Source organism: Perognathus longimembris, chromosome 7 (assembly GCF_023159225.1).
Source record: "Perognathus longimembris pacificus isolate PPM17 chromosome 7, ASM2315922v1, whole genome shotgun sequence".
In the NCBI taxonomy this organism is placed as follows: Eukaryota; Metazoa; Chordata; class Mammalia; order Rodentia; family Heteromyidae; genus Perognathus; species Perognathus longimembris.
In genome coordinates this window covers 12,053,442-12,123,775 of record NC_063167.1, presented here as the reverse complement: position 1 = coordinate 12,123,775, position 70,334 = coordinate 12,053,442, and the positions used below count along the sequence as shown (strand labels likewise).

Genomic DNA, 70,334 nt, shown 5'->3' with positions numbered 1-70,334 from the left:
GGTGTCACAGGCAGCCACATGAGGGGGAAGGGAAACTCCTAGGGTTGGAGATGGTCTCTGAATTTGGGGGTCCCTGGCCAGTGGCTTGGCTCAAGACCACAAGGTGAGCTGACTGCAGAATCAAAGTGTTATTTGAGTTGCACCATGGGGTTTCCTGGACATGGGCAGCGAGTCCAGCCATGGGCTTCTGTGTAGAATAAAGAAGACACGATTCAAGGTGTCACAGGACAGTGTCTAGATGTGAGGGACCAAGAAATCAGCATCTGACACATACAATGGGAGCTCTCCTTCCCTCCCTCCCTTTCTTCCCCCTCCCCCCTGCCCCGTGTGTGTGTGAGTACTGGGGCTTAAACTCAGCACCTGCATACTCTTCCTTAGCTTTTCCGCTCAAGGCTAGCACTCTACTACTTGAGTCACTACTCTACTTCCAGCTTTTTGGGGGTTAACTGGAGATAAGAGTCTCATGGACTTTGCTCCCCCAGGGCTGCTTTTGAACTATGATCCTCAGATCTCAGCCTCCTAAGTAGCTGGGATGACAGGCGTGAGCCACCGGTGCCTGGCCAGTGGGAGTTTTGACTCTGTTTTCCATCACTTTCATGAGCTTGGCTTATAGAGCCTTGATTTCTCCATCACCTGGTTGGGTAACACATGAGGAAATCCAAAGTGATATCATGGTTATTGAGGTGGTCGGGGCAATTCCCGGGATGTGTTGATTTCTTCTCTCATGGTGACCTTTTGGTATGATGATTCTTCCTATGCAAAACTGCTGAGCATGTAGGGAAGTCAGCTTCTTGCCACTGAAGGCAAGCAAACTCCTGGTGGGGTGTCACTGGAGGATACAGGCTTCTGCTTGAAGAACGAGCCCGTCTACCCACTGTACCCCAATGTCCACAATGCCCATTCCCCCCCTTGGCTCCCTGCCTCCAGCTCACTGGGGGCCTCTGTTTTCTAAAGCAGCAAGCAGCCTGCATGGTAATTACTTTTGGACTTATTAAGCATAATTATCCCCTAATTGCACACAACCAGTAATTACTGTGGCTGTTCCCAGGGCCTTACCCAGGCGGTGTTGCCTGCAGCACTGGGGTCCAACTCCCGGCCGCGGTTTGAAGTGGAGCTGGACTTCCCTGCCCCAGAGGTGGGAGCATGCTTCTGGAGGGGGCTGATGCATCTCAGATCTGCAGTCTGGCCTCTTTCAGCCTGGGCCCAGACTGACAAAGAAGTGACTTTTCCACGCCAGCCCCAGGGCCACCCCAAGCTCCAACCAACTAGCATTCTTCCAGGCCCCCCTCATCTTCTATGCTTGCCTGAGGCACTGGGACTTTGTGCCCACTCCCCTGGGGCTCTTCCTTTTCCCCTTTGCCCTCTTCCTTAATTTAAGTGTGTGTGTGTGTGTGTGTGTGAGAGAGAGAGAGAGAGAGAGACAGAGAGAGAGAGCATCTGCACGTGTGTGCATGTACATGTCTACTGATCTTTAGGCTTGGGTTCTAGCCCATAGCTTTTTCACTGAAGGCTAGCACTCTAACACATGAGCCATTTTACCTCCCCTTTTGGCTTTTTGGTGGTTAGTTGGAGATAAGAATTTATAGACTTTCCTGCTGGAGCTGGCTTGAAACCTTGCTTCTCAGCTCTCATCCCCCTGAGTATCTAGGATTACAGGTGTGAGCTACCAGGGCCCTGCCTTTGCCTTCTTTCCCTCCAACCCCCTGATCATTGCCCTGTCTATTTCCTTTGAGTCTTTGTTGAGTGTTTTTATGTTTCCAGGACGGTTCTAGGTACTGGGGATACAATGCAAAAGCAGGGAGCGTCTTGCTTTCTTAAGCTTCCCTTTTTGCTGGGAGAGAAAATGAACAAATAGAAAGCAAGTGGTGTGGGGTGCTGGAAGGGGGCTAGGGATGGGGGAACAGAAGAGGGGTGATGAAGATAGGATTGTTCCCTTTTTCTTTTTTAGATGAAGAAAGAAGAACGTGCATAGGACAGCCATGACAAGCCTCTTGCAGAAGGGGACTTTTGAACAATAATGGAGATGCCAGGCTACACTCCGATGCCATCTGGGGAATGTTCCAGAAAGAGGGAACAGATGGCATGATTGAGAACAGGGAGGAGCCTGGGGTGTCTTGGAGAGGGAATGAGGTTGTGCTGGAAGGAAGTGGAGAGTGGATTGCGAGGGCCCGGTGGCCGTTTTAGGGACTGTGGCTTTTCCTCTGAATAGAGTTGTACCCCCGTCCCAGTTACATCTTTTTAACCCCATTCTGTCTACACAGACCTGGAGGTCAAGGTGGGAGCCAGGAACCCAAGGAGGAGGGGAGGTTACAACAAGAGAGGGGAGGTCAGGGGATTGGTTAATGAGGTACCATCGAGCAGGGAGGATTCTAGAAACACCTTCACGGTAGAGGTGGTAGGCCTCTCTGATGAACTAGACAGAGGCATGAGGGAGGACTAGCGCGAGAGAGAGCTGTCGTTGACTGCACTGGTTCCGTCTGGGGCTGAGGCAGGTGGGGGGCGGCGCTGTGCCTGTGAAGCTCTTAGGGAGCCAAGGGAGGGGGGTTGGCTCATCTGTCAGTCGGAGGACACAGGTGTGGCTGGAGGGGTTCAAGTGACCGCTCCCCATAGGATGGCATTTGAAGATCATTATCCCCATGTGCTCACCTGCCAGGAGGAGAGGATAGAAGCCAAGAGGCTGAAGGTCTGAGCTCTGGGCCCCTCCAGTGTGTAGACTAGGTTGTTGGGGTGGCCCCAGAGGGGGAGGCTGAGAAGTCAGGGAGGAAGGAGGGGATGCAGGGAGCCTGAAGAGGTGACACGGAGGCCGCTGCTCCCACCATCCTGCTTCCTTAGTCCTACTAATTCCTCCCATGGCTTTCATTTCCTCTGCCCTTCTCTCTCAGTCGCTCTCTCGCTCCCTCTCCCTCCCCTCTCACCCAGCAGCAGGTCTCAGACCTCCAGGGGTACGGTAATCTCTGCCAGCCTGGCAGGTGCCAATCTGGCAGCAGAGGCGTTGCCACCAGCCCACGGGCCCGTGCCGTGCCTCCTGCCCGCATAATGCGTTCTAATATTTATTTACATGCCGTTCAGACGATTATTTATTAAGGTATCATTGCCAACTGCGCATTGGCTAATTGCTTTTAATGTGCCCCCTCCAGGTTCCCCAGGCGACGTCTTTGTGGTGGAGGAAGCAGCGCTGCTCGGAGGAGGAGAGCGGAGACTGCGCTTGTGCCCGGTGTTGAGAGAATGGGGGGAGGGGGGAGCTGTTGTGAGGTGTGCAGTGTTGGCGGGTATCAAGTATGAAGCCCAGGGTGGGGTCTTGCCCTAGGTAGGGCATTTAGGGCTCAAGCAATGACCCAGGAGTGGGCCCTGATGGCGGACTTACACTGAATAGGGGACTAAAGGATGGTGCAGGAGCCCAGGTTGGGTCTTGCTTGCAGTGGGTCAGGGACTTGGGGATCAGGGGTGGTGCAGGAGCCCACATGGAGTCCAGAATGGATTCAGGTCTGAGCTCAAGGCCAGCAGGAGTGAGGCTTGGACAGTTGGGGCTCCTGTGATCCTGGGCAGACAGAGCAAGGGCCAGCCTCCCTACATCCCCCTGCCCAGCTGGAGGTGGCCTCTCCCTGCCCCACTGGCTACAGTTGATTTCACTTGGCCTCTGTGGGTGAACAACGGGATTTGGGGTTGGGGAGAGCCATGGCTTTACTGAGTCTGTTACTGCAGAGTTAGGGAGAGCTCTGAGACAAGGGGAAGGGATGCAGAGAAGACAGACCGAGAGACCCTTAGCAGATCACCTCAGAGAGAAGAAACAGAAGAGACAGAGGCAATGGTGGGCCACCCACCCCAGGGCAGCCTGCCTGGACTGACTTCTGCCCCCTCCTGGTGGGGAGGCCTCCTTCCCCCTTGCCTGGGCCCCCATCCCTTCATTGCTACAACCCCTTGGAGATGGTAGTCTTGATTGGAAGAGGGGGGAGAACCCTTCCAACTTTGGGGTACTTATTTGATTTCATGCACTTACGATGTCTCCCAACTTCCAGGCTTTACCACTCACTCTGAAAGTACCCTCTCTGGGCTGGAAATGAAAGCTTATACATTAAAAAAACAACAACCCAGGGCATTGTGCCCCACCCCACTGGACTTGGCAAAGACTGACTCAGTCATGTCTGTGCATGGTCTCCTGGGACCTCTGAGGAACTGCCCAGGCCAAGCACTGATGAGAAAGGTGTGGCCATTTGTTTTTTGGTTGGGTAAACTAAGTCACTGTGCCTTGAAGTGACTTACCCAGCCAGAGAGAGGCAGATGCCGGCTGGTGGGCTGGACCAGAAGCTCCTGCATTTTCCACCTCCCAGGGCCAAACCTCTGATGGATGCTGAGCCTGTTGGGACCTTGGCCTCCTGGTGGCTGTAAAGCTTTCTGGAATGAAATCCAGATGGTTTGCTGGGGATCAGGGGTGGCTATTGGGTCGGCATAGCCCAGGCCCTGTGTTCCCAGAGCTCATCTCTCCATGCTTGGACCAGCTGTGTGTCTATCCAGGCTGCACTAGGACTCCTGAAAGCTGGAGGCTTTGGTCCAAGGAAGAATCCTGTCTGTAGGAGAGGCAACTTGGCTCAGAAGGGTGAGGTCGGATGGGGCCACGCTCTACCCTTCCACCTTTGGATGTTCTGGGCTCTGGATGTTGAACTCACTAGCTCCGGTTGGAAGGAACCTTGGCAGGTTTTCAACCCACCTCCCTCTTTTGATGAATGGGGACATCTAGGTCTGGAGAAGGGGTGGGACTTGCTGAGTGTGGGAACAGCACTTAAACCTGAGGTGCCTGCTTGGTACTACAAAGTAGGAGGCTGGCCAGGTTGGTCTCGGTGGGCTCAGCCTTTCCGTCACCCTGTTTCTAGTTCAGTGGGGACCTGAGCTCCCCAGGCTGGGGTTCACCTGCTGCTTTCTCTGTGTGGAGGCTGCAGTGGGAGTGAGGTGAGCCTTGTGGAGCAGTGTGGGACCAGCAGGGCCAAGACACCACTTCACCTCCAGTGCCCTGAGCCCCCCAGCTGCCTTTCTGAGGGAGAGGCAGAGCTGGGGGGGGGGTGCTGGTTCTGGGCTTGAACTCAGGGCCTGCAGTGTCCCTTAGCTTTTTCACTCAAGCCTGGCACTGTACCACTTGAGCCACAACACTATTCCTGGCTTTCGGTGGCTAGTTAGAGATAAGAGTCCCAGCCTTGCAGACTTTCCTGCCCGTGCTGGCTTCGAACCATGATCCTCAGATGTCAGCCTCCTAAGTAGTTAGGATTATAGGCGTGAGCCACCAGTGCCTGGCTCTAAAGTCTAGAGCTCTACGGGGGGCTCGGGAGGGTATTTTAGAGTGGTTTCCTCAATGCACTGTGGAGGTTAGAGGTGAAGGGGTAACTTGAGGGCAGAATATGAGGGCGGAGGTTATAGAAAATAATTCAAATGGGCAGCGATGAAGGCAGAGGTGTAAGAGTGAGAATAAAGGGGGACTTGCAGAAGTAGGGTGCAGAGAAGGGAGTTGGGGTCTTCACTCCCTTACAGTCTCATCTGACCCCTTTCTTCTCCTTTTCTCTTCTTTCCTCCTTCCCTCCTCCTCCTCCTCCTCCTCCTCCTCCTCCTCCTCCATCTCGAGGCTTGAACTCAGGGCCCTGGGTGCTGTCCCTGAGCCTTTTCACCCTAGGCTAGAGCTCTACCACTTTGATCTACAACATCACTTCCAGTTTTCTGGTAGTTCATTGGAGATGAGTTTCACGAACTTTTCTGCCTGGGCTGGCTTGGAATAGTCAGTAATCCTCAGATCTCGGCCTCCTGAGTGGCTAGGATTACAAGCATGAGCTATCGGCACGTGGCTGGCCCCCTTTCTATTCTCCCGAAAGGTGCCTGACCAAACCCCCATACTCAGCCAATACACAAAGCTCAGACCCACCCTTGGGGAAGTAGTAGAACGATGGTCCCCCAAGCTGACCACCATGGACAGTGCCTTGAAGAGTGCGAGGCCAGATGGAGGAGACAGAGCCCTATTTGGAAATCCCCCAGTCTGACGGAGGAGTTTAATTCTCTGCCTATTGAGATCCAAGCCTAGTGTAAGGGGGCAGCTGTGCAGCATCTGTCCTAATAGAATTGGGAAAGACAGAAGCCCCATGCACACATGAATAATATATACCATATACTGAACAGTCTGGGAAGGCTGCCTGGAAGGAGCAGGCTTTGTGTGTGAGGTTCGTGGGGTGGGGAAAGGGGACAGAGGAGGGAGGTGTTGTGAATGTGACAGAGAGAAGGAGGAGAGAGCCAAACAGGAAAGGACCAGGTGACTCATCACCTTCTCCTTCCCTTGTCACAGGTATCTGGCCAGCACTGCCTTTCGGTGCGTTTCTGCGCCAGCACGAAGCACCTGTTTTTAGTAGAGAAGGAAGGCTATTGGCAGGGGGTAGGACTAGCTTGGGAAGGCTGTCTTCATCTGGCCTCCTTGGTTCCCCATGGGCCTGGCGTGTGTTGTCCTGGGCCTGGGAGACAGTGCACACCCACAGCGCCCTCTGCTGGAGCACTGGAGCGCACGGAGGGCTCTGAGTGCAATGCCCGTAACCCGTCCCTGCTTTCCTCCAAGGCAGACAGACAGGGGCTGGGTCAGGGCGCCACCCTTAGGATGACAGAGAAAGCCATCATAAATGACTTGCTACAGCCAGCGGAGGGTGTGTGTGTGGGGGTGCCTCAGGAGCTGAGAATAGGTGCCATTCCATCCTGGGGGTGGGGCGGGGGGGGGCTGGAGCCCTTTCCCAAGACCAGGAAAGGAACCCGCCCTGCAGGTGCCACCCAGGTGACTCACGTCTCAGTGTCACAAAGGGCATGCAAGGGTCTGTCTTCCTCCAAGGTGCCAGCTCTGGAACTTTGGCCGTGGACAGCTTGGATGATCCCGGGAGGGGTTCATGAGCACAAGATTCTGGATGATGCTCAGAGGTAATGAGGAAAGCTGGGGCAGAACGATAGAGCTTGGCACAGCTTGGCACAGCTTGGCAGAGCTGGCTGGGCTCTTCTCGGCATTTCCTCCCCATTACAGGCCAGGGTGAAGGTGAACTGAGTCCAGGGGAGTTCAGGCTTACAGAGGGGGTGGTGTGGGCAGAAGTAGCAGGGACGTGTAGGGACTGGGTACATAGTAGTAGGCACCCAAGGTGGCCTAGAAACCTCAGCCTCACTTCCTTCCCCCCTCCCCCTGCACCCCCTACTACAGACTTTGTGGAGAGAGAGAGAGCGAGCGAGAGAGAGAGAGAGCCACTGATGTCCAGTGTATCCTTCCCAATGTGTGCTAGAAATGCATATGTACACACACACACACACACACACACACACACACACACACACACACACACACACACACACCTCCCTATGCCTTTTTAGGAGGCATGATAGGACACCAGAACAAAACCTGATGGCTTCTCTCACAGGTAGAGGCAGAGTTGGGCTCGTATGCATCAGTGGATCCCCAGGGGACTTCGGGTTCCCCTGCCTGGAGAGGAGAGGTGGGCAGTGGAAGAGTTTGTCTATCATCCTGAAGTCATTGCCCTGCAGGAAACCACCAGAGGCCCGGCTGGTGGCAGGGTTTCCATTAACATGCAGTCTCAGCCTATGGCACCGCCAATGGCCTGGTTAGTGGCCGTAAGCCCATCACAGAAATGTTTTGGCCTATTGGAAATTTCTGTTTTAGTGAGCCATTCTCTCTGAAATCTGAAAAGGTGATTGGTTTGGGAGAAGTTGGGACAAGACTTCCAAATGAGCCTTCTATTTGATTTTGGAGCCAATCTGTGCTGTGTGGGTTCTAATAAAACATGGGAATAGATAGATTCTTTAGGTGTGTGTGTGTGTGCGTGTGTGTGTGTGTGTGTGTGTGTGTGTGTACAACTGTTGATACTGTGGTTTGAACTCAGGGTATGTGCCCTGCTTGGCTTTTTTGCTCAAGGCTGGCCACTTGAGCCACAGCTCCACTTCTGGCATTCTGCTGGCTAATTGGAAGTAAGTGTGACAGATTTGTTGCCTGGCCAGGCTTTGAGTCTTGATTCTCAGATCTCAGCCTCCTGAATAGCTAGGATTACAGGCATGAGCCACCAGTGCCCCAGAGTGAGCAAATATATTCTGTGATCACAAGTTGCATCTGAGAAAAACATGAAACGAGGGTGGGAGTTCAGGAGAGAGAGGGCAGCCCGCATGGCTGGTGTCTTGCCCTGCTTAGCTGATTTCAGTGCAGTGTGGGTGTCCTGACGCCCTCCAGCATTTTATTTCTTTTCAACTTAGAAATGTCAGATCCACAGTATGGCTTCCTAACTTCAAGCTAAATTAAAAAAAATATATATATACAACCTTTGCTATAGACTGTCTCTAGTTCAGTAATGATAAGTCCTGGTCCCTTGGTCAGAGAACAGCTGTGAACTTTAGATTTGCAAAGAGGCTATGCACATCTCAGTGATGTGTGTGAGGAGGTGTAGGGAAAATGAGAACTACATGTGGCATCATGTCCCCCTTTACCTGGGCCCGCACCTGCATTTGTTTGTCCAGTGGCTCTCTCCTGCTGTAGACAATGCACCTGAGCCAGGCCAGAAGTGCCAATCAATGGGTGTGCATGAGTGGCCCCTGGGTAGGGACTAAGCAGAGCTCAGTGTGATAAAGGTCCTTGCTCATAAAGGTGATTTTTAAAATTGTAACTTGATTTATTTTTGTGTGCTGGTCCTGGGGCTTGAGCTCAGGGCCTGAGCTGCTTTCGCTCAAGGCTAGTGTAATACCACTTGATCCACAATGCCACACCTGGCTTATTTTTTTTTTTTTTGGTAGTTTAGTGGAGGTAAGAGTCTCACAGACTTTCCTGCCTGGGCTGGCTTTGAACCACGATCCTCAGATCTCAGCCTCCTGAGTAGCTAGGATGGCAGGTGTGAGCTTGGCAGTGACCTTTTTAGTAACATTCCTCTGAGCTCTGTTTCCACTTCCGTGCTTTCCGCTGCTGTGTTTCCTGAGCTCCTCCAGATAAGCCATCTGTACTGAGCTCTTCTCTCAGGCTGTGCTTCAGAGGAACAGACTGTGACCCGCTTGTCTGGGTTTCACTAGGACGGTTGCCGTCCTAGTGAAAGAAAGCCCTATACCTTGGCAACCTCCTTTAGTCCTGGACAAACCCAGCCAGTTAGTTACTTGAGGGGGAACTCAAGTCAAACATGGCTTACTCCTTTAGCTAGCCACATGGGTCCTGGAAGCACTAGTTTGAAAGCCAAGTGCAACGGGCTCTGGGAACCCAAGAACAGACAGAGGGTAAGTTTGCTGCGCGGACAGTTTTTAGGAGCTAACGCCTGTGGGTGCATAATGGCTGCCATGTATGTACAGAGAGCCATTCCTTGATGACAGACAGACACACACAGACCCAGCGCCAGATCACTAAGTACTGGTGGCCATCAACTGCCTGCCATCCAGCACTGCAATATTGACATAATTGGTTAGCAGGCAAGAAGGTGGTAGAGAATCTGGGAGCAAGGCAGTGTCCCAGGCATCATGGGGCAGGGGCAAGCAGGTGAAAGGATGGGGTAACGTGTTACAGGCACTTGAGGCTCTCACCGGCTGTGCCACTTGAGCCAAAGTCACCAGGGCCAATAGGAATTCCCACCACATGTCTCTATGGTCAGTGTGTTGAGACTTTACTTTGGAAGCGAATGCAAGCTCAAGACAGCTGGTACTGAGCCCAGATCTGCAGCCCAAGCAGGTAAAATCTGTCCCTGCCTGGTCAGGCCGCCTGGGAGGCAGTGCTATTGAGAGGCTGATCAATGGGCTTAGAGGCAGGGGTGGGTTGTGGGGGTAGGGTACCCCGTAATGGGGGCTGGAGGCTTGGTCCTTGCTGCTGCTAAGCTCCTGACCCTGGAACTTGCATCTCTGTGGATTACCCAGCTGCAAAATGCCACACACGCCCCTGCCCTGGTTATTTTTACACTGGCATTGTGGAATGTGCTATATTACAGCCGGGGGAGGCGCCCATGATTTTGGTTGTTGACTTCTTGAGTCCCTGCTAAGAATAATAATAAAAAAGACGACTTCTTCCAAGCACTAAAGCAATGAACAGACCCCACTCCTGCATGGCGAGACCTTCTTTTCCCTCCCCAGGACACGAAGGATGTAGAAGGCATTTGTGGGTTGTTTTTTTTGGGGGGGGGTTATGTCACTCAGATTTGCAATTATGTGAGAGGCATCTTGTTGAGCCCCAACTGTCAAGTGCTGGGGAGGTCATTTATGGCCAGGCAGGTGAATAGGGTAGCCAATCATAGAGGAGGAGACACACTGCACCCCAATAAAGGAGGCTCCCTCTTTTCTCCCTTCCCTTGGGAATCTCTTCTGAAAAAGACAGGACAACAGAGGAGGAAGCTTGGCCCTTAAATAAAGGGGTCAGCGGAGCATAAACAGGCTTTAGGGGGGAACTTCTAGAAATCTTTATGGACAGGCAAACCAGCTAGAATGGAGGAGATGGAACCCTTTTAAAAAATACATTGGAAGAGCAGGTGGAAACCACCATGAGCCGATCTACCCCCTTCATTGCCACAGCCAGGGCCAGCTGAGATCAGGGAGACCAGTGGACATCACCAATTTGCCCGCAGGTAGGGGACAAGGCTGAGAAATGCAAGGGAAGGCTGGAACCTCGGGGTGCTTGTTTACAAGTTCACCTGTGTGCATGGCCCAGCTTCCTTAGGGTCTGGAGTGGATCTTGGCAGCCAAGGGGCCTCAGAGACAGGGATGTGTGTCTCCTGGAGAAGGGCAGACCACCCTTGGGGCACCCTGCGGCAGGAGTCCCTTAGCCCACCTGGACTCAGCCAGAGCTCTCCAATAGCTGCCCAATGTAATATGCCACTGCGGTCAGCTGCATACAAACCATCATGAGGACTGAAAGCACAGGGCCCAGATTTTTCAATGGTGCTAGTCTGAGGTTCTGCCCACACCTGGCAGATCACTAGCAGATCATCCTAGCTGCTAGGATGGGAGGGTGGTTGGCCAAGGCAAATCACTTGAATATCACGGATTGACAAAATGGCTCTCTGAAGAGACTTCAAGTTCTTGCCGAGCTCCAAAATGGCAGGGACAGCACTCCCTGTCCCCAATGGTGCCTCCTACACTTGGCATAGGATAATTGCTCCATAAAGCTTTCGGGATGTCAAGGCCCAGCAAACCCGTAGGGAAATGTGAAACCAGCATTTTCCAGCTTATTAGCCTGGATAGAGTGGCACGTTGGTGAAAGTGGTCAACTTTCACTCATACTAAGATTGGGAGCCCACAGAAGTCTGTTTTGGGGTTACCCCCTACATCTTCATCCACAGAGCACTTTCTCATGGGTGGTCTATTTGCCTCACTTGAGCCACAAGGTTGGAAATGCTGATTCCCTGTCAGCTCAACATTGCTTCTTAGAGGAAGCTAATGTTTTGCCCAAGAGTCGTTCAGCACTCTAGTGGTGGGGACAGCCAGTGTAGAGGCTCCCTAATGCCTAGTTTGGTGTTTCTGCCCCTGAAGGCAGCATGGGGGTTTGGCCAGGCAGTGCCAATGGGCATTTCTGTAGGCAGTACAGGGTGCCAGGAAGGCCAGGGCTGGCTTGACAAAGGAAAGCAGCTCAATCCAAATTCACCTAGACTAAGGGCAAACACTTTGATGGAGGTCATTACCCCAGGCTCCTGTTTCTTAAAATTGGTCAGTCCCTCCTCCTGTGCTTGGCCACCTTTGCCGAAAGTTCTGGAGGCCTGGAAATCATCTCAATACCATGGGAGTTCTTTCACAAGTATCTCCAGTCTGGATGTCTCCTCTGCAGCCCTGGAGTTGTGTAAGACCAAGGGGGTTTTGTCCTGTGACTATGTTGGCCTGGGGGGGGGGGGGAGGACGCAGGTGGCTAGAGCCAGTACGGGCTGGGTTTGAGCAGTTTGCTGGAAGACAATTTGGGGGGCATTCCCCATAGCACAGGGGCCCTCCAGTTCTGGTCAGTGTCCACTCCAAGACACCTGGAGTCCCAGGTTCCCACCTGACAAAGAGCCCAGTGTGCACCTGAGCCAGCCAAGGTCTCATGGCCGACAGGGAAAATCCAAGTTCACCAAGTGGGAAGCATCTTGGAGGCAGAGAATGTAGGACTATCAGAGCATGCGGAGGACACCCAAGCCCTGAACATCCAGAGAGGGGGAACCCACTTCCCAAACAAGTATCACAGCTGAAGCCTCAGTCCAAGTGTTTGGGCCTTGAGCTTGACAATTTCCCATTAGTGACTGGCCATGAGGAGATGCCAGCTGTCATCCTTGCTAGGGCTGCTAACTTAAGATGGTTTTTGTTTTGTTTTTTGAGGGCGCGTACAGGGAAATGACAAGCATCTCCTCATACCTCATTGGGGGCCAGATAGTTCACCCAAAACACTTGTCCCTGTCAGTGGCACTGACATGGAGCCAACTACCCGTGGTCATGATGGCGCAGGGTCCCTAGCTGCTAGGATGGGCTCCTCCTCACAGAGTCAGAAGCATAGCCAGCTATGGAGCAGCAAAGGGACCTTATCCAAATACATGAAAGGGCTGCTTGGGTGGGCAAATCCCCCTTGGGGATGGTAGGTGGGCAAAGGTAGGGGCAGGACCAGGCATGAGGGCTGGGTTGGGATCAGGGCACCCACATCCTGTGGGGATCCTTTTTTTCCTTCCCATCACAGGCTGACCTTGGGAGCGCCTCTTCCTCCCCACCTTCTGGCCCCTGCTGCCTACTGGAGATTCCTTGATTCTTCTTATGATTCCTCAAGACTCCACTGGTTGGGTCAATCAAATCTCCAGGAGAGAGATGTTTGTGGGGCTTTAGGGAGAAATTCTTGGGATAGAAATTTGATGACAAGGCTAAGTCTTTGTAAAGAGGTACATTATGGGGTGTACAGCCTTGGGGTTCCAAGCTTGTGAGGTCCAGGCTGATTGCAGAGGGAGGCTGAGGGGCGGTGGTGATTGAGCAGTTTTACATAAACCATGAGGGAATCAGAGACTGGGGTCCATCAATTCCTGGGTATCATGAGATGGAATTGGAGTTGGGGAACCCTCAGAATCCCAGCTTTAATGTTTCAGGATTCCTTCCTTCCTTCCTTCCTTCCTTCCTTCCTTCCTTCCTTCCTTCCTTCCTTCCTTCCTTCCTTCCCTCCCTCCCTCCCTCCCTCCCTCTCTCCTTTCCTTCTTCCCTCCTTTCTTACTTCCCTCTCTCTTTCCCTCCCTCCCTCTCTACTTTTTTTTCTCCTTTTCTTTCTGTGTTGGTACTGGGGATTGACCTCAGGGCCTAGAGTATTATCCCTTAGCATTTTCTGTTCAAGGCTGGTGCTCCACCAATTGAACTACAACTCCACATCTGGCTTTATGGTGGCTACTCAGAGGTAAGAATCTCAAGAGACTTCCCTGCCTGGCTGTGATCCTAAGATCTCAATCTCCTGATTGCTTCCTAGCAAACCCTGCCATTCCTCAATCCACCGCAGTCAAGCATGGTTTTCTGTTGCAAAGAAGTGCTGTCTTCCCTACAGCTTAGTGTGGTTAGACAGATTCCACTATCCCAGAATGCAGTGCGTGTGGTGGCACCTCTCTAGCCCCTCAGCCCACATGGGTGGAGTTGGCTTTGTGTCAATTATTTCAGGCCCGCATGGTTGCCCCTGCGAGCTCACTGTTTTTGGGATGATTGCTGCACAGGGTACAGCTTCGTGCTAACACTTCAAGCTCCCAGGGCATCTGTCTCCTTTGGCTCTGCCCACCTCTTCTTAAATGGCAAGTCCCGGATACTCTGCAAACCAGTACTAAAAATGGACTTAAGGAAGTTTCCTTGCCCAAAGAAAAGATCCTCAAGTGACTCTTTGGTAATGAGTTGGGAAAGACGGGCCTCCAGCTGACTTGGTGGAGGGATTTTGGGGGTGAGGTCCTGGACTGTCACCCTGGAGATAAGAGCCCACCCCACCATGCAAAGAGGAACTTCCTAGGTACCCAGGGCTGGTGTGTAACTCTGCTTATGTGCCCCGGGATTTCTCATGTACCCCTCATCTATTCGAGGAGCACCTTACTATCTCTATTCTAGGGCCGCAGTCTTCATCAGAGAGAACTCAGGCTTGAGCATTTTTCTCTGGTCACCCCAGTCACAGGAAGCCTCAGGATCTCCTGAAAGTCTGGACAGAAAGGATCATAGGAACCACTGCGAGATTGAGTCCAACTCTCTCATCTCACCCTCTTACTTTATAGATGAGGAAACTGAGGTCCAGACAGGGGCCGGAACTGACCTCAAGTTGTAGAGCTACATGATAGCAAAATTGGGGTTCAACTCAGGCCTCCCAAGGGTCAGTCCAGGGCTCTTTCTAGCAACCATTATATTGGCTACAGCTTCAAAAAGTTCCCTGCCCCCTCCAGGACCAAATGGCCCCGTTCCTGTGCCCCTCCCTCCCCTCCCCTCCTACACATAATTGGGGTTATAGCAGAGCATGTTGAACTCCAAGGTCTCGTCCCAGTGTCTCAGGAGCACAAACAGCTGGCGGGCGGCGGCCTTGAGCGTGCCCCGCGTGCGGCCCTCGGGCACCTCCTGCTGCTCCAGCCACGAGTTGGCTTTGGCTGCCACCAGCTCCCATTCAATGAAGTAGGAGGCCGAGCTGTGCTCCAGCCAGGCCAGCGCCACCACGGTGGCCCACATCTTGCCGGTGTGCTCCACCAGTGACCTGGGCTCCAAGCCTGGCTTGCTGTCAGCCGAAGGCTCCTGGGAGCCGCTGTCACTGTGGCGGGGCGAGGGGAGGATGCACAGCTGCGGGCTGGGGTTCTTAGCGTCGGAGTGGCGTGTCGTGAGGGACATGCGGTGGTAGGTGAAGGGGGAGGTCCACTTGAGCTTCTCCATGGGGATATGAATGGCCTCACAGAAGGCTTGGTTGAGCGGGAAAGCGCCAGAGGCCAGCTGCAGTGACACCTGTGAGGAGGAACGGGAGCCTGCTCAGTGTATCTCAAATGTGTCGGCGTCTGGATCTCCAGGCCCATGCCGAAGTTCAGACTCACAGTCGAACCCTCAGTAAATCCAACCACATATCTTTGCTCCCAACCTGCTTCTCATCCTGGGTAGGACCAGCTGGGCCTATGGGACTGTCCAGCAGCCTGGCCTTGCTCATCTTCTCCCTCCCTGCACGTCTACTTTCCAAATGGCTCCACAGTCCGCTGCCAGCCTCCTCATGCAGACCCTGCCCCTTCTTCCTCTCCATCCCTCCATTCAACCTATCCTCTTGCACCCAGAGGTGGTACCCTAAGGCACCGGTCACACGTTTTCTGAAGGCTTGGTTCTGGGGCTTCAATCTTCCATTAGAGTAAGTTGAGAAGGTGATAATAGGATTTATAAAAACCTGCACTACCTAGCCTTGTTTATCCCGGACTCTCAACTTCTCAGTCTCTTGTCTGTCTGTCTGTCCCTTCAACCATCACCCCGCGTGCATTCAGGCTTTGGCTCGGTCATTTCCTTTGTTGGAAAGTGATGCTTAATTCCACCGCCACCTCTATCTCAGGCCTGGGTTTTATGTCACCCCCCTCTCATTATCCCTTCCCTCGCCCATTCCTGGCTCCTCACAACATCTAAGGGTTTGAATTGCCTGGTTCCTTGTCTGGGTTCCATCAGATGCTGTAACTACAGGGGGCTAGTTCAAGGTTGTCTCCTCCAGGTCCAAGTCCCAGAACTCAATACCTGCGAAGGGAATCTATACACAGAGCCCTGCTGCTCCGGGAACTTGGTGATCCAGTATGACACCATAGGCTTAGGTATTCAGGATGAATGTGCAATAAAGTACCAAGTCTATTCTTCCCTTGACCCCCGTGGGATCTCCGAATCCCAGAGGAGGTAAGACATGCCTGGCTGCTTCCTCACCCAGAAGCCCTGAGCTTCCCACCCCACCCCAGCCACTTGCTAAAGACAGTACTTGTCCCTGGGGTGTGAATTTCACCCGTTGGTGAGTCATTTCAAGGCTTATTTTTATGTACTGCAAAACAAGACACACAGAGATGGCCCCGTAGGTATAAAATTCTCGTGAAAAAAAAATTTTTTTTAAGGTAAAGAGAGAAGATGGCAAAGAAGTTTCTCTGAGGCCGGCCCTGTTTTCCGGCCATACCCTTGGGCTCCTGAGTGTGTATTGGGGTGGATGGGGGGGCCAGAAGACAAGCACTCTCAGACCAGATCAGAGGGGTGGGGTGAGCTGGGTGGGTGGGTGGGGTTCGAGGTCCGGGGCGCTCACCAGGGGCACGTAGTCGAAGCTCTGTTTCCCTGAAGTTGACTCTGGAGCCTTGACCAGTGACTTGCCCAGGAAGCCCTTGGCTGCTCGGGTCAACAGCCGGGACTTGTTGAGAGTCAGCCTGTGGGGGTGGGGGCAGAAACCTCGCATCATGTCATCCAGCACCCCCAGTGCCGACCTGGAAGCCCCTGCGGGTCAGGGCCAGGAGGACCCAACAGGCTTTCCCTCCCTCCCTTGAAGCTGGGGAGGGGAACAGGGGAGTGCTCTGAGCAGGTCTTCGTGAGGACCCCCACTTACTTGGATCCAAAAAGACTCTCTGAGACCTTCATGGAGGACAGTGTGTTGGTGGGCAGGCTGTGCAGGGGACCTGGAGAGCCACAGAAGGACAGATGGAGGCCTGATGGGTGACCCGTCCCAAGGCTGACCATCCAACTGGGGAAGCAGAGTCTCAGATAGAGACAGGGGAGATCTGAGCCAACCCCAAAGAGGCAGGGCAGCTAGTATGGGCAAGAATAGGTAGAGTGGCCCAAGCTGCCCCCTCCCCCCAAAGTAGCCCCTGGCACCTTCTGGGAGGTTAGCTGTGGGCCCTGTGACCGTGTCATATCAACTGTCCTCAATTCCCAAGAGGGAACATGGAGCTGGCTCCCTGGCATGGGGCTGGAGTACCTGAGGCTGAGTGAGGTGTCGTGATGGCCTCTCTATTGGAATCAGGAGGCCCACATCTAGAGCAGATGCTGTCACCCACTTGCTGTGTAACCTTGCACCCATCACTTACACTCTTAAGGCCTCAGTTTCCCCATTTTTCTTTCATTGTTTGCCAATCCTGGAGCTTGAACTCAGGGCACTGTCCTTGAGCTTCTTTTTGCTCAAGGCTAGCACTTTACCACTTGAGCCACAGCACCATTTCTGGGTTTTTCTGTTTATGTGGTGCTGAGGAATCGAACCCAGGGCTTCATGCATGCTAGGCAAGCACTCTACCGCTAAGGCACCTTCCCAGTCCAGTTTCCCCATTTTTTTTTTTTTTTTTGCCAGTCCTGGGCCTTGGACTCAGGGCCTGAGCACTGTCCCTGGCTTCCTTTTGCTCAAGGCTAGCACTCTGCCTCTTGAGCCACAGCGCCACTTCTGGCCGTTTTCTGTATATGTGGTGCTGGGGAATCGAACCCAGGGCCTCATGTATACGAGGCAAGCTCTCTTGCCACTAGGTCATTTCCCCAGCCCGCCCAGTTTCCCCATTTTTAAGTCAGGGAGAATCCCTTTCTTTTCCCACAGGCTGGTCTGAGGAATCCATGGAGTTGGGAATGCTCTGTTGGTACTAAGACATCCCCGGGCCCCAGGGCCACCCGCTCATCTCCATTGTAATCAGAGGACTGTGCAGCTGCCCACTCACTTTCCGAGGCTGTGTGCTTCTCCCGGCCAGGGGACAGGACCTCGCTGAAGGTCACTGCTGGGCTTTCCTCCATGCCTACGACACAGGAAGTCAGTGAGGGCTGGCCTCTCCTGCTCCCTCCCCTTCTCCTTCCCTCTCACAAGCCCTCCCTGTGACTGGCTGTGGGGTCCTTGGTAATGTGGCATTCTGTACCAATTTCCTTTGGGCTGATCGGACCCATTGCCTAGGCTGCTGCAAGGTTCGATGATATGATACCCAAATAGTGCTTAGTGCTGGGCAAAGTACTCCATAAAGACTCTAGTGCAGACCCCATAGAGGAGCAGGAACAACACGGGGGTCTGGGGGTGGGAGTCAGGGGTGGGAGGAAGCCATCTCCTCCACCCCAGATCTGTGCCCACCTAAGAGGTGCTCTAGTCAGTGCTCTGGGAGGCAATGAAACACGCGCTGCCTGACCACAGGGCTCTGAGCCTCAGTGTCCCCATCTGCAAATGGTGAATAACCACACATATGATGTTCAAAATGCTTCATCGAGGTGATTATTTATTATTATTATGATGTTGTTGGTCCTGAGGCTTTTATTCAGGGCTTGGGTGATGTTCCTGAACTATTTAATTCAAGGCTAGTATTCTACCACTTGAGCTACTGCTTCACTTCTGGCTATTGAGTGGTGAACTGGATAGAAGAGTCTCAGAGACCTTCTTGCCTGGGCTGGCTTTGGTCCGGGATCCTCAGATCTCAGCCTCCTGAGTAGCTAGGAGGACAGGCATGAGCCACTGGTGCCTTTTCAAGAGTTTGCTGAGTGGGACAATCTACGGTCAGGGAGCATCCAGATTGTAGAAAAAGTCTCACACAGCCTCTGTCTCCCAGCAAGAGGCCATTACCTCACGCAGGGCCACAACGGGACTCGGCTTATTACCCCAGCTCTCCTCGAACTAGAAACGGAGTGACTGAGGCAAGTAGGAGGAAGACAGTGGGCAAGCTTAACCTCATGACCACTGGGCTGGATAGTGGGTTCAATTGTTCGCTCCAGCACACATTAGCTGTGTGACCTTGAGTGAGTTACTTAACCTCTCCGAGCCCCACTTTCCTCATCTCTTCATCTGGAAAACAGCACAATCTCTCTCTCTCTTTTACAGTCTGGTAGCCCGGTGGGTTCTCGAAAGCCTTCCCTGTGCCCAGCAGCAGGCCGGACGACCCCTCGGTGTGCACAGGGCAGCAAGAAAGGGGTGAAGACTATGGCAGCTCTTAGGCTGCGTGCACGTTCGGGCCACAGGGCGGCCCTTCTGCACACCATGGGGAGGCCACACCATGGCCTTTGGAGGCGGCCAAGCTGCAAGCACCCAGAAAGGGCACTGCTGGGGAATCTGGAGAGAGGCAGATAGAACTGTCCCTCTGCCCTTTGCTTTGTGACATTCCCTGGCATTTGATGTCCCAGAGGCTGGGACAGTCACTAGGGGCAAGTGAAGGTCATAGGGCAGGGACAGGGCAGGCAGGCAGAGAGGCCCTGTGGCTCCTGCTTCCCTCTGCAGCCAGCCACATGACCAGAGCTGACCTTGGGTCAGGCAGAGCCCTTATGAGTTGGGGAGGCCTGGCCTTACCCTCGCCCTGCCTGAGGGTGCAGAGAGAGGACGCCGCCACGCCAAGGACACAGGCTTCCGAACACACGGGTGTGGCTCTGAGGCTCTGAAACTTACCATCTCCTGAGGCGGGGTCTTCTCTGAGCATGGCTTGGGACCGTCCGAAGCCAGAAGAGGTGCTCCTCCACTGTCGGGTGAGGGCCCGGGAGCTGACCATGCGAAACGAGGTGCCTGCGCACAGGGCAAGGGCATGAGCTCAGCGCGGGCCCACGCGCCCATCCTCGCCCCGCCCCCTGGCTGCCTGGAACAGGTCTGGCTTCTCTCCTCCAGTGAGCCTCAGGCAGGGAGCTTTGGAATCAGAATGACCCCATGCCATCTCTTACTGGCTGGCATGTAAATCACTCTGAGCCTCAGTTTGCTCATCTGGAGAACAGAGGCAATAAGCTCTATCTGGCTGGGCAGATCGATTGCTGAGATCCTATGTACTTGGAATAAAGCTGCTTTCCTTGGGAACCCCGTTTGCTGACCTGGAGAGCCAGGTCCCAGCACCCCTGCCGCAAGCAGCCCCGAAGGCCTGGGAGTTGTCAACCCCTGAATTCCTGGGCATCACATGGATGCAAGTGGGAGTGAAGTCAAAGCCCTCAGGGATGTTTAGGGATTATCACTTTCAGACAACACTCATCTTCAAGTTGTTTCTTAAAATAAATGAGAGTTGAGCTGTGTGTGGTGCCTCAGGCCTGTGATCCTAGCTACTTGGGAGGCAGAGATCAGGGGATTGGAGTTCCAGGCCTATTTGGGCTGAAACGTTCGTAAGAGTCCGTCTCAAACCAATGTCTGGGTACTCGCCGGTGCTCTCAGCTATGGGGAAAGCACCATGGCCAGATAGTGGTGAGCATCTGGCACCCCCAGTGACACAGGAAACCAACGTAGGGGGAATCACAGTCCAGACGAGCAAGAGCATACATTTCAAGACTCTATCTCAAAAACATTCAATGTAAAGAGGGGCTGGAAACCAGAGGCCCTGAGGTAGATTGGGAAATACAAGCTGCAGGCCATAGTCCATTCTGTCAGCTCCTCCTGAGGGCTCCCTCAGAAGAGAGGGCCTGCTATTTCTTCACCTGATCCTTTTGGTTTTGCACTGGGCAGTTAGCTATTGGAAAAACAAGAAACAAGGTTTGCAGTTTCTTAGCCCCAAGCAGGGAGGGAAGGGGCCTGTATTGGTCTGGATGACACTTTGGAACTTGGAGTGAGACACTGGCCAGGCCTTTGACAATTGAGTACCTAGGACTTATTCCACGATGACTGTCAGTCATCATTTTGTATTTGGGGTTTTCTACAAGGAGCACATAGTGCTTGTCCATGTGTGTGTGGGGGATAATATGTTCAAGTCAGAAGCCCCCTAACCACTGTTCCTCAAACCTTCTGCCAGGCCTTTTGGTTTCCAGGCCCTACCTTGCACCCTCCCTGCAGGGAAGAGCTCCCTTGTATCTCAGCCCCTCCCCGAGTGCCTGGGTTGATTGGCACTTGGGTATGACCACCTGTGTGCCTTACCAGAGTTGGGGTACTCCACCACCATAGGTAGGTAGCGGCTTTTGCTCGTGTCCACAGGCACGAAGGCTGTGTACTTGCTGATGATGTTGCAGGCCTTGCTGGTGTGCACAGCATTCACCTGGTAGCGGCGATTGGATCCTGAGGTGGGATGGGACGGAGGGAAGCCCGGGTCATGCTATTTGTTCCCGGAAAGTCCTGCTTGTGCCAGGCACTGGTGGCTCATGCCTGTATTCCTAACGACTCAGGACGCTGAGATCTGAAGATGCAGGTTCAAAGCCAGCTCAGGCAGGAAAGTCTATGAGACTCTGATCTCCAAGTAACCACCAAAAACCCAGAAGTGGAGCTCAAGTGGTAGATACCGGCCTTGAATGAAAAAGCTCAGGGAGCACACCCAGGCCCTGAATTCAAGCCCTTGTTCTGGCACAAAATGAAATAAAACAAAACAACAACAACAACAAGTGCTGTCTTCATTTTATATTTTGTTTTTATCTAATGGGAGCCTTGCTGCAGGACTTCATAGGCCCCCTGACTGATCTGACCTAGTGAACTGCCTTCTCAGGAGACTGAAAATCAAAGGAGAGGGAGAGTGCAGGGTTGCACAGCCAAGTTAGTTATAGATATGAGATTTGAACTTGGATGGTGTGCCTTCAAAGTCCAAGCCCTTTTATTCCATAGGAGCAATTTCTGTGGTTTGCTGCAGAGGCTTCTAGAAGGGATGTGGGGTGGGGGTGGGGGTGGGCTAAGTGCTTTGCAAACTGAAAGGGGTAGAAAAAAATAACATGCATTACCCCAAACCACAAATAAAATATACAAACGGTTATGTAAATAAACCAGAAGCCCAAAATAAAGTGATCATGTAACTCTTCTTGTATTTCTACCTACTTTTCAAGATTCCACTAGCCAGTTTCTGGGGAAGTCTGTCCCAATTCTTGGATGCAATTAGCTGCCTACTATCCTTGTTACACAATTCTTGGAACCCTGTGTTTCTTCCGGATAGCTCTTAGGACAAATGCACTCAATTAACTGTTTGCATAATTGTTTGATCAATGCTAGCTTCTCTGTTGGTCTGTGTCAAGCACTCATAAAGGAAGGGGGTGGGGCTGCTTTACTGGGCAGACCAGGCCAGCCTCTAGCCAGTAACCCAGGGGATCCACAGTAGGATGAGTGTGTGTGTGTGTGTGTGTGTGTGTGTGTGAGAGAGAGAGAGAGAGAGAGAGAGAGAGAGAGAGAGAGAGAGAGAGAGAAAGAGAGAGAGGTCTAGGGATGCTGTGGAAAAGGTGCTATTGTTCCTAAGAAGCTACCACCCCTGCTCTGTTTCTGATCCTTACAGTGGGGAAGCACTGGGGCATGGGGAGTGGGGTAGGGCAGGGTGAAGAAGAGGTTGGAGAGAGGGGGAGGGGGAGGCCCAGGGGACACCTGGAGACCAGGAAGGCCAGTTGTAGAGTGACAGGAGGCCAGAGGATTTTGTCCATTAGGGTGGGGACCCAGTCCGGGGCTATAAAAGTGTGGTGTGTGAGGGGCAGTGGGAGGTGGGAGGGGGGAGGAGGAAGAGGAGGAAGAGGAGGAGGAGGAGGAGGAGGAGCAGGAGGAGAAGGAGGAGGAGGAGGAGTAGCAGGAGGAGAGGAGGAGGAGGAGGAGGAGGAGGAGGAGGAGGAGGAGGAGGAGGAGGAGGAGGAGGAGGAGGAGGAGGAGGAGGAGGAGGAGGAGGAGGAGGAGGAGTGTTAGCTCTTAGAAGGGCTGGAGGCAGGGGAGGAGCAGAATCAAAAGGGTGTGAGCAGGGCTTCCTGAAGTGTGGGCTTGAAAGGAGGCAGGGTGAGGAGAAGGTGGATTATGGAAAGAAGAGGGTATGGTACTGTTGGGGAGGCTGGAAGAGGTTGGGGTTGGGCTGGGGTGAGTGGGGGCACTGGGCGTGGCTGTGAGAGGAGATGGGCGGGCCCTGGGAGTGGGAGGGGCCGGATGAGGGATGGGCGGGGCCTTGGAGTGGGCAGAACTGAGACGAGGGATGGGCGGGGCCTTGGAGTGGGATGGGTGGGGCCTTGGAGTGGGCGGGGCAGTGGGTGGGGCTGGGAGGAAGGATGGGCGGGCCCTGGGGGGTGGGCCGGCACCCTGCCGCCTGGTCCCGGGAGCAGGTCTAATGTCTCCCTGCACTCACCTTGCTCGATCTCGTCCTCGCGCTCTGCCAGCTGCTCGAAGTCGCGGATGATGGCGCGGGCTGCCAGGTGGTGGAAGGTCTCGCTCCACAGGTCGGTGTCACGCGCGCTGCCTCGCTCGGGACTCGGGGGTCCCAGCTCGAAGCTTACCTCCCACTCCATGAGTTGGCTTTCACGTAGGCCTTTGACCAGGGCTTTACCCAGCACGGGGCCCGGAGTGATGGGCCGCTCAGCGCTGGCCTTCTCCTCGGACTCGGCCATGGGCTCCCAGTCTGGGGATGTCTCTATCCCTCCAGCGGAGGAGGAATGAGGTGGTTCTGTGGATGGTGGGACGAGAGAGTCACAACCCGCAACACATCATCCCTCCCCAGGGAGCAGACAGCTCCTTTCCCAGGACAGCTGGGCTGCATGGACCCCAGAGGGACAGATCTGCATCCCAGAAAGCCTGAGGGGGTCCAGATAGGATGGGGTGGAGGCACGTGGACAGGGAGCATGGAGCTGCAGCCTCAAGGGGGCCAAGGCCTCGATTAGTAGCAGGACAAGCCAGTCCCTCAGAGCAAGGGTGAGGCACAGCAGACCCTCAAGAACCACAGACACAGTCATTGGCCCCCTGGACTGTCATCTGAAGCGGGCCACAGTCAAGGATTCCTCTCTGTCCCTGGTGAATTCAGGGCCTTCAAGCACTTACCGGCATCCCCAGTGCTGTTACTGTCCATGGCAGGCTTCAGGCTGGACTCAGGTTCCTGCTCCCTCATGGAGCTCCAGGCCTGGGGCTCCTGGCCAGAGACCATGATGGGCTGGCAGCCTTGAGGCAGCAGAGAGGGCCTTCGGGCTCCTGGGCCACGGAGTTTGGGGCCCTGGCTTAAGTCTTGGCCACTGTTAACCAAGGGCTGAGGGTACAAGAAGAGGAAGAGGCAGAGCCCATGGTGGCTGGACCCCTCTCCTGCCCCCAGCTGCAGATCGTTTCCTGGGCACTACAGCTCCTCTAGGAGCAGTGCCCTCCAGCACCCTACAGACTCCATAGACAAATGACGTGTGTGTGCACATGCACGAACACGCGTGCTTGAATTCAGGGCTTTGTACTCTTGCTTGGCTCTTTTAACTCAAGGCTGGCACTTACCCAGTTGAACCATGCATCTACTTGTGGCTTTTTGCTGTTAACCAGAGATTGAAAAAAACAAAAACACCTTGATGATTTGACTGCCTGGGCTGGCTACAAACTATGATCCTCAGACCTCAGCATCCAAGTAGCTAGGATGACAGGTGTGAGCCACTAGGGTCCAGTAGACTGAAGACCTTTTCTCTATTACCCATGAGAAACATCAACAAGAATAATCCCAAACCACGGGTAAACTCTAAGCAACAACAACAACAACCCACCAAAATAACTCAAAACCATGATAATTCTAAGCCTACTTTTTCTTTGGCATAAAGTTTAAAACTTTTTTGTGTGTGTATAGTTAAAATTATCAACCTTTTTTCCCTTATGTCTTCCCATATGTTGTGCTTAAAAAGGTCTTTCTCACTCAAAAAATATTCTAGAGTTTTTGTGGTTTTATTTTTGTTTGTATGTTTAAAGTTTTGAGGCACAGGAAATTTAGTTTATTGAGGAGATAGAGACTGGCTTCTCTTTGATTTTTTTTTTCCCAAATCAGCAGTATTTATTGAGGACAGTTTATCCTTTGGGTACTTATGGTTTCTCAGCACTGCCCAGGGAGCCCTGCAGTTTTCATGTGCAATTGGCTTTGTTATGGATTTTCTGTTCTGTTGATCGACTCTATCTGTTCTGAGGCTGCTACAACAGACATCTAAAGGTAAGGGGGCACCCTGGGAAGGGGATTTAGAGAAAGTCACTTTAAAGAAAATACTTTTCTAGAAGAAATGACAGGAAAGGAAAGGAAAACAGGCCCCGTTGGGGGATGGGGAAGTGTGAGTGGGAAGGGCTAGCAAAGAGAGTGAATGAGGACGAATATGGTCCAGTTGAGGAGCTTATTTGTATGTAGGAAACTAGAACAACAAAACCTGTTACAACATTTTTTTCTTTTTTTTGGTGCCAGTCCTGTGGCTTGAACTCATGCCCTGAGCTTTTTTGCTCAAAGCAAGCGCCCTACCGCTTGAGCCACAGCTCCACTGCTGGCATTTTTGGGTGATTAATTAGAGATAAGAGTCTTAAAGACCTTCCTGCCTGAGCTGGCTTTGAACTGCAATCTTCAGATCTCAGACTCTTGAGTAGCTAGGAGTATAAACAAAAGCCACGAGTGCCTGGCAAAAGTAAGTGATTTATCTCTTGAGATATTGCTTGTGAGAGTAAACATTTGGCTACTACCTTTATCTTGAGGGGAGGTTGTATAAGTTATGGGTACTCAGGTAGTGGAAGATCACACCCAACATAAAGATTTCTTCACACCCATGTGGAGAGATGTCCAAGATAAAACTATTTCTAAAAATTAAATTGTGACTTCTAGATCATAATTGTGGCAAAGATCACAAGACTCTGCAGGCATTTGCGAAATCTCATCAGCGCTACTGACCACAACACTTGGACAACAGGTGGTGAAAACCTGCTATTCCAGTATTCAGGAGGCAGAGGCAAGAGGATTGGGAGTTTGAGAACAACTGGAGCTATATAACAAGACTCTGAAACAAAACTGAACCCAAAGAGAAAAGAAAAGAAACCCAAACAATTCACCAGAAAGAGCAGCTTGTACATTCAATTATTTAAAAATAGGTGTGTGTTGTGTATACATATGTGTTTGTGTTTAGTAATTCTAGAAAGAAACACTCAAGTGGGTGTTAGCAATACAAGGGAGGGAGCTTTTTATTTGTGTTTTATATCCAGCTGAATTGTTTGAGGAGTTTTATTGCAAAAGATAGGTATTACTTTTGTCATTGAAAAAGATTAAGTGTGTGTGTGTGTGTGTGTGTGTGTGTGTGTGTGTGTATCCTAGAGCTTCAACTCAGGGCCTAGGCACTGTCCCTGACCTTTTTTGCTCAAGGATAGATCTCTACCACTTGAACCACAGCTCCATTTCCAATGTTTTAGTGGTTAATTGGAGATAAAGGTTTCACAGACTTTCTGACCCAGGCTGGCTTTAAACCAGGATCCTCAGACTTCAGCTTCCTGAGTAGCTAGGATTACAAGCGTGAACCATTGGTACCTGGCAAGGTAAAGCTATTAAAAATGAATTTCAAGCTCCTAGGGAACAAAAGAACTTTTAGGCCAACAGTCAACTTTGCATTTTCATTGTTACTGAGTATTATTGGGAAGGAGAGTGGGCCTCCCCATTAAGTGGGGGATACATTCCTCTCTCTGGGCTGGAAGTCTTCCAGATGGCACAAGAGAGTATGAGAAGGAGACTGGTCACTCTCAGGGTGACCTTCATGGGAGCTGGTACTCAGCCATGACTGTTGAGCCCAGGAGATCCTTAATCCCCTTCCCCACACTGGAGACTGGGGTCTCCCTACATCTGACCTTACATCACCCACACTGGGTCAGAGAGAGAAACGGAAGTTGCTGCAGTTTCCATGGCAACAGATAAGTCTAAGATCTAGCTCTTCTCCTGTCAGAGGAGAGGGAGAAAGAGAGAGAGAGAGAGAGAGGGAACACGTGTATGTGTGTGTGTGTGTATATGTTGGGGGAGAATCATATTAGGAAGGGAGGGAGAGAGGGAGGAGGAGGAGGAAAGGAGCACTGATGGGGATGGGTGGGAAGAGCTAAGGAGCGCAGATGCAGAGGGAAACAATCCTGCCTGAGCTTTCTACAGCCACAGGAGAGCTGAAGGACGCCTGCTGTGTGTCTGGCACCAGGCCAGCTCTTTATCACCCATCAGCAGTACGGGAAGAGCCTGCCGCTTAGAGGTGTTGTGGGACTGTGGCTCAGCCATCTGCATATGCCATGTTCCTCTGTTAGCAGATGGGGGCAGTGGGGGCACAGAGGGGTTAATCATGGTTTGCGGAGGAGTCAGTCTGGCTCAAGGCTCATGGCCTCCAATGGCATCAGGTGGCAGGTTTCTGGCTAAGCACGGAGGAGGCCCAGGGGCAAGGTGGCTGCAGGTGGTGTGTGTGCAGGTGGAGGCAGGGAGGGGTGAGTGCTGGCGATGCTGAGTGGAAAGGTGGCCTTCATGGGGTGACAGACTCACGACAAATCCATAGGAAGCCTATTCTTAACAAAATAGGTTAAAGCACAAGCCGGCTTAGCACGGCGGCTCTCTACAGGATGCCTTTGCCTCTTGTGGGCCATTTGGATGTCGTGACGTGGGGTCTTGTTATTCTTGGCCTTCCATGGCAGAGGCCAGGGGTTCTACCAAACATTCTAGGGTACCCAGTACAGCCTGATACCCCCCACTCCCAGGGATACTGAGGCTGAGAACCCCTCATCTGGCAGAACACTAGTAGCCCCTCTGCTGTGGTTCTCAGGTGGCTGCTGGGACTGGCAGGAGGGGGCTTGGGATGGAGAGAAAGCAAGGGCTTTGAAGGCCAAACCAAGGTCCTGGGATGCAGCCCCTTGGACTGGCTGGGTGACTCTGAGTAGCCTGCTTCACCTTTCTGGTCCTGAGCTGAGTTAGGGGTGGCTGACCCTGAGCTCCTTCCTCCCTCAGGGTGCTGTGAAATCTAACGACAGTAGGTGCAGATACCCTTGGCCAATTGATCACACCGTGTGGCCTCATGAGCTGGTGATTACAGAGGTGTCATTGGTAGAGTAGTTGAAGGCCCAGGAAAGGTGGGTTTGTGGGGGGGGGGGTGGGGCTCACTCCCTGAGCTAGGGGATCCCTGACTTAGGTGTTAGAAACTAGCTCCTATGTCCGACTAGATAGGTCTGAGGTCTGTGCTCTACTAGCCAGTACTCGGCTGACCTTATGTAAGTGATGGACAGGCCTTGTCCTCACGGTTAAGACTTCACACGCAGGCTTCCCCTCACCCCTGCCCCACCCTGCCTGGGTACCTGCAAATCAATGTGCCACCGTGGTCCATCCAGGCTGGGCTGACTGGTGAGTTCCTGCAGCTTGGCTTTTCGCAATGGATGTTTCTTGGAAGTCACAGTGGAGTCACTGGATGTGGTGGCTCTTGAGCGGGGCTTGTGGTTGGTGATCTGATTAGTGCTGTATGCCCGCCGTCGCTGGAGTTCTGGTCCTGGGCACGGGTGGGTGGGAGGGTGGGAGGGTGAAGGATCATTGGAGTGGAAATGTCTTATGCTTCCATCTCCTCACTCCCCTTCTTTCCCTTTGCCTATGGAAATATGTGAGGAGGCCTCCCCTGGCATCTGAAGCCTACTCTGTTTTTCCCAGCATCCCTTTCTTCTGCCCTCTCTTAAAAGTCCCGTGGGCTCCCGTTGAGCGTCCTTCCTATGTGCCACACCCCTATGCCTTTGCCCAGGCAATTTCTTTCTTTCTTTTTTTTCCCCAGTCATGGGGCTTGAATTCAGGGTGTAGGTTCTGTCCCTGAGTTCTGTCCTTGAGATGCTCAAGGAGAGTGCTCTACTACTTTGAGTCACAGCTCCACTTCCAGTTTTTGAGTGGTTAATTGGAGATAAGACTCTCACAGGGACTTTTGCCTGGCCTGGCCTTGAACTGTGATCCTCGGATCTCAGTCTTCTGAGTGGCTAGGATTACAGATGTGAGCCATCCGTGCCAGGCAGTTTCTGCTGCTGGTACTTCCTCTCCTTTTCTAGGCACTTTCTCTCCCTTTCTAGCTTGACATACCAATTCCTGTGTGAAGTCGGCTGATATCCTTGAGCAATATCCCCCCTCCCCCACATCCGTCAGAGTCAAGGCCAGTTGTGTCTTTCATACCATATGAGGAGCTCCCAAAGGGATAATCTTTGCTTCTCATCCTATGCTCAGGACCTGACCCCTAAGGAGTCCTGTGAAGAAGCTGACAGCTCTAGACTGGCTAACCTGAACTCCACCTCTTACAAGCTCCCAGAACTAGCCAGTGGCTTCAAGCCCCCAAGTCTCAGTTTGCTCATTTGTGAAAAGGGTGTTAGCCATTCCCCCCACCCCCTATCTCCACAGTGCCAGCCTTCCCCTGTAATTTTTATCCTGTGCTTAGCAGGTAGTAAATGCTCAATAGAAAGCAGCAATTGTCATAGCCTCCCTGCAAAAGGCAGCAGGGTCAAGAGCTCAGAGGACCAACCGTGATTGACGTGATTGACGGTGGAGTCTCCGTTGACTAGCCGGCCATCTTTGGCTTGCTCCAGGTTGAAGGATGTCCCCAAACTCTTGGCACTGTCCCCACTGTCTTGGCCAAGTCCTTCATCCTGAGACTGGTAGAAGACGGAACTGCTGGATTCCTGAGATTGTTGCATGCTGTATTTTCGCCTCTTGTCCTGGAGGGAGAAGCAGGAAGAGGGCGGGGAGTGAGACAGACATCATTAAGGACTTAATGGGTGGCAAGGTATGGGTACCAGGTCTGGGTGGACTCCACCTCAAAGGCACAAGCAGGAGAAGCAAGTGGTCTTGTTTGCTTAGTGAATTTAGACAAACTTCTGCTCAAGAGATGGTGAATAGAATAATCTTTCTCATATCATTTATGTTATTTCAATGTTAAATCATTGACATCATTGGTTAAGAGAAAAAACATTAATTCTAAATGTCATTCCTATCTCCAAATACTTGAATGAATAAGACAAGCTAGTGATTCCTCCATTTTATTCTTTTTCTTTAGGAAGCAACCTTCTTTCTGGCTTTGAGCGTACCCCAGTATTTCTTCCGCATCCTCCACACAGCACCCCTATACCCTGGGGGTGGGAAGACAAAATGGTTCTCTGAGTCACCCCTTCCAGCCCTGGACATGACCGCACCGCTTTTAATTAATTAATTGGTTAATTAATTAATTAATTAATTTGCCAGTCCTGGGCCTTGGACTTAGAGCCTGAGCACTCTCCTGGCTTCTTTTTGCTCAAGGCTAGCACTCTACCTCTTGAGCCACAGAGCCACTTCTGGCTGTTTTCTATATATGTGGTGCTGAGGAATTGAACCCAGGGCTTCATGTATACGAGGCAAGCACTCTTGCCACTAGGCCATATCCCCAGCCCCTCCATTTCATTCTTTATCACACACACACACACACACACACACACACACACACACCCTATGTGGGCTTTTGGAGGTCATTTTTGTTTTGAAATAACTGAACTTTAAGAGCATCTGTCCAGCACACGAGGGACTCTGAGTTCAAACCCCAGTTCTGCTAAAACAAAATAAAACAAAGATATTTACACTTAATATTAGTATCTTGTGTGTGTGTGTGTATGTACATATATGTGTGTACTCCCAAGTGTGCATAAGCACTCATTGGTACTAGGGCTTGAACTCAGGGCCTGGGTGCTGTCTAACTAGAGGTAAGACTGATTCTTTCCTGCCCGGTCTGGTTTCAAGCCTCGATCTTTACCTCTTAGTCTCTGGAGTAGCTAGAATTACAGGCATGAATCATGACGCCTGGCTCAGTATGTTACACTTTGTACTTAATGCATTTTGGAAGTTCCGAGTCAAGCATTGTCTTTAGCATCCAGTTGTACAATATCTCATCACCTCTTATTGTTAAACATTCAGTTTGTGCTTTTTTTTGCCACCATAAACTATTTTAAATCCATCACATCACTTTTATTTCTCTAGGTTAGAAAGATTCATGTCTTCCTAATTTTATTAGTTCTCTCTGGATTGCTTGTACCAACCAAATGTGAAGGCATTATTTATCTAACTAGTAGCAGGAGAGACTAGCCAGGCTCCTTAGTAAGAGAAGGAGTGGATTTGATTAACTGTCAAGTCTTTTCTAGAGGGAAGTTGTGTTGATGATTCGGTGTCTTCCAGACCTTCCAGAGGGACTTATACTATGCAAATACATAGCCACCATTTTGTTCAGTCACCCCCTCCCCCACAATTGAACAATCCACTCTTTACAACCCCTTAACTCTGACAATGGTTCTTAAGAAATCCTGTAACTTGGAAATTTGGAAGAGTTCACATCAAATTCCAATTTCTCTTCAAAACACATTTAACATAGGGCTCACACTTCTGCATAGCAATAGTTCATTAATATGAAGCATGGCTTGCTCAATTTAGATAAAGCATATGTCAAGCCATACTCCCCTTATTGCCTCTCCAGCTAAGCTCAGTGATGAGTACCAAGTTCATTTTATACCTGCCCAGTCACCTAGGCAATGAGTGTGTGACTCCATGAAAACAAAGCAAGATAGAACTTGGAGGCATGACTCTCATGGCAAAGTGTTAGCACAAGGCCTTAAGATCATCAGTACTACCAAACCAGACCAAACCAAAAGATGAGAAACCCTTAAAGAAGTACTAGAGAGCCAGGTGCTGGTGGCTCATGCCTGTAATCTTAGCTACTCAGGAGGCTGAGATCTGAGGATTGTGGTTCGAAGCCAGCCCAGACAAGGAAGTCTGTAAGACTCTTATCTCCAGTTACATACCACTAAAGCCTGAAGTGGAGCTGTGGCACAAGTGATAGAGCACTAGCTTTGTGAAGCAAAGTTCAGGGACAGTGCCCAGACACTGAGTTCAAGCCCCAGGACTGGCACTAAAAAAGAAAAAAAGTACCAGAGAGATTCACTAAGGAGGAAAGAAATAAATTCTTAGGTCATCTCCCCCAATTTTAACATGAATTTCACCTCTCTGTAAAAAGTTCTTGCTTATTTAGCCCACTCCTGCCACCAACTATAAGAGAGTCATCCACATAGTGAAATAAAACAGAAACTCATCTAAGGAGACAGACGCTGACAAGAGCGTTTGGAGAAAGAAGCCTGAAGGATGTGATAGGTCATCCAGGGAGGGTATATAAAATGCAGATTCCTGGGCCCAGTCTTCAGGGATTCTCGATGGGATCTTCTTCAGGGACTCAGACCTCGGTGGTAACTATGGCTCTGGATTTTAAGCAAGTTCCTAGGTGGTTCTGCCACAAGGGCTCGCTGGAGAACTGTCTTTTATTTATTATTATTATTTCTTTTTTTGCCAGTCCTCGGCCTTGAACTCAGGGCCTGAGCACTGTCCCTGGCTTCTTTTTGCTCAAGGCTAGCTCTCTACCACTTGAGCCACAGTGCCACTTCCAGCCTTTTCTGTCTATGTGGTGCTGAGGAATCAAACCCCGGGCTTCATGCATGCGGGTCAAGCACTCTACCACTAGGCCACATTCCCAGCCCCTGGAGAACTGTGTTTTGAGATGGCAGCATCTCCACATGCAACCTCACCACGACCATAAACCAGTTCCCATGAGCTCCTCACTGCCAGCTAAGGATGACTTGGAGGGCACGAGTTCTGGACGCCCACTGGCTCCTGGAATTCCTAGGGTACTTACAGATCTGAGGTTGGAGACGTACAAGGAGGCGTCGCACACAATGCCGTACCCCACCAGGCGCTCTCCAGGGAAGAGGGAGCTGGTGCTGACGGGTGAGATGAGGACCTCCGCCGTCTCAGGGAAGACCCACTCCACACTTACGTCACTCAGCACTGGCGCCATGGCCTTCTTCAAGGATTTCACCATCTGCAGGGAAGAGCCGGAACACGGGCTGGATGGATGTGTGAGCCGGGGAAAGGACAGGCCAGGAGCATGGAGACAGCCGAGGGGTGGGGGGGATGAGCAGGGAGCAGGCTTATCTATGTGGACAGCCTCTGCGTCTCAGACTGCGGAGATGGCAGAGTTAGAATGCATCTTTGCCCTCATCTTCTTTAAACCCAGCATTTGGAAAAGAGACAGTCTGAGCCATGGAAATACATCTACAAATCTTCTAAGAAAGACATTATTATTATTATTCCTATTATTTTTACTGCAAAGGATGCAGTTAGGTACCAGCTCCCTGATGCAGTGCCCTCTTTGTCAAGCCAGGGCTACACCTCTTCCTGGATGTCCTGGGCCAGTGACGAGTCCACAACGTCAGCCCAGTACCTACTGTCATGGACTGTCCTTGCCCAGAGCAATCTGTCGGGTTGGCTGAGACCCTGCTGGGCATTGTAGTGAGAGGCTCCCTGCCCAGTCTGATTCTCCTTTCCTTTCTCTGAGTTAGACATGCATCATGGCCTGAAGAGTTTCCCTCCTGATTCTCCCTCCATTGTTTTTCTCAGATCCTCCCCATTTCCTGTCCCAATAAACCTCTTCGCTCTAACCCCAGTCCTGCTTCTCTTCTCTTCCTGGAGCCTTGCTGTTCTTTTCCTCTGGGCTTGAACTCAGGGCCTGATAATCTTGCCTGGCCTTTTCACTTAAGGCTGGCTCTCTACCACTTGAGCCACAGCTCCACTTCCAAGCTTCAATTATTTGTATTATTTATATCTATTGTGCAGGAAGGGAGAGAGGACTGACTATAATTTCCTTAATTTCTGGGTCCTTTAGGTTCTTCTGAGTCACCATTTTTCTATCAGGAACATGGCCATCCATGGCCCAAAAGATAGCTCCCTAACTAGGAAGGTAGTGCCTCCTTCAGGAGTCTCACTTCTGCCTGGCCGGTGGGTAGAACACGTGACCTAGCAGCTAGCAAGCTGGCATGGCTTCCAAAGTCATCTGGCCTGGGTCCTCCACATCTCTGGTTCTTGCTGGGATGCCGTGTGACCTGCTGTGAAATCTCAGCTCTGCCACAGAGACGCCATCCGAGCTGTCTGGGCTTCCGAGGCTCCCACCCTGGAAGACGTGAGGCCTTTCTGCCTACCTTGGGTTGCAGGCGCTCTCCCTCTGCCAGGAACTCAGCACTGCCCTTGGACACAGATGCCAGCCCTTTCACCAGTCGATGGCACACATTGGGTCCAATTCCAAAGCTATAGCACCTGGGGTGGGGACAGAGAGGCTGTTACCCGTTACTCCCTATGCAGGCTTTCCTCCCCAAGGGGAAAGAGACAGAGCCTGATCCAATACAGGCAGCTAGGAGCTGGCCCTGTCTCTAGGCAGAGGGTGTGGGAAGAGGAGGAAGGGCCATTCATGAGGGTGCATACACGTGCACCCCTACACAACTATAGACTTACAGCCAGCATAGAGTCAGAGTAGCCTCTTCCTGGGCTATTCTTGGGAGTTTCGGGCAGAGGTGTAAACAACTCACCCCTCTTGAGTTTTTGAGAGGAAAACAAAAATTAAAAACCAGTCCATGAAGCCGGGCCCTAGTGGCTCACATCTGTAATCCTAGCTACTCAGGAGGCAGAGAACTGAGTGTTCACGCCCCAGTACCAGCACAACAAAACAAAACACCCAAACAAAAAAGCAGCCCACAGCATCCTGGGAGCTTAGCCCACTGGGAATGATGGGTAATGTCCTCCCTAAGGGGGGTGGGGATTATGCACAATTGGGCTGACCTGGTAGAGAAGGCATGGTTCCGCACCAGCTCCAGCACCCTCCCTGTGTTGCCCACAGCACCGTCGGTGATGAGGAAGAGGAGGCGCGGGTGGCCTTGGTGCACTGGCTGCCGGAGGATCCACTTGAGAGGGGAGAGGATGTTGGTGCCCCCCATGTCAGCCCGCATTCTTTGAATGTTATCACAGGCCAAGGCCAGGCTTTCCTGCAGGGAAGGAACACAGCATGACACACAGTCTCGGGGGTCACCTTGAGCCATGGAGATCCATGGGGGTGCTCCGCTTCTCTCCCTGGCTCTTAGCTCAGCCCTGTCCCTGCCTGCCTACCATGGATTTGCTGTAATCCATACACTAGGGAAGCCTGCATTGGCATCGTCTATTGCAGAATGACTTACCACTGTCCTTCCCGTGTTCTTCTGGAAAGGTGGCGCGTTAAGCCATGATGTTTTGTGATGTGGAGCCGGGGGTTGGGGGGAGGTGGAGGGAGCCGTTTGGCTTGCCAAGGGCCATTTGGGTTTCATAACCTTTCTTAGGCCATATAAGATTACCAATCCAGGCAGATGGTCACAGGCAGCCAGTGAGAAGCCTACACCTCTATCCTCCGGCATCTGTGTCCAAGGGCAGGTGTACCAAATGATTCTGTGGGCTTTGTGCAGCCTACAGACAATTCCTTATTCCAGAATGTGGAAAATTGGGCTGGGAGTCCTTTGAAAGGTGAGTTCAGACCTTGATTCTGGCACCCACTCCCTCCAATTGTTGGAATGGAGATGATTTCCCCAGTCTAGGCCTCTTGGTCCTTCTTCTAGACCAACCCTGTGGGACCTCACCGGCCAAGGTCCACTGCCACTAGGTGGATGTTGTGGTGTCAGGACCCCATTCCCTGTCGACACAGTCCTGCCCCTGGCTCAGGAAGACCCTCTGTGGCCTCTGTGTGCAGGAATGATGGCCTATATCAAAAGTGTGTTGATGTCTATGGGGTTTTTGCACCATTAAGACTAGGAATTCACTCCAGTGCACCAAGGAAGGATGAACATACTACAAAGATGACAAAGCAGGATAAAAAAGGCAGACACTTACATGCTCGACTCTGAAGGGTTTCGTGAAATAAAACGCAATCTACCTGCATGTGGAATATTAGTCCACCATTAAAATTGTGTTACAGATGAATACTTTGGGGCATGAAAGTCTGCTCATGATACTCAAAAAGTAGATGAAGCAGTATGGGAGGCCCAATCCTGTCTTGATGGAGTGTGTGCATGCATAGAACAAGATCTGCAGGCATTTAGATCAAGCTCTTAACAGTATGTTTACTTCTTTTCCTCTTTTGCCTGATGAATACAACCATGGAAGATCTAAAAACATATTTTCTTAATTTTTTTTATCTTTATTTAAAGCTATGGGATAGTCACTGCCTTCCTTCCTTCCTTCCTTCCTTCCTTCCTTCCTTCCTTCCTTCCTTCCTTCCTTCCTTCCTTCCTTCCTTCCTTCCTCCTTCCTTCCCCTCCCTTGAAAAACTCTTAAATTTACTTTTAGTAGAAAAGCAGTTAATATGTCCTTCCTTTTCCCCCTCTCCCCTCCCCTTCTTCTCTCCCTCCCTTCTTCCCTTCCTTCCTTCATCTTCTTAGATATAGGTAGTTTTGGCCCTCCTATTCACTCCATCCCTTATTCTTCTCCTCTAGCTCAACCTTGCATGAGCTCTTCCTCCTTAAACAGAAGCTCTTGTGAGTGGCGGGCCATGGACACACCCTCTCTCCTCTCCCTCTTCCCCATCTCTGTGTCACCTCACCCAATGGAGTATTTTGCCTAAGCAAGCATGGTATTCTTTTTACTTTTCTTCCCTTGCCTCTGATCTGCACTCTTTATGGATGGGCAACGTCTAGGGCAGAGCCCAAGTTACCTTCTCTTTCCTTTTCCCGCTCTTTTCCTCTGCTTTCCAATACCCAGCCCCCTCCTAGTTCCAGACTTGCCCTTTTGGTACCTCACTGTAGGTCTGGCTGGAAGGGAAGAGAGTCTTAAATGTGGATCCAAACCCGATGACGTTGAAGAGGCAGGCTGGCATGAGGCTCTTGAGGGCCACAAGCATGGCATCCTGGCAGGTGAGAAAGGCACTGTTAGGATTCTGCCATTAGGTATTGTCATTCCTAGGACGGTGCCCCCTCTGCAGGCACCTGTCACCCTCTGTCTGCACGCAGCATCTTCTCTGTCAGGTCAGGAAATCTGCCAATTCTGGCCAATGCTGGAGCAAAGCCGCCATCCTAGCCTCTCTCATCCATACAACAGGTCTGACTCATCAAGCCACTTTATGATGGCTGGCCAGTTTTAGTTCACCGCACACTGACCTCCAAGAGGCCGAAAAGAGGAGAGAGGAACCTACAGTTTTATATCAAAGCATGGAGCTGGGGGTCACACTGCTGATAGAACACCTTCCGGCCCATATTCCAGGTCTCTACCTCACATCCAACCACCTTCAACCAGAGACAAGTATGTAGGGACAGTCTCTGTAACTCATCTTCACTGGATGTTCAATGCATCATCGGACTCACTGGAAGTGCATTATGTAAGTCACCTCCCAAGTCTGTTTTCATAGCCTTCTGAGGTAGGAAAGAAAGGGTGCCTTCTTCTCCCCATTTTATAGAAGAGTAGATGGAGCCTTGCTGGTGAGTCTCCAGATAGTAAATAGCAGAGCTAGAATTCAAACACATGTCACTTTACCTGTAAAGCCTGCAGACATTAGAGTCTTAATCTATGTCATCCTGTACTGCTAAGAGACCTGGAGGAAGGTATGTTGAAAAAAGTAATGACAAAGACTGCAGGAGTAAAATGAAACTGATCCAGGACAAGGATGAATTTCAAAGCATGTCCTAAGTATTGTGCACTTTAAATCAACAATCATCTCCAGTCCAGGGTGCATTACAGCACAGTGGAGAACATGGTATGCTAAACCTTTAGGTGTTAAACCTTTAGGTATAGGCTAGGTGCAGGTGGTAGCTCATATCTGGATCCTAGGCTACTCAGGAGGCTGAGATAAGAGGATCACAGTTCAAAGCTAGCCTGGGCAGGAAAGTCTATGTGATTTTTACCTCCAATTAACCAGCAAAAAGCTGGGAGTGGATGCGTGGCTCAAGTGGTAGAGCATTAGTCCTGAGAAAAAAAGCTAAGGACAAGTGTTTAGGCCTTGAGTTCCAACATCCAGGCCTTGAGTTAAATCCCAGTACTGGCACAAACAAACACACAAACTATTTGGGTATAAATACCACCTTTAACATCATTACCTTGACCTGGGGCTAGTTATGACACCCCTCATAGCCTCAGCCTGGCTTGAAATAAACACTCAGTAAATGTTCCTTCTTCTTATCACCTTGAACTCAGAGCTTGGGCACTGTCCCTAAGCTCCTTTTGCTTAAGGCTAGCACTCTACCACTTGAGCAATAGCAGCTCGTCTGGCTTTTTCTTTGATTAATTGGAGATAAGAGTATCAAGGACTTTCCTTCCCAGGCTGGCTTTGATCCTCAATCCTTGTATCTCAGCCTCTTGAGTAGCTAAGATTACAGGTGTGAGCCCTCAACACCTGGCCACTCGACCATATTATTAATCTGTATCCAATGAAGTACATATTAGTATTTGAACCCCTGTTTTACATGAAAAGCAACTAAAGCTCAAGAGGGTTAAGGAATTGCCCTGGCTGACAAAAACCTAAGACTATGACCTTGGCTTTCAAGATGCAGCTTTGATGTCTTGATTTATGTGGCCTCTGCCTTGGCACAGAGCTCAGGAATGCAAGCCTCCCCCTCACCCCCATGGAGTTTACTAACAGCACCCAAGGGACCTCAGCACAGCATCAGGGAAACACTGTCATTCTCTGGATCTTGCTGGAGACAGTTACCAGTGGACTGCAGCAATTCTACCACCACAGCAGCGGCTGCACAGAGCCTCATCCTCGGCCCCATCCCCTCTGCATACATTAGCATTCAACATTCGCCTTAACATTCTATCTCCATCCCTTGTGTCAATACATTTTGTGTCTCTGCAAAAGAAGTCAATATCGGCTTTTTTTTTCATTAGCCACTAATGCGTATTCCTGCTGTCAGGAGACTCTGCGGATCCATACAGATCATCTTGGCTCACACCTATTAGAATTTCTAAAGCCATGTGTTTGGCAGCAGTGGCAGCTGAAGAAAGAGACCAGCTGCAGGAAATTAAATTGGCTGAACTTTCCCCCTTGGTGTGGGCTATTTGGATTTCAAGTCTCTCCCTCCTCCCCCAGCCTAGTTTTTCCTAAACTTCGGCCCAATGGATCATAATGAATGACCCAAGCAACCCCACCCCCACCCTGGGAGCCTATTGCCAGCAGGGAAAAGAGATTCCTGTGTTGTTCTCTGAAAAGGTCGTGTAGAGCAGAACAGATTGCATCAGGGCAAAGCAAATTGTGAAGGGTTGACCTTGAGCCCAGTGAGTGGAACTGGATTAGAGCAAGGGAGACTCCAGGAGGAAAGGGGACTGGAAAAAAGAGCTGGAGAGACTCCTTGTCAGAGCATTCCGGAGCACAAGGATTGGAGAGTGGTGTAGTCCAGGAAGTGTATTTCCACTTGTAAATCAGTTCCATTTGGTTGATAGTAACTGCTTGGAACAATGGCATAAGAAGAATACAGACTAAATCTAGGCTTAGCGAGGGGTTGGGGTGGGGGGAGGGCGAGTTGTGATCAATTATTGATATTTGCCTGGCCTTGGGAGAGGGGAGCAGAGGGACAGAAAACATTACATGTGCCCCCCCCCCGAATGAATCTTTCCTTCTCATTTTACAGAAAGGACAAATGAAGCTGAGAGTTGAAAATCAATTTGTCCAAAGTCATGTTAGCAATTCAGTGACAGCATCGATCCCAGGCCCCAGGATTGTTCTTTGCATGAGGCCATGCAGCAGGAATGACATAGTCAGAGAAGAAAGCTTTTTTAAGCCAAAGTGCTAGCACAAGTCCTCATTAGCAATGTGAAGGAAATGAGCACTCTGGCCAGATATGGAAGACCCAGGCTTCCTCACTTGCCCTGTGTTGCTGGAAAAACACTTAGCCTCTTTCCTTAGCTGGGAAATGGAGGGAAAAATGGGCGAGATGCTCCCTAAGGGATATTTAGGCTTATGATCTGAGGATGCTGTAGGGCAGAAAGAACCTTTCTTCTGTCAAGGGCTATCTGCATATTTATCGCATTATAATGATCAACACAGGCAGACAAGCCATGGGCAACCAATGAGAAGCATGAGAGTCTGTCCCATCATGTAGCAAATTATTTCACAGGCCTTATATGGCCTGACAGGGAAGTAGGGGACCTTTCCACCCTTTCTCTGGGGTAACAGGATGTCTTGTGGATCCACAGGACTGTAGGATGGACTATGGAAGGCCTGTAAGGCAGGAGGGAACTTCAGCACTCCATACCATGGACAGCTCCCTATGTGTCATTCTCTCCCTTGGTTAGGCAGAGGTGGGAGGAGTCAAGATGCCTCATGTAGGGTCATGGGTCATATTTGTGCTCTGTATGTCATGCTTCAAGGTAGAATCCAGTCCTAGCAAGCTGGCAGAGTGAGCAGGCCTCTCGAATCCCACCTAACCCCTCCTCTTGCTGAGTCTGTTGCCGGGGCAACAAGAGCTTGCTCCAAGGACAAACTAAGGGGGAGGGGTAAAATTCCAGGTGACAGCAGAGCCCCACTCTCTTCTTGTTCTCTCAGCTCTCAGTCTCCTGAACTCTAATAGGCTGTCCAGCTCAATCAACAGACCAAGGGCTTTAAAAATATTTTTTTTCTGCATAAAAACAGGAAGAGGCCCCATGGAGAGATGTTGATGGGAAAGATCTGGCTCTTTCCTTTCTCCTGTTTTCTCATTTCCCTCCCCCTCCACATTTTTTGGTAGGTTGTGGGGCTTGAACTCAGGACTTGGGAGCAATCCCTGAGCTTTTTTGCTCAAGGCTAGAACTCTAGCCTTTTGAGCCACAGTGTCACTTCTGGTTTTCTGGTGATTAATTGGAGATAAGAGTCCCGTGGACTTTCCTGCCCAGGCTGGCATCAAACCTTGATCCTCTGGCATCAAACCTTGATCCTCAGATCTCAGTCTTCTGAGTAGCTAGGATTACAGGTGGGAGCCATCGGTGTCCAGCTATCTCTCTCTCTCTCTCTCTCTCTCTCTCTCTCTCTCTCTCTGCCCTGGGCCTTGGACTCAGGGCCTGAGCACTGTCCCTGGCTTCTTTTTGCTCAGGGCTAGCACTCTGCTACTTAAGCCATAGCACTACTTCTGGCCATTTTCTATATATGTGGTGCTGAGGAATTGAACCTAGGGCTTCATGTATACGAGGCAAGTACTCTTGCCACTAGGCCATATTCCCAGCCCACCCAACTACTTCTCTCCCCTTCTTTTCTTCCCCTACCCTCCCTCCTTTTTTTCTCTCTCTCTTTCTCCCCCAGGGTTTGAACTCAGGGCTTCACACTTGTTTGGCTTGATTGGCTGGTGCTTTACCAACTTGACCCATGCCTCCAGTCCAGCTTTTTGCTGGAAATTAATTCTTGAGGATTTTCCTGTCTGTGTTGACTTCACATTTCAACCCTCCAGTTATCAGTCTTGTGAATAGCTAGGATTTTAGGCACAAGTCAATGGCACCCAGCTATAACACTGAGGTTTGAACTCAATGCCTTATGCTTGCTAGGTAAAAGCTCTACCATGTGAGTCATGCTTCCAGCACTTAGTCCTTTTTCAGTAGACATGTGTCCCACTCTTGACTATGGGCTCTTTGAGGACAGCCACTGTGTGTGCCTTCTGCTCTTTGTTCAAATGGCCACATGTAGGACTTTGCACATGTTAAGCATTTGAAAAAAAGGAAGGATCTAATTATGTCTAGTTGATAGTGGGGGCCATGCCATCAAATTGCTTATGCAGCTGAAATACTCAGAGAGCAGGATGAGGTGAGAGGCCAGTAGGCATGAGGTACACACTGGCCCAGTTGTAGACCAGAATAGCCATGTGACCTTGGGTAAATCACTGCAACTCAAAGGACCATTCTTCCAACTATGGAAAATGGTGAAAATAGGAGTGAAGCTCCAGGATACTTGTCTGGATTAAACACCAAACAGTATGTTGTATGGTTCACACAGAATTTGGCATATTCCAGGGCCTCCACACAGGTTAGTTTCTCCCCTCTTTTCTCCTTGACTCATCTCCTTTAGGACTTACTGAGGTGCTTTAACCAGGACAGGCATGCAAACAAGTTTATACCAGACCAAGTTCAGCTCTTGATGAACTCATCTCTTGCAAATGGACAAGCTCAGCTCTTGAGGAACTCATTTCTTGCAAATGGACTAGTTCTGCCTCTGCTCTCATCATCCCATGATTTTATTTTGGGAGCCAATTGAGTTGGGTTGTTTCTGCCTAAACTGATGAAAAAAATAGAAACAATTTTTTTAAAAAAAGTGTTGTTTTGCTAGGCACTTGTGGCCCATGCATGTAACCCTAGCCACTCAGGAGGTTGAGATCTGAGGATTGCAGGTCAAAGCCATCCCGGCAGGAAGTCCATGAGACTCTTATCTCCAATTAACTACCAGAAGACTAGAAGTGGATCTGTGGGTCAAAGTGGTAGAGCACTAGCCTCAAGCAAAAAAAGCTCAGGGACAGCACCCAAGCACTCAGGCCCTAGGTTCAAGTCCCATGTCGGACGGACACACACACACACACACACACACACACACACACACACATTTCTTTAACAGCTTTACCCTTGAGCCCTGATGCGGGGGGGGGGGGCAGGGGGCCATGGGGTGAGTACCTTGACTCGGTGGATATTGGTCCCACTCATGCTGCCGCTTCTGTCAACGAGGAAGATGAACTCGCCGTGAGTCTTTCTCAGGTTGGGCTGCACAGACTGGAGATCGGGACAGAAGTTGAGCATGATGACTGAATGGTGAGGGATGTCCTTATGGAGGCGTTTCCGGATAATTTCTGACTGGAGGAGGAAGGAAATGGAAGGGTCTTGAGATGCCCTTGGGGACTCATGCGGGCGCCCCACACACTCACCAAGCATGACCTAGATCCTGCTTATACTCTGCACCAGAGACTTCCACAGGCCTGTCCTTGATGTGTTTGCTGTATGCTCCCAGATTGCATGGAGTTGCAGGCAGCAACATTGGCATTGGAATCCTGGCTCTGTCACCATCTGACTGTGTGATCTTCGGCAGGGCCGGGCTCCCAAGGTGGATGTCAGGATGGACTCCATTAGCATAGAAGTGGGGCTCCCTGGGCCCCCAGTGAGTAAGAGTCTCTTCTACTTTTATGGTGTGTAAGTGACTCTCTGGCTCACCTTGGCCACCAACCTGGTTTCCCTGCTTTACAGAGCCTCTCTGGCTGATCAACTCCACTTCATCCCTCAGATTCCACCTGTTGGGCCTTGGGGAAACAAGGTGAAGGCCTTCCCACCTGGGGAATGCCTGCCCCCCACCCCCTTCCAGGGCGACTTAGCTGCCCAGTTTCCTCAGTCATGAAATGAGGACAAGAATGCCCACTGCACTGAGTTGTTACATAGATTAAGTGCCACATTTGTGGGGCGTTTGCCTGGCAGGAGTCACTGCCCACCAGGTCATTGAAGGTCCCCGGAGTCTTAGCTTATCTTATATCGGGTGCAGTCTGGACTCCTATCTCTGCCTCTCCTCTCACTTCTATGCTACGGGATGGTACACAATGTTGGTACCATTTGCATCTTACTCAGTAAATATTGAAGGATAGGACCTCTCTTCTTTTCTTTTCTGTGATACTGGGGTTTGACCGTAGCCTGCGCTTGCCAGGAAGGTGCTCTGCTACTTGAGCCATGCCTCCCCACTTTTTGTTCTGGGTTGGTTTTTTTTTTTTTTAAAGATAGGGTCTTGCCTTTTTCTGAAACTGGCCTGGACTGCAAACCTCCTATTTACATTTCTCCTTGTAGCTGGATGGCAGGCCCACACTACCATGTTGAGCCTTTTCTATTGAGGTGGAGCCTTGCAAGCTTTTTGCCTGGGCTGGCTTCCAACTGCGAGCCTCCCAGTCTTCACCTCCCAAGCAGCTAAGGGTCACAGGACTAAGCCATCATGCCTGGCACTTCCACCTTTACCTCATGTGGCTTCAAAGTTGACCCCGAGGCCACCAGCTGCTTCACATTCTTTTTCCTGCTTCTCTACTCATCCCATTCCACACCAAGCATCATGTTCTCCATCCTGACTCCTCTCTCTCTCTGATGGTCTCTGTGTGCACGTGTGTCTCCCCGTCTGCATCTCAGTTTCTGTTGATCTGGACCCTTTCCTTGTCTCAACAGATGACATTGTCACCCACTGGGTTGCTCAAACCAGAGACCTACCGTTTTCCTTGGTGACTCTCGTCCCCACCCACATCTCCTAGCCTTCAGAAAGCTACAAGACCCTGGTCTTGTAGCTAGGAGACATCTTGAACTTGACTTTAACTCACTGATGGGTTCATTTCTTGCAGGACCTCCACAACTGTCTCGTATTCCTGGCTTCTTTCTCCTACATTGACCTCCCTGCAGCCCGTTCAACACATAGCAGCCATTCTCTCCCTGAAGCAACAGCTAGCCCTCATCCTTGGCAGCACGTGTGTGTGTGTGTGTGTGCGTGTGTGTGTGTGTGTGTGTGTGTGTGTGTGTGTGTGTCTTGGGGTTTGAACTCAGAGCCTGGGTGCTGTCTCTGAGCTTCTTTGGCTCAAGGCTAGCCCTCTACCACTTGAGTTGCAAGGCCACTTCCGGCTTTTTCTGAGTAGTTCATTGGAGATAAGAGTCTCATGGACTACCTGCCGCGATGCTGCTGGCTCTTCTTTGCGTGTGGTGTGCATTCTCTGTCTCCCCCTCTCCCAGGAGATGCTTTGCCATCCACCAGGCCTCAGCTGCACACAGATATTTATTTACTAAACATCTGACTCATGAGCCCAGCGCTATCACTCATTATCATCCCATCCTGTCCTTCTCCAAATGAGTCTTGCTCACTTGTGCTAAACTCACAGCTCCTTGAGGACAAGGAATGCATTCTTTAAGTGTTCTCTCACCAGTGCCTAACCACAGAGCTGACACCCCATCGACCCTTTGTGTTTGTTGATTGAATAACAGAGATTGGATCTGAGTGCACCATCTCTTTGTCGGCCGCCGACTGCCGTTGGCATCTTTCTGTTTTTCGTCTTTGGTCTCTGTCTCCTTCTGTGTTGTGTGCCCTCTCTCTGATAGCTTACTCCACCCACACTTCCTGAGTGATATTTGTCCTCTCGACATCCCCTACCTGACTTGCTTCCTGCTTAAGGACCTCGCTTGCCCTCCCCCATGGAGCCCCTGTGCCACAGGCCACTTCCTAGCCTGGCTTTTTGCTAACACAGCCCAAGGCAGCAAGAGCCACATCTGCCAGCTTGAGGACGCCTGCTTTCTGCCTTTCAGAGGGACGAGCAGGTGCCCTGGCTCAGGACTCTGCTAATGTCCCCTCAAGCTGCCATTATCCAATTACAATAAACTCATCACTTCTTAGCAGCTGCCCATTGATCGCTGTCATCCCTGGAGCTCATGAGAATAGGATGTATTTGCATAAGCCAACCCAAGGTGGCAAACTCATTCTCATTTGCTGCAGCAGTCCCAGAGCTAATGGAGTTCAGGTAGGGCAGGCAGGACAGCCAGCCCTGGGTCTCGGAGAGCCTGTGCCCTCTAGTCCTCCTCCCCCACCCACAGGCTGCATTCCTCAGGACTCAGCGGTACCCTTGGCATTGCCACCCTCCACTCTGAGAGTCTGGCTCAGCTTCTTCTCTCAGCGGATTCATGCAAGAGGGCAGGTGTTTGCAAGGGGGTGTGTGTCTCTGAAAACAGGAGATGATGGGCACTGGGTGGCCTGCACCCAGCGGGTACTTCCGGTGGGGTCTCTAACGCAAGGGATGGAAGCGAGCAGTAAGCCATCCTCCCTCTCCTGTCCACTTCCCTCCTTGGGCCCTGGTGTCAGCTGTGCCAACCAGGAGTAGGAGAGGCTGTTAAGGTCCAGCAAAATGGTCCCCATACCTCTAACTCCTTAGCCTCACCGTCACCGATTCAAACTTCTGAAACAATGATCTGTCCATTTTCCCACTCTCTTTGGGTCAAAGACCTCAGTCTTCTCCTCCACAGAGGGAGACAACAGAAAGAAAGTCAGCATGATTCCTACATGTGGCATTCCGGATGCCACTCCATGTGTGGAAGAGGGATGGATGGGTGTGACTTGTGGCTGGCAGCTCAGCCTCAACCATTCTCTTCCCCATCTCCCTACCATGGCCTCTGATTCTCCAGCTTCATGTGGGGGAAGGAAGAGGGAAAGGATCTTTCTTAGGCTTTCTTCACTCTGTCTTTATCCTATCTTTAGATGTGAGCAAGGATCCCAGAGGGAAGGAGGGCGAGGGGTCTGCCCATTCCACACAAAGGAAAAGGGAGGCCCAGTAGGTGGAGAGAGAGTTTTGAGGGCTCCCAGCCTGAGGGATGGACTAGGGTGGGAGCAGGTCAAAGCTGTTCCTGCCACTAGCTGTGAGTTTTTCCTGGCTTAGCCACCTCGGTGGTCCTCGGAGGAGGTGACCTGGGAGGACAGCCCAGCGTGACTGTACCCATTGCAAGCCTGCCTGCCCTGCAGTGTCCTAGCCCTGAGAAACGAAGCTTTCTTTCCCAGGCTTGGTCATCAACTGTCCACATGACCTCATGACGTGGGGGAGGGCCGCCTCTCTATCTCAGGATTCTTACAGGCTTGGGGGAGATCAAGTTCCTCGTGCCATCCAGGTGTTCCCTCCCGGTCCCCCACCCCGCCCCCGCCAGCTCACCTTCCGCTCCGCACTGCAGTCCTTCCGCATTCCTCTAATGAAATCCATTCTTCCCTTCAAATGCTGGTCGAATTCTCCCAGGGTCATGTCCCCCTTCTCCATCAGGACGTGTGGCATGTGGGGCTCTGCAGAGGTGACAGAAACCCTCGGCATGTGCTCAAGGTGCAAGGGAGGTGCCAGGGGCCTTGCTGTAGGGCAGGCTCCTCATCAGAAAGGGGAACAGGAAGCAGTGTGGGACTGGGGGAAGGCTCCTACACTGGAAGGCATGAGAGCCTAGTGGCCATGCATACTCATGCCCCTCTCTAAGCCTCGGTTTACCCATCTGTAACAGAGGACTGGGACTGGGCCAATGACTTGGGAATCTTTTCAGGCCTAGACACTCTGGGAGTTTGTGAGTGAGGGTGCAGAGCCACCAAGGCCCCAGCAAGCTTAGGATATCCTAGAGCTCCTACTAAGCTGCTTTGGGGACCAACCACCTCACGGGCAGATTTTCCCAGGCCTCTGGAGCTGGCAGGTGTGCAGGAGCCATGTAACTCTGCCAGCCAGAGCCAAGTTCCCAGAAGGAAATGGCTGTTCTCTCCCCACCCCCCACCGCACAGGCAGCAGGGGGTCCCCACGGGGCCACGTACCGCTGGGGTGGACGAGGATCTCCACCGGCCGGTCAAAGGTGTGCTTGTTGGCCAAGGTGATGATGATACTTTTGGCGGAGCGAGCAGATGGGGCTGCGTCGGCGCGGATCTCATGCGTGGGACTCTCTACCCCTGAGCATCACAGACAGGCAAGGACAGGGAGGAAAAGACTCAGTGGCCACAGACAGAAAGGACCTCAGTGAGGAACATGAGGACCTGGTCCAAAGATGACAGACTTGCCAGTCTCATGAGGGCCCTGGACCTTGCAACAGGGGCTTAGATAGGCCCATGGCTCTTCTTGCCCTGGCTGTAGGGTCCAGCAGGGAGATGGGGGGAGCTGCTTCCTGCTGGGGGCACACACACCACCCTGCATGGTTCAGAACAGACAGGAAACACTTGATATTTCAAGGTGGCTGCTGTTTTGGTCAGTGCTCTAGATACGTGTCTTGCACTGGGATGAACTCTGGCAGGTAAGACACCAGATCTCAGCTTAGGGTTCTCTAAAGCTCACCCCCTGGGGCGGTGGGAGGAGACCACCAAAAACATGGTTAGAATCGCCTTGTACATGCTCCATACCTAATACCCCACACGTTTTTGGGTGGTGGCTAGGCTTTGCTAGGTCTGCAAGTTCCCCCAGGCGAGAGCCATCTTTATGACTGTGGCCTTCAAGAGCTGATCCAGAACCACACAGTTCCCTAGTGGCCATTTCTAGAGGAAGCCATAGGGGTGGAGGTGGGTAGTATTGAGAGCTGATCCGGGAGGGGCTCATTTTGGGGCTGTTTATTGGGGCAGTGATATAGGGGAGTCCATACGGCTCCATGTCTCAGCTCGTCCCCTGTCCACCCATTCCCTCTTTCCTGGGTGGGGGATGCCCTTTCCATACTAAGTTATCTTTGCCTACGCCCTCCATCTGGGCCCCTCTGTCTGTCTGTCTGTCTCTCCCTCCTCTCTCACCTGCAAGAAGACAGGGCCCGCGGATCTCCAGTTGGAAGTTGAAGTCATACTCCATAGGGTTGGACACCTCTGTGTCCAGGAGAGTCGCCAAGCACAGCCTGTTCCAAGAGTCGACAGCCCGGCCGCCAAAGCAGTGTCGGTCTTTGCTGGGAAGGCACAGAGCGGGGAGAGGAGTGGGCAATCCAGGAAGATGCAGGCAGGCATGAGAACACAAGGAGCCCTGTCCAGAGGAACCTGGGCTCCCTCCCACCCAGGGACCATTGTTCTCCCCCAGCCTGGCCTTGGCGTTGGGGGCAGATGCAGCGAGGAGCCAGAGTCACTTGAGGAGGCTGCAAAGCATCACGCTCCAGACACAGGCTCAGCTTCCAACAGGGTCACCGTAGCCCCAGCCTCCTGGAAAGCCCTTTTCCTAGGGTGATGTGGGAGGGCTGGGGCCATGGTCTCCCTCTGCCTGGCTCCATAGTGAAATGCTTTGTACCAAGACACAGCACTTCTTGAGTCTTCTCTGCGGGCTAAGAGCCTTAGACCCAGCATCTCTCCTCTAATGGTGTGTTTTCCTATCCTTCGCTGGGGATGAAACTTTACATTTATCTGGAAGATTCTGCCAGTGACCACTCGGTTAGCAAAGCATCTGTCACCTGCTGAAATGTTCATGCTTCTAAGCTAGCGCTGGTTGCTCAATTGATGCCACTTGGGCCATCCCATTACCTTGCCCCCCACTTCCTGGCATTCACAAATCACACCACAAGGAGAAATCTGGGTTTCACCTTTGCCCTTGTCAAGGGCACAATGCAGAGAATTGCCAGGCTGCTTTCAGGCTGGGGGTCCCAGTGGAACAGGGCTGTGGAACCCACAGCCTTCCTGACACTCGGCAGCCTAAGGCTTGCTGGTTCTTTACCTATGTCTTCCATCAGAGCAACTTGGAGGCCCATGAGAAGAAGTTGACCTGTGTTTTCCTGCTGACCTGATGGAAATAAACACATGGGGCCCACTCAGGGGCGCCAAAGCCCTCAAACCTCTGGTTCCCTGATTCGCTGAGGTCTTCATGTCCCAGTGAGGCCCTGCCTCTTCTGCTGGGCTGTGTGAACAGGAACTCCTTACCTCTGGGCCTGGTGGTGGGGTGGGCTGGAACTCTGGGTACAGAACTGGGGCACGGTGGGGGCGCAGACAGCTGGCAGAAGAACCCTCACAGCGCCACTGGGCAGTGTGGGGAGCTCTGAGGAGGTGCTGATGAAAATGGTGACATTCTCCAGGGGGGCGATGGTCCCCAGGTTGACCACGAACAGAATCCGCTCTAAATCCTCATCCAAGGCCACCTTTCCGGGGGTGCAGGGATGAGAGGCGATAGAGACTCCTTCTTGCAGTGTGTTTCCTAAAGGCCAAGCTGGTATCAAGGGCGGTGCCTTTATTGTCTCTGATACCCCCACCCCCCATGTTTGCTGTGTGATCTTTGCTGGTTCATTGGCTATAAGAGTCTCACGGACTTTCGTGCCGGGGCTGGCTTTGAACCACGATCTTCAGATCTCAGTTTCCTGAGTAGCTAGGATTATGGGTGTGAGCCACCTACACCTCATGGAGACCTTTCTTAGCACATCTTTCTTAGACCTTGAGCCAATCTACCTCGCTCTGATTCTCAGATTCCTTGGTAGCAGAAACCAGCAGCCATACTTTGAGTATTTCTGGAGGTAGAAGCACTGGGCATGTACGTTCCCAAGGGGGAGGGGCTATAATTACCTATTACACTCCCCACCAGAGGTGGATCTCTAAGCTCACACTGTTTGGGAGCAGCAGGCTAGGGAATGGAGATCCTGGTATGACTTATCCCATAGCCTAGAGCTGGGCGATTTGCTTTGTTCTTCTCCATAGATGTCTTCCAACCCCCTTTGCTCCCCAGAGTCCTCTGATTCTACCATGCGTTGGCAGTGACATCAGGAACAAAGAGCTGTTTTCAGACCAGGAAGTTCAGGCTCAGAGATGGTAGTGATTGGCTCCAGGTCAAGGATTCCATTCCAGGATTCCTGGCTCTCCTTCCTCGCTTTCTCCACCCTGATTTAGTAAGCCTGTAAGGCTCTAGTGCCCAGGCACCTTCCAGCCAGGCCTGGGCCCTTCCTGGTCTCCTTACTTGAGATAGATGGAGGTCGGACACGAGAGACTTCCAAGCGGCTGGTCTCCAGCTTGGATTTGTCCTTGATCTGCACAGTCACTATGCGGTCAGCGATGACTGCCTCAAAGCCGATCACTGTGGTCTGCTCATCCAGGGGATACACGAAGAGGCCTGGTGGAAGGGGGTCCAGCATTGTAGGGTGCTCCGTCCCCACCTTGCACAGCCCACTCCCAGAAAGGAACCTAAGATGGGTAGACCTTGCTACTGCTAAGAGGATCCCGAAGACAGCCAGGAGCTGGGGCCAGTACTAGACATGGCAGCTGGGCCTGGCTCCTGCCAGCTCTTCCTCAGCAAAGCCAGAACTTTTGGCTTTCAAACACAGAGTGGAAACCTGGATTGTCCTGAGGTCTGGTGCACAGGCCAAACAGAGCACATGGGAGACGTGGGTCTGCTCTGTAGCCACTGGCCTTGCCACCAGCCCGCTGAGGGTGAGAGCCAGGGAAGAGCTGGACCAGGGCTCAATCCAGGACCTGCTCTGTCTTCTAAGCCAGGTGACCTTCACTAGCCACCTAGGCAAACCCACAGCGCCATTGTGAGAAGCGTAACTAGCCACTGTTCATTGAGCTTCATGTTCCATGATGTATACCACACATTAAAAAAAAAAAAAAAAAGATCTGCAGGCCACAAGGCAAATAGCTGAGGGTCAGATTTAAGCAAAGGCTTAGGCTTGAACCGAGAGAGAGAGAGAGAGAGAGAGAGAGAGAGTGTATTACTACAGTGGTTTTTGTTTTTTTGTTTTGTTTTGTTTAGACCCAGGCTGCAGTACCAAATGGCCTTCAAGAGGTGCTAAGCATAGTGTATGAAGAGCTCATTTAGTCCCCTGTCTAGCACAGTGAGCCTTCCACAAACCCTGACTTCCTGTCCCCCAGAGCCTCATTTTTCTCATCTGTAAAATGGGAGCACATGTTCCTCTTGCTCTGAGTCCACCGGAGGGCCATCTCAAACTCCTCCAGCCTCCTGAGCCCCAGCGGAGTTCCAGTTTCAGTCTCTTTCTATAGATTCTCCCTGACAAAAGGGCAGAACTATTTGCTCCGTGCACATCTCTAGGGGGAGGAACATTCCCTGCAGGATTGTTTGGGCAGTGTTGGCTTCTAGGACAGCACAGTGGTGTTGGAGGGAGGTGGAGACTGGGCGCTGGTTTAGTGGTTAGGAGGCTCCACCATTGCCAATGGGAAAGGAGCGTTGGCCCCAGTGAGCAGTGTGTGATTTACCAAGGACGCTGGAGGCCAGCACCTGGCCTCACTCTGACTGGCCCCCCTGATGAGTCACTTTCACGGGCTGTTTTCCAGCCTTGCTGTCCTTCCTCTGGCATTAGCTCATTGGCGGCTCTGCAGTCTCAGATGTGTGGACAGCCAGAGGGGCACCCTGACCTTGAGGGAGAGCATGGCTTCCCCAATATCGTTGGGAGCCAGAGCCATTGTGTGGGTGGGGGTGGGGGCTCCTGACTTCTCCTTGGCTGGGTGACTCTTTGGAGCAAGTGTAAGACTGATCTATCTATCTATCTATCTATCTATCTATCTATCTATCTATCATCTATCTATCTATCATCTATCTATCTATCATCTACCTTTTTTTGGCGGGGGGGTGGTCATAGGGCTTGAACTCTGGGCCTGGGTGCTATCCCTGAGCTCTTTAGCTCAAGGCTAGTGCTCTACCACTTGAGCCACAACGCCACTTCTGGTTTTCTGGTGGTTAATTGGAGATAAAAGTCTCATGGACTTTCTTGCCTGGGCTGGCTTTGAACTGTGATCCTCGGATCTCAGCCTCCTGAGTAGCTAGGATTACAGGCGTGAGCCACAGCACCCGGCTTGCAGGACTGAGATTCAACAGGCAGAGTGGACCTTGTAGATACTCTGTAGGTGGTTTGAGACAGTCAGCTGGGGCAGAGGAGCCTGGGCTGAGCCTAAACCTTGGCTTAGATCTGACCCTCTGCTATTTGCCTTGAGGCCTGCAGGGCCAACCAGGTGGATATAACTATATATATAATATGATATATAATATCTATGAAATAGATATTATATTATGAATATATTTATATATAATATTAAATACAATACACACATATGTGGAAACAAAGATCAGTGGTCACCTGACTTTTCCAATGTCAACCTCTCAATAAGCATCAGGACAGGGTGGGGCCTCAAGATGGAGGAGGAGCCCTAGGAACCGCCCCCCGACCCCCGTTCTTACCCTGGAAGGGCTGAGCCTCCAGATTGCCATAGGTGAGGGAGGCAGTCAGGCCCAGGGCGTAACCACTGACGAAGGAGGTGACATCAGACGCGGTGAGGGGCAGGGCTGCCCCCGTGATACGGTTCAGCAGGCCAGGCATCCCACCAGCTATTCAACGCGGGGCCTGCAGGACACAGGGCAGGCAGAAAATGGGGAGAGCCCCCCACCCACATCTCTAGTTACTTTTCCTGTTTCTGGCTCTCTAGACAACTAGAGGTGATTGCCTTTGTTTTCGAGGTTTTGCCAATTTCCCTCTCTGTGTGGGTATCTCCACTGCAGTTGGGTTATGAGGGGACACAAGAAGCACCCAGAAGACACCAACAAGAAGGGCAGCTACCACCTCTTCAGGGGTGCAGGCCAAAAGCCAGGAAGTCATTGCTATTGCCCCTTTCTTGCCACCTGTCTCCTTTACTTTGCTCAGTTTATCCCAAGGGTGATCGCTTGTCCTTGCATCCTTGAATTCCTTCTTTTTCTGGACCTCAACTCTTTTTTTGGGGGGGGGCGGTGCTGGTACTGGGGCTTGAACTCAAGGCCCTGCACTTTCACTTGGCATTTTTGCTCAAGGCTGACACTCCATCACTCCTCTAGCTGGAAGACTAGCCCCACGCCCATCTTGTGTCCATCCAGCCACCCCCTCTTTCTCTTTCAGGATCAGGGAGTACGCTCTCCGCAGGAGGACAGGCTGCCCTCGCCCAGCAGCTTAGGGGCCTCCTTCTCCCTAAGAGTCCATTTTCTCTTCCACGGTGTATTGCTATCAGATGGTTGTTCTGTACTTTGTTCTGTCAGGTTGTCTTGCCCTCATCTGTTACCATCTTTACCACACATGCTCCTCACGTGTGCTTATGGTTCCCATGGGTTAATGCTGTTCATGGACCCCTCGGAGTCCACTGAGTGAATGAAAGGATAACTAGCTTTTCATCCTTCCAACACGAATACCTTTGGTTTCAGAACAGTGTGTCATGTTCCCCGTGTCTGAGGGGGGTACGTGAGTGGGAGCGAAGTTCAAGGTCATGTCAGTCTGGGATTTCCTGTGTTTGAACCAGGCAAAGCTTCCCTAGGTTGGTGGCCCGTTGCCATCTACGTATAAGACTGCTCAGTGAATATTCATTCTTCTGTCCTTTCTCCCGGAAAGATGCTGTCCTCCTCTAGGTCCTCTTCACATCCTCAGGTGCTCCTCCTCCCCGCTTTCAGGCCAGCAGAGTCTTTTGTAATTACGTTTTCCCTTTGTGGCTCAGCCTCAGACAGCTCTCTGGCTGCCTTATCTCCTGATAGGCTGACTGATAACTGGAGGCAGATAGAGCATTGGGATGGGGCTGCTGGATCCACAGTCTTCTATGGGGCGTTTTCTGTCTTGGTGGTCTGAATGGAGCTTGGTTCCTTCCAGGGACAGAACAAGATGGCGGAGCCTATTTCCTGACTGAGCCCCTTCTATTAGCCACACCTGCCTCTTCCTCTCCCTGTCTCCACTCCAGTCTGGAATGCTGATTGGGAGAATAGAACTCCAGGGGAGCCAACACGCAGATGTGCAGTACACTTGGATTTAAGCTGCAGTACATTGGAGGTAGAGTCTTTCCAAGGTCTCTTGCCCCACCCACTCTTCCCACCATGCCCTTGCCAAGGAATGACACTTGGGTGAGGATGTCTGGAAATAGAGGCTGGACTCGCTGTTAGGTGACCCACTCTCTACTGATCGAGAATAGCAGAACCTCTTAGGAAGGGTAAACTTCAAATGCCTTCATGTCTATTTTTCCTCAATGAATCCAATACCAATGAGCACCAACTGTATGCCCAGCCCTGATTTAGCCACTGAGGATATGAAGATAAGGCACAGATCTGTCCTCCAGGAGTTTATAATCTAGTAGCAGAGGAAATTTAAAAGTGAGAGAAGCTACAGTGACAGAATTTATCAAGCAAGGGAAATGTGCCAGGCACATTTAATCCTTTCAGAACCTTATAAGGTGTTATTTTCGGGCAAGCAAGGACATGAAGGCCTTAAGAGAGATGTGTTGGTTCTGAACACGAGTTAGGGGTGTTGTAGCACAGATGGGCACGGGAGGTACTTGTGTGGGACTCGCTCCTGGGAGAGCTGTATTTCCTTCCTCGTCTGGCCTCAGGGACAGAGGCAAAGCCACCAACACATCCCAAGGTCAATGTGAGAGACCATGGCTTGGCTATCCTTCTCTACCTCCTTCCCTACCTCCTTCCCAGACATGCTACACAATCTGGGCAGGTTCCTTGTCTCTTACTATTCTGAGTCTGGATGTTGGCTAGAGAGGTGAGAGGAGAAGGAATTGAACAGGACTAGGGCTGGGGCTAGGAGAAGAAGAGGAGAGGGCCTTAAAGTGCCAGCTGAGCTGGTGGCTCACGCCTGTAATCCTAGCTGCTCAGGAGGCTGAGATATGAGGATTAAGGTTTGAGGCCAGACTGGGCAGGAAAGTCTGTTAGACTCTTATCTGCAATTTAGCCACTAGAAAATGGGAAGTGGAGCTGCAGCTCAAAGTGGTAGTGCACTAGCCTTGAGCAAAAAACAAGGACAGCACCTAAGCCCTGAGTTCAAGCCCCAGGACTGGCAATTTTTTAACGAAAGAGTCATCTGTCTTAGCCCCAGGGAGGAACTGGGGAAGGCAGGAGGATGATTTTTAAGAAGGAGGTATCCTGATTATCAGTTGGGTCCCATTTCATATTCTCTGAGAGGCACACAGAAAGATGGGGATGATTTGAGGGCAATGGAGTATATCTCTTAGGTGTCATGTTGGGTTGAATGGGGACATGAATTCTGCATGGCTTCCTGGCTTGACTACTAAATACCAAGACTGTGTCTTGGTGGCCTAGAAGCTATGATTCACAAGTGACTGCTGTCTATCTGTCTGGAACATTATTTCTATGTATACCTGGCTCAACGAATATTTGTAAAGTGAAATGAGTGAGTGAATCTGTGGACGAATGAGTAGATGTCATTCACTCGGGGCTACTGGGCAAAGCAAGGCAGGTGTGAGCATAGAAACAAGAGGAAGTGATAGATAGACCCCCTTCTGGTCTCCTCTACAGCAGCGGCTCCATTGTTCCTCTACAGTCTGATCCCAGTGGAGCAGCCAGAGCTGGCCTTTGAAGATCTGGTCACGTGACACCAAGGCTTCTCCCTTCTGACCTTCCTCTTGATGTATTTACTGTAGCCTTTGCACTGGTAATGCCCGCTCCTGGATCTCCACACGGCTCCCTCACTTATCAAATTACAGAGCCTGCCTTCAATAACTTGTCTTCTCACAACCCTCCCCCTACATCGTTCCCCTTATCCTGCTCCACTTGCGTTTTCTTCCACAACCCGTGTCACTATCATTACAGATAAATATTTATGGCGCTTGTCCCTTGTCATCGGCCTCTTGTCTACGGGCAGGGATGGGGCCTCAATTTCTCACTGATGAATCTCAAACATCTTGAACCTGCTTGTACTGACGGTTTGGGGGCAGGGGTGGAGACAGTTTTTTTTGTTGTATGAATGAATCCATTGCTGTTTTCAGTGCCAAACTGTTCCTGCTTTTCCCCATTGGTGCAGCTGAGGGAGAGACATCATCATCGGGACCCCAGGCCCTGGGAACGTCTTAGAGAGACTATGGATGCTAAGGTCACTGGATTTGCCATTCCAGTGTTTACCTGTCAGGTCTCCCTTCCCCACCTGCACACAGGTCTGCACCCTCCTTGTAGCAGACACCAACCCACAGGGGTGCTCTGTTGTTCCGGCCCTGGCCATGGTCTGTGTTGCTGGTTCTCTTGTGTGCGCCCTGCAGCCCTAACTCCATCCATATTCCATGGGCTTTCCTGCTTCTGTGAGGCTCCTTTGAGTCTCTGCCTCCTGGCCTGGTGTCTGCTCCCAGCCCCCTCTCCAGCAGGGCTGCTGAGTCCTTGTTGCTGCTAGCATCTAGCGGGGGTGGATGGCCTCCTTGCTTCCTGTGGCTCACATGGGCCCTGAGTCCCCAGGGCCTTTCCACCCTCCTCTGTATTGATTGGCATCTCCAAGGTTCTGATTGCGCACCTTCCTTTTAGTGGAGAATTGGCTCCTGGGTCTCAAGTCCCCCAGTTCCCAAGTCCTGCCAGCATCCTGGTGCTGTTCATATGCCTGGGACCGGAGAGGGCTGGGGCCTGCTGGTCAGTAACCATTTCTTCATCCCAGCTGCTCCCTCCTTTCCTCTCCCATGCCTTCAACTTCGCACCCCAACCATGGCAGCTCTTCCTCAAAGCCACTCACTTGCTCCGAAAGCCCAACCTCTCACCACTCCCTGGCCTTCTCTGCATTTTTCTTTAGCATCGACACCGGCGCCCTGCCCTAGTATACATTCTTATATATGGTTGGGTGCTTTCCCCCATTCCTCAAGAGTATAATTCGGCAACAACAGAGATTTTTTTGTGTTTGTCCACCACCATGCTGGCCACTCCCAGCCAGGCACACAGTAGATCCTCAAGAACTATTTGCTGAATGGCCAAAACCCCATTCCATATACTTTGTACACACAATTTTATAACCTGTCTCAGAGACAGGCACTCCCACAGACAAAACACCAAGGCTCAGAGGGGTGAGGGAACTTTTCCAGGACCACGCAGCCAGTAAATAATGAGGCTGGGACTTGAACTCCTAGACAGCAGGACGACGGCACCCATGTGTGTAACCACAGGCTGCACTGCCTTCTATAGCAGGCTTTCCTCCAAGCCTTGGTGGTTCTCATGAAATCCTCCCTTCTCTACCCCCTGCTTTGCTTCTTCATTCTCTCCTGGACTGTCTCTGCCATCTCCTAGCTGTTTTCCTTTTGGTCCTGTCACCACACACACACACACACACACACACACACACACACACATACACACACGTGCACACTCATGCCCTCGTGCTTGTGCATGCATTTCACCTGAGCCAGCTTCCTTGATTATGTCTAACAAGGCCAGTCAGACTCCTTGCACTGCATTCAAGGCTCCCCCATGGGGTCCCCATCTCTGTCCATTGTCACCTGCACATCCTGCATGCTCACTTTCCTCCGAATGCTCCCATCTCGTCATGCTCCACACAGGCCAGATTCTTTCCCACAGTGAAGCCTTTTCTGAACGATGTGGCCTTCTCCCCTGCCTTTCTACATCCTCGACATCCTCGATCTATCATGGAAGGCCCAGTTCTGCTGCTCCGAGCCCCCGGGGAAGCCTTCCCCCCACTCCCATCCTCCTCTGGATGCAGCCTCTTCCGGGCTCCCATAGCCTGAGGGCCCTTGTCTATCACACCTGCATCCTGGGGTGCCATGATCACCCACCTGAAATGTCTCCCGGCGGGGCTGTGAGTTCTATAAGAACACCATGTGGGACTCTATCTGTTCCCCAGCTTCCAGAACAAAGGAGGAACTCAAGGAGAGGCTCCTGCCAGGTCCTCGTGTTTTGTTGTCATTGCTGGTGTTCACATCTAACCCTACTTTGCAGGTTTAGAGCAATGCCAGGCCCAGTGTTTCATAGTTAGCCAGTGGCCAAGCTGGAGGAGAACCAACCCCACCCCCCCCATATTTGGACAGGCCTGTGGTCTCCAGCCTTGTGTGGCCAGATGGCAACTCCTGTGTCAGGGCTCCTGGGCCTGGAGAGAGGGGCCTGAAGCCCCCTTGCTGAAGGAATTCTTTTTTTCAGAAGGAGATTGGAAAGAAGATGGGTCCCAGTCTCTGGAGCCTTGCCTGGCATTAGAGTCCCCAATAGCCACTTCCAGAGTAATTGGCCTACTTGTGGTGTGGGGCTGTGTTACTTCTCTGCTGGGTAGCCCTGAGCCCTTAGACTCCTAGGCCTTAGCTTCTCTGCTGGGTAGCCCTGAACCCTTAGACTCCTAGGCCTTAGCTTCTCCAGTACAGTGCCTGGACCTTGACCCAAGATCTAATCCCAGTGACTGCTCTAACAGGGCTCGAATCTTAAGGCTGAAATCTACCCCTCTGCTCAAAACCCAATTCACGGGTAGCCCAGACACAGCATAGACGGCTCCCTGACAGAGAGCTGCTCTGGAAGTTTCTCTCCCATCTTATGGCCAGAGGCAGTCAGATCATGCTTCCAAAGAACTGGGGTTCACTTGACTTGATTGGGCTCAGCCAAGCCTGGGCTAGACATAGTCTGTGCCCACTGCGGGTAAGTTTGGGCTCATCTGCCCGCTCACCTCATGCTGGGGCTCCTGGTCCTTCTCACCATCTCGGATCCCTCTAAGAGTCCACCCTTTCATGGCCCCCGGAGTCCAAGCCCTGCTCACGGAGCGGTTTCAACACTCCCTGGCTCAGGTGGTCTGATTGTTCTAAGCTTCTAGAATTCTGGGGCTCTTACATTCTAGTGTCGTTCCCCTATACCTCCTGACCAGGCCCACATCCAGCCAGTATAGGTGACAAATCCACTCTTTGTCCCCCCAACACCCCATCATGTCTATCGTACTCTCCCACTGGTCAGGACCTCCTGCTGTTTCTCCATATTCTCTCTTCTGCTGCACCTGGCCTGACTCAGAGTGCTGCCCCACAACTCCCAGGGCCTCTTCACATCCCCCAAGGCCCAGCTCAAAGCCTGCCCCCCTCCCCACCTTCCCATGAAGCCTTCTCAAGGTTCTGTACTGCAGAAGGCTGACCCCTCCCCCGCTGTCAGAGCTGGAGCCCCTCATTCCATCTGCCATTACCCATGTGCTTTGTGTGCGGCCACAGGATGTGTATGGAGTACCTACTATGTGCCAGGTGCTATGCTAGACCCAAGCAGCAGTGGAAGACAATAGGGACAGAGTTGCTGCTCTCAGGTCTTGTAGCCTAGACCCCACCTGCCCAACCAAGTGCTCTTAGCACCCAAAACTCAAGGCAAGAACTCTGCCTGATTCTGCAATGTCAGGCTCATAGTTGATGCTCAATAGTGAGTGTATGCCTAGAACGTGGGAGACCTTGGCTTCTAATACAACAACAACAAAGCAAAGAGACACAAGAAAGAGCCAGGAATGGTGACTCACCCCTACTGTCATCCCAGCTACTCAGGAGGTAGAGATAGGAGGATCATGGTTTGAAGCCAGCTTGAGCAAAAAGATAGTGAAATTGCCATCTCAAAGAACAAGCTGAGCGTTGGTGGTTCACACCTGGAATACTGGCTATGTGGGAGGCAGAGGTAGGATCTGAGTTTTAGGCCAGCCAGGGGGGAAAAAAGCAAGAGAGTCCATCTGAAAAATAACAACCACCAACGAACAATGAATGAGCCAGGTATGTTGGGTCATGTCTGAAATCTCTGAACCAGGGAGGCTGTGAGACTAGAGAAGGAGACCCTGTCTCAAAAACACACAAGCAAACAAAAATGATGAATGGATGTTCTTGTGCTCTTTGTGTTGAACGAAGCCTTGGCTATGGGTCCATTGAATGAATCTCATACTGGGGACATCCCTCTCTTGTGGTTCAAAGCCCATCGAGTCCATCCCAGAGGCAGCCATGGGCTCCTTGGGTGGTGTGATGGGAGAAGAATCAGGACAGAAAGTGCTCAGGCTTCTCAGGGCCTCCTGTCCCCACATTGCCTGAGAGCCTGGAGTCCAGCCAGCGCCGGAATCTACAACATTCGGCCCCAGGAGGCGGAAGTTCACCGTCGCTGCAGTTTCCAGCTAAGAGGCTGCATCTGAGTTGCCAAAGAGGGAGAGAGAGAGACCCTTCCTCAGACCACTGGGGGCCTTTTTGGCCTTGATTCTTGTTTGTAAAGATCTGGGTGCTCTTATACAGAAATGGTGGATAGATACTGGAGTCCCTGCCTGTGGAGGTCCTTCAGAAATGAGCCCATGGTGCTAGGAAGATTGGATTGCATTTGCACAAACTCAGTTTACACCACCTTTCCAGCGGCAACTTTGAAGGAGAACTTGATGAGCTGTCAGCACCACCACTGAAAGGCACTAAAATGGATCCCCCTGGGTGGGGGAGGGTCATCCCTATCTGGCTTCCTAGGAGCTCATGGGATGATGCAGAAGGATGGCTGTTCTGGAACTTTCTCTACAACTACCCTCTTGCACTGGGGTGACTGAAGATTCATGACAAGTGAGAGCTGACTAGAGAAACTGCCTTTAGGATGCTGAGTTCCCTGCCCCAAAGCATAGATTCTGTCTTTGAATCAGGCACTGTGCTAAGTAATTTATGGGGATTATAACACTTCAGTTTTCAGGACCCTATCAGGGTAAGGTTATCTATAATTTACTTAGCCTTTTAGTGGGACTGGGCATTGAACCCAGGACCCCAAGCATACTAGGCAAGTGCCCTACCACCTGGGCCACAAACACATGTCTTTTCTTATTTTATTTTTGACGTAAGGTCTCACTTTCTCAAATGGGTGCTCCTCCTGCCTTTCCTCCCAAATAGCTAGGATGACAGACATGTGCTGTCATGCCCGGCTTGTGAAACTTTTGTTGTTTCCTTTCATTTTACAGGCAATCTAAGTGAATAATTGAGTGGCTAGGAAACCTACCCAAGGTCAGAAAGCTAGTAAAGGATGGTCTGGGAATTGAACTCAGGCAACATCGTTCTGGTGCCTGTGCGTTTATCACATGCCTCAGCAACAACCCAGAGCAACTGTAGCTCTTATCTCTTACAGGAGCAACAGAGAAGGGCAGGGATTAGCTGGCCGATATTCAGGCTCCATGTGGGCCACAGGTACCTGCTTCACCTGGCCCAGTCTGATCCACGAGAAATGCCCACCTGCCACCTAGAACCCTTAGGTTGAAATGTAGTTACACGAGGGAAATGCCATATACAGCATCTGTCTGGCAAGAGGCTTTGTCCTGGAAAGGGAGAGGTGAGCTGAAGGGGCAGAGCTGGTCAAGTCCTGATTCCCCAAAGCTTGTGAGAAATCTTAGAAATGGGCTATCTTAGAAAAGTTGTCCATGGCTGGAAAGATAGAACACAAGAGAATTAAAAGTTGTGAGGGGTCTTCGACGCAGCCCCTGACCAGAGAGTACTGTCAGATTCACTGGGAGTGATCAACTAATCCTAAACAAGAATCCATGGACTATGCAAAGTGTGTGTGTGTGTGTGTGTGTGTGTGTGTGTGTGTGTGTGTGTGTGCTGGTACTGAGCTTGAATTTAGGACCTGGACTGTCCCTTAGATTTTTTTTTTCTCTCTACCACTTGAGTCACATCTTCACCTTTAGCTTTTTGCTGGTGAACTGAAGATAAGAGTCTCACAGACTGAAGAGTCTCACAGACTGACCTACCCAGGCTGGCTTCAAAGTGCTATTCTCAGCTCTCAGCCTCCTAAGTAGCTAGGATGACAGGCATGAGCCACTGGTGCACAGCTTACAAAGCAATTTATTATCAAATGCTTTGACATCCATGAATAAATTTGAGCTCTAAGAGAAGGAACAAAATAAAGACTTGCATCCCCACTGAGGCTCAGGGGGAGCAAGGCAAGAGCAGAGCTTTGTTCCTTAAAGCTAAGCTGGGCTTGAGAGAGGCAGAGGCTGATTCTGTTGGGCACAGGAGAGTCTGAGCTGCTGATCAGAGCTGAGTGCTAGAGGCTTGGTTTAGGCATTAAGACCCTTGAAGAGTTTCTGTCCAGGATGACTTTCTGCCCTACTTCCTGCTCGTGTTCTAACAGAAGTGTTGAGGCCCCTTAACACTCGAAGAAACCTGACTGTGGTCTCCATGCTGTTGGACAGATCTTCCAAACTCTATACTTGCTCTGTGTACTCTTGCCCTCCCTGAAGGCCTGATGGGCATTGTGCTTCAGCCAATGAAATGTGTGGGAGTGAAATGTGTCACTTCCCGCTGGAAGCCTTAAAAGCCAGTGTGTGATTGGCCATGTTCTGTTTCCTGCCAGCGTGATCATGGGGGGCACTTACCCATGAGGAGCCTCTGCTAATCTGAATCTAGGAGTGATGGCATTTAGTGATGACAGGCACCACTTGCTTTGGACCTGCAACAGGAGCAGGATATTAAAATGTTGCTTCTTGTTCCTGCAGCATAAGCAAACTTTGATAGAGATGCTATAAATGTTTGGGCTCTGATCAAAGATGATAGCCCTAGGAACAGAAACCACAATTCTGGGAAGGGAGGGAGAGGCTGTAGGAAGAGAAGACTGGCTGGTGGATCTTCTAGAATACGGCTTTCATGAAAGCTGAGATTTTTGTGGATCTTAGCAATTGCATCCGCAGTACTCAGGAGAGTGTTTGTCCATAAACGGGTGCTCATTAAATGTTGAATAAATGAACGAATGAGATGCAGGCAATACAGGAACAAGAGACCTAAAGGACTGAAGGAATGATTCTGGAAGAGTCTGAGAGCCACTGACTTATTCATTCATAACTTACAAATGTTAAACACTGATTAGAGCAAATCCACTTCAAATAAGGACCAAGTTTTCATATGAAATGGTGCCAAAAGGGTTTTCAATTGGGCTTTTTGTTTTGAAGAATGAAACTATTATATATATATATACATATACATATATATAATATAATATATATCTTGTGTTGGACCAGGATAAGATAATAATCACAACTACATGTTAAAAGTTGCAATGCACAAAGAACAAAAGATTGGGTGGGTAGAGCATACGTTTTCTGAACAGAATTATATGGTGGCATGCTATGAGTTTTTATTTCATATTTCATTGCCATAGCATGATTTCCTATCACAAATTCACAGTCATCCGTTTCCTCTTCTTCCACCATTCATTGGCCTAACTCCCAGGTTCTCATTTGCCTATGACCATGGGACGAGAAGAGCTCTGTGACTTCCCTCTCTATTGGCCTCATTAAATTCCAGAACTTTTGCAAGGTTTCAGCAATTTCTTGGCTCCGTATGGCTAGCTGCTCACTCTCCACAGCAACCACAGAGCAATCAGTAGACGTGAATGTTGACTGGGGGGCAGGGATTGGCAGGCTGTGAACAAGGAGAGATGTTATCCAGAAACCACTCCCCTGCCCCCGCCCCGCAATATTGAGGATTGAACTTAGTCCCTTGCACTTGCTAGGCAAACATTCTACCCCTCGAGCCACACTCCCAGCTCTTTTTGCTTCAGATTGTTTGCCAGGGAGGATCTCGTGCTTTTGCTCATACAAATCTCTGATCACGATTTTTCCTACCTCTGCCTCCTAAGTAGCTAGGATTCCAGGCACAGAACACCACTGTCAAGCCCCAGGAACCACTTCACAAAGCGAGCAATTCATTCATAGTATTCTATTATGATAACTTAAAAACAAACAGGCAAACCAGGACCCACAACGTCGCATCTGTGCAGTCTCCTGCACCGGGTCTGAACAAGGGATGGACAAGACAATGGCAAACGAAGTAAACTCACCTCTGCCCTGCAGCTGCCATTACCTGTAGCCCCGTCCTAGGCTATGCTGCTGTTCCCCTGTGTTCCTGTGCCACTGTCTCCTTCCCATGGAAGACAGGTCTCAGCCTGACAGGCTGAACCCAGTGTGGTGACAGGAAGGAAGGACAGTCTTTATAGTGAAACCCCCTGGAACCCTCAGGAGCCGTCATCGCCCATCATTGAGGGAAGGGCACTGAGATTGAGCAGGATGGGGATCTCTTCAGATCCCACAGTAAGGATTCAGGAAGTGAAGATTCAACTTCTCAGGCTTCTGGATGGCCGGATCACTTCCCTCTTCAGGACTGGCTGTGTCTTTCTAACAGACTCAGCTCCCTGGTGGTCACCCCATCCATCTTCTGTGTCTAACCACATCTTACCCTCTTATTTTTACCATTTTTGCTGAGGTTTACCCCATGCAAACTACCACCCAGAGCACTGTCACCCAGCCCTGTGTTCCTAAACCTACCTATCCTGCCAAGTTCTTTCAAGACCTACCTCCTCCATGAAGCTGGTCGGCATCTTCCTCTGAGCTCTCTCAGCATCTAGGGCAGGCCCTAATATCTCCTCTATATGTGGTACAAAGGCTCTTCTTGGTTCTACATCTCTCTTTGCTCAGAAAGCACAGGGACAAATTGTCCCAATCACCTCTAGCTTCCTTGCTGGTGAAATGACTCCTCCATTTGCATCTTGTTCTCCAAGATTCCTTTTCATTCTGTGTGTGTGTGTGTGTGTGTGTGTGTGTGTGGTGTGTGCCAGTACTGGGGCTCAAACGCAGGGCCTAGGAGATGTGCCTTAGTTTTTCCACTCAAGCTCGGTGCTTTACCACTTGAGCCACAAATGGCTTTTGAGTGGTTAATTGGGAATATGAGTTTTAGGGACTTTCTTGCCTGGGATGGCTTTGAACTGTGATCCTCAGATCTCACCCTGAGTAGCCAGGATTATAGACATAAGACTGGTGCCTGGCTCTTGCCATCATCTGTAAAGTTGGGATGACACTGGACATCAGGGTAAGGGTACCAGGTAAGGGCCTGGGGCAGGCAGGTTCTGGCCCCTTATCTAGCTGCCCCTTCTCTGTAACCTTTCCAAGCTCATCTTCAGGGCTAGGACTACAATGAGGCAAAACCCCCTCAAGTTTCCATTTCAAGCCTTTCTCCTTTGCCACCTCTTTCCCTCCCACCATGGCTTACCCTTACCCTGCCATGATGCCTGGGTAGCTGTACTTCTGTTCAGGAGGCTGAGATCTGAGGTTCCAAGTTCGAAGCCAGCCTGAACAGGAAAGTCTACAAGACTCTTATCTCTAAGGGACTGCCAAAAAGCCAGAAGTGGTGCTGTGGCTCAAATGATACAGCACCAGCCTTGAGATAAAGCCCAGGCTCTGAGTTCAAGCTCCAGTACTGGCATAAAAACAATCAAATCTCAAATCCAAGCACACTCCCCATGGACAGGGGACATAAGTCTTGAAAATGGATTATTGTCCTCTTCCTTGCCCCCCCAGACCACAGACCCTGGAAGACATTAACCCAACACCTAGCTCAGAGCCTGGCATCAAACGGTGCCCATCCTCTTCCCCTTTTCCACTGTAGCCTTTCTGTTTATTCCCACTGACTGACTCAACGTGAGTTGACTGGGACCTCTTGCTCATACCCCATGCTCACACCCAGCCACGCACGATACCCTTTCTGGGCTCCCTAGTTCTATCTCTGCAGCCACATCATCTCATTAACACCTCCTCTTTCAGGACATCTTCTTTGATCTTCACTGGGAACCCCTGATCCTGACCGTCTCTTCCTAAGGAACCCAGAAGTTTCCTCTGTCAGTCACACTGCTGGGCAAGCAAGCACCGCAGGAGAACTAAGGCAGGAAATGTTCTCCAAAGAGTCTCCACAAGGAAGCTGGTAGGATGAACAGGTTCATGCGCTGCTGTGAACTGGAGCCATCCTTAGTCTACCCACCCCACCAGGCCATTCTCTTTATCTCACCAGGAAGGTCTGTTGCCCCTGGGCTTGGCCTGGCCTAAGGCTCCTTCCCAGTAGAGGTGGAACAGAGATGCCTGTGAAATCAGCCTGGCCATTGGTGACTGGAGTCTGTGTGGTGAGAGGTGACTGGCAGGGAGGAGCTGAGACAAGCCCAAGTGGCCTACAAAAAGAACAATCTGGACTTGAACCTGGGTGGGAGCCCACGGCCACCAGGGACCCTCCCCAGGAGCTCCCTTTTCCAATGCAGTTGGCCTGGCACAGAGCCACAGTCGGCATCATTTGGCAGCTAGCGAGTGAAGGGGATAAGAAGAAGAGCAGCCATGAGACAAGAAGGGACAGAGATTCCTCCTTCTGGGCCAAGGGGGTGGCCAGCTTGGTTAAGAGCAGGCCGAGGGAATCAAAATGGAATCTAAGCCTCTCCAACCAGGGTATCTGTGCCATCTGCCTAGTACTACCCATGGTCTCCCACTATCCTTCCTTTGGCACCAACGACTTGACTAACAGCCTGGTGGCCAAAGGCTGGAGGACCTTTCGAGAGCTTCCCCTGGCCTAGACCTGGAGCGAGTTGTCCTCCTATTTGAAAGGCCTTGCCTTTCCCAACTCCTGAAGCTAGAGCTGGGGAGAGCGCTCAGAGTCCCAGGCACCCCCAGGACAGGACTCTTAGCCCACCTCATACCAGAGAAGCAAGAGGGTCTGTAGCCCCCTCCTCCCCCACGAGGCCCCAGTGCCCAACTCCCTTAGGTCCTGGGGTGCTATCTGGGATGGATTAGAAATAGCCAAAGCACCACCCGGAGAGGGATGCTCGTGGAGGCCGGGTGACAAGGGCACTGGAGTCACGTGTCAGGCCTTGGGGCTCCTGCATATGCACAGAGACCTCTGCATATGTACACATACATGCATGTTTGCACACACATTCTTAAATCCCTGTATACCAGCAGGCATAGGGCATCCCATACATGTCCCCCCAACATGCAAATGTGCTTATATATCCACACCCCACAGCCCCCTCGCTAGCACAGGTAGCTCACTCCATAAAGGTACCCCACAACCCCACCCACACAAGTGCCTTTCACACTGCACAGGCTCTCATCTACACATGTCGTACACACACACGCACGCACACACACACGCACACATATTTGGGCTCAGCCAACCACAGGAGCCTCATCCCCTTAAGTCCTCTGCAGTTCTCCTAACCGATGTGAATTCAGACAGGTGGTCCTAGGAAATAGACTAGTGTCCCAGCAGAGAAGGTGAGAGGAGCAGGATGAGGGGGAGGGGGGGGAGAGAGAGAGGGAGAGAGAGAGAGAGAGAGAGAGAGAGAGAGAGAGAGAGAGAGAGAGGCAGGGAGGAAAGTGCCCATTGCTCTCTGGTAGGGAGGAGGGGAGGCAAGGTGGTTCTGCTCCCTCCCCAGGCCCCCCCAACTTGGTCTGCAGCCCGGCTGCATTGGGACAATCCTGGGGCTGCCTGCTGCAGGAGACATTATGCTGGGACTTGTAGACAAATGTGCGGTGTTACCGGACCCCACGCTGGGTGTCATGCCAACTCCCCCCACCATTGACTTCCTCCCACCAGCCCACCCCCAGAGCCCTCTCAGTGCAGAGCCCCCTTACCTCACAGGAGCCCAGGGACAGGGACTCGGGGCTCAGAGAAGAGTGCGTACTCAGCCAGTGGCTTTGAAGACTGCCACACTCCAGGCACCCGGAGGGCAGTGCACCAGCCTGGCAGCTGGGGGTGAGCAGCCCGCAAGGAGCCTGGCCGCCCTGGGGCCCTAGAGGACAGTGCGGAGATGATGGGGACTGGGAGATGGTGGGAGAAACAGGTGGCAGGGATGGGAGGGGGAGAGGGGGAAGGAAGGAGGGGGAGGAGGGAGGAGAGACAGAGAGGAGAGAGACAGAGTCACGGGAGGAGAGGAGGAGTCACACACAGATAACAGAGCTACCCAGAGAAGAAGGAAGCAGGGGAGAGAGAGAGAGAGAGAGAGAGAGAGAGAGAGAGAGAGAGAGAGAGAGAGAGAGAGCAAGCAAGCAACATGTGGTTTCCTGTTCTCACTTCTAATGCTGGGAGCTCCTGAGCCCCTCCCCACGTAGTAAGCACATAGCATCCACACCCCCACACACTGAACACTGCTACTCACAGACGCGCACTTTGCCAAACACTCCCGGATGCACGAGAGCACACACCTCCCCGTCAGGGCAGCTCAGTGTGGGCCCCTCCTCCTCACTCCCCCCAGAGCCCGACCAGCTCTTACCTTGGCCCAGAAAGCAACATGTGTCCATGCAAACACTCCTTCCATCCACTGCCTTAGCAGCCACCTCCCTGTGCCCAAAGATCCTGGAGGGCACCCTGGCTGGGCTCCAGTGTCCAAGCCCAGTGCCTGCTGCCAGCTTAATCAATGCCCACATTGCTGTGGCTGTTCAGGTGGCCTGCAGGAAGCATGGCCATTTGTTTTGTCAGAGCGTAACCATGACAATCACCCCATGCATGCACGCACGCACCAGTGTGCTGCCTCCCCTCTCCCCTCCCTCCTTCTCCTGGGCACAGGCGGATGGGAGGCCAGTTAGCAGCCCAGGCTAACTCCTGCAGGAGCTGATGAATATCAGGCTTGGCCTCAGCCCCTCCCCTGGGGGACAGCTCTGCCTCCAAGTGACTCCACAATGTCCCTGGGAATGGCGCCCCCCGCCCCTAGATCCCCTGTCCCCTTGCTAGTCTGTTTTTTTTTTTTTTTTTTTTTTTTTTAGCCAAGTGATTCAAAGCTGTCACTCTGTTTGCCCCCACGAGGCTGTGATGCAACCAAGCAGATGGCTTTGGTGACTGTGGTCTCGGCAGCTTGCCTAGGCTGTGCCCATCCAGCCGTAGGGTCCTAAGCCATGGCTGGCCATCTCAGCCACGACTGATTCACAAAAGACATCTCTAGGCTTTGAAAAAAGTGCCTCTCCTGGAAGTATGGCTGTGGGCTACAAAGTTGGCCAATCTAAAGTGTCAAGGGCTTATCGTTATTTTAAACAATAGCAACAACGAGAAACGGTTAAACTGCCAGCCAGGAGATGCGACAACACTTCAGTTTGAATGCAGTCTGAAGCTAAGGGTCCTTCTGGAGTTAAGAAGACAAGCACCTCTCACTTTATCCTTGTTTAAAAAAACCCAATTTTCATGAGAAATTGTGGTTTGGAAAGGTGAAATGGCCTGACCAAGCCACAGGGCTGTGAAATGGCAGAGTAGGGTTTTGAACACCCATCTGTTGGATTCCAACACAAGCAGGCTCCCTGCTTTCCCCTTGGCCTTTTCTAGTGGTCACTGTGTGCCAGGCACTGCACAGAAGATGTAGGAGAGGTATATTCTCACTTGCTTTATACCAAACACTGGGAGAGAAGTTCATTTCCTACACACTCATTTCCTAAATGAACTCCAAGTGGTGAACTGACACAGCAAGTGGAAGAGTCGAGATTCAAGCCTAGGTCTGTCTGACTGCTTCTCCAGACTGCCGTCTTCGCCGCATACCAGGCCATGTCTAGAACAGGCCTCCTGCCCCTTTCCTGCACTCTCTGCAGTCTGAGGATACGTTAGTGATGGTGAGTAGATGCGATGGAGCAGAGATGTCAGCCTTGGGAAGCTCAGGGGCTCCCTCCTGGGGTAACATGGCCTCCGTCTACACACCAATGGGTCTAGCATTAGGAAGGCAGTCACACCTCAGGATTTCTAGATCATCATTAAATAATGACCGGGAGCCCCAGGTCTTGTCCATCTTGGTCAGCGAGGATGGTCACCCCAGCACAAGAACTTCAGAGAATGGTCAGGAGAGAGAGGCTTGGTGGGGGGGGGGGGCGGCTGCTGAGCAGAGGGAAAGGAGGGAGGTAGAGAATAAGGAAAGCTAAGCATGCCACAGGAACTTCTCAGATTTGTCTGCAGCCCCTCTGAGGGCTCACTGGGGTGTGAGATTTGCCTCCAGAGGGAAGCAAAATCACCCTTGTGTTTGGAGAATGGAAAGCTTTCCATGCCCTCCGAGGACTGGCTAAGGGACAAGGCTAAGTTCCCTGTGGTTCAGTTCTTATACTCCACCATCACGAGCCAGCGTGATGATGAACAGGACAGGGACTTCCGGGAACTGGGTAGTGGTGGGGACAGGATGAGCCCCCCCTGCACCTGTGACCTGATTTCATCCTCTTTGCCATCCAGTGGGGGCGGGGGGAAACTGAAGCTGAGAGATGAAGAGATTGACCCAGAGTCACAGCCAAGGCAGAGCAGTTCTGGGTTTCAAACCTAACCCCTGCAGCTCCTGAGTCCAGGGTCTTACAATAAGTGAAGTTACAGTGACCAGGAACTTCTTTTCGGCTCCATGGGTCCTCGTTTTCTGCGGGTAGAAGATTGGGGCTTAGAAGCCGATGTTGGTGGCTCATGCCTGTAATCCTAGCTACTCAGGAGCCTGAGCTCTGAGGATTGTGACTCAAAGCCAGTGGGGGCAGGAAAGTCCATGAAACTCTTATCTCCAATTAACCACCAAAAAGCCAGAAGTGGAACTGTAGATCAAATGGTAGAGTGCCAACCATTAGGGGAAAAGCTCACGGACAGCACCCAAGCCATGAGTTCGAGTCTCAGAACCAACACCAAAAACAAAACAAAAACTCTCAAACCCCAAAACAAACAAACCAAACAAAACAACCTGAGGCTTGAGAACAGGGCCACTTGGAACCCTAAGCCCTAGCCTACAGGCCCAGAGCTCTACGGCAGAGTAGCACCCACCTGGCTGGGTGGCCCTAGGCCAGGAAGAAGACCCCAGAGGTGGCTAATGATGAGATCCTATGCTGGAGGGCAATGGAGACAGAGCCTGCAAGTGTGGCAGTATTTCCCAGAGCTGCCTTCTCTTGTAGGTATCAAGATTTCATTAGCCCATCATTCTTGTGTCTGGGGCTCCCACTGACTGTGAGGCCCAGAGTAATAGTCAATTTATTCTTTTATAATTCTGAAGATTGGCAGTCTGAAATCAAGGAGTCCACAGGTGTGTTCCCTCTGAAACATGCACCAAAGAACCAATCCTTCCTTGTTTCTGGTCCTTTCCCTCCCTGTTTTTTTGGTACTTGCTGATAGTTCTTGTG

The 70,334-nt window shown here is 51.4% G+C and overlaps 1 protein-coding gene across 1 annotated transcript; it reads right to left on the bottom strand.

Annotated features, from left to right (window-relative positions):
• Positions 1–14,409: 14,409 nt before the first annotated feature.
• Positions 14,410–67,015, bottom strand: Vwa5b1 (von Willebrand factor A domain containing 5B1). The gene is made up of 22 exons (XM_048350385.1): positions 66,855–67,015; positions 51,914–52,076; positions 49,682–49,834; positions 48,661–48,931; positions 47,560–47,705; positions 46,606–46,737; positions 45,977–46,101; positions 41,955–42,131; positions 36,136–36,246; positions 34,161–34,363; positions 33,527–33,641; positions 32,185–32,370; positions 29,008–29,200; positions 27,818–27,999; positions 23,564–23,765; positions 22,878–23,192; positions 20,726–20,863; positions 19,292–19,405; positions 17,598–17,672; positions 16,508–16,577; positions 16,214–16,331; positions 14,410–14,910 (listed from the first exon to the last, which is right to left on the bottom strand). Exons 2-22 carry the CDS (start codon positions 52,050–52,052, stop codon positions 14,410–14,412), a joined length of 3,666 nt encoding a protein of 1,221 aa, XP_048206342.1. The 5' UTR covers positions 52,053–52,076; positions 66,855–67,015.
• Positions 67,016–70,334: the final 3,319 nt, after the last annotated feature.

Coding starts and splice junctions, on each gene's coding strand:
- Vwa5b1 (XM_048350385.1), bottom strand. CDS start 52,052: ATGCCTGGCCTGCTGAACCGTATCACGGGGGCAGCCCTGCCCCTCACC. Junction 33,642..34,160: donor AACCATGCCTTCTCTACCAG/GTCAGCCCAATT, acceptor TCCCCACCCCAG/GTGCTATAGCTTTGGAATTG. Junction 28,000..29,007: donor CGTCAATCACGTCAATCACG/GTTGGTCCTCTG, acceptor GCCCAGGACCAG/AACTCCAGCGACGGCGGGCA.